Source organism: Hydra vulgaris, chromosome 09 (genome assembly GCF_038396675.1).
Source record: "Hydra vulgaris chromosome 09, alternate assembly HydraT2T_AEP".
Classification (NCBI taxonomy): domain Eukaryota; kingdom Metazoa; phylum Cnidaria; class Hydrozoa; order Anthoathecata; family Hydridae; genus Hydra; species Hydra vulgaris.
The window spans coordinates 31649260-31721348 of NC_088928.1; the positions used below are offsets into that span (position 1 = coordinate 31649260).

Sequence of the window (72089 nt, forward strand, 5' to 3'; positions counted from 1 at the left end):
TCAACATCTATTACTTTGCCTGTTTCCATCGAAATAACAGAAACAGCACCATTGTTTGAAGAATAGCCTCGTCGCTGCCAAGTGCCATCACATGATACTGCAACATCAACAACATTGGGCACATGGTCGGGAATAGAATTTAAAACAAGATTACTCTTCAAGTCTTTTAATTCTTGAGCAGCATCCATCATAGTGTCTTCAGCTACAGATTTTACTGCATTAGTTAGTTTTATAACAATTTTATTATAATTATTAGCAGTCATTGGTTTAGGCGTGTCCATTAATGAGACAAATCTTGAGAATCCAAAATAGCCTTGACCACATGATCTTATAGCATATACAACCCTGGTATTAATATCAAAACTTTTTTGTATATTCAATGTTGAGGTGTAAAATTCTCTTGAATAATCACATACACAGCAGGTAACATAAAGACAAGACGCTAGACTCTTGTATTCATTTTCAGAGAGAAACAACTTAGATGACATACATTCTGAACATCTAAGGGTAGAAACTACAGAATTTAGTATTTCTAAATCTATAAAACGGTATCCAGTAACTATTTTACTAGATAACTTTGGTCTTAATGACAAAATTTTTTTTATTTTTCTAGCAGAAGCACATATTTCATTAGAATTAATAAAATCAACTGGTTTCTCCATATTTACATTTACATCTGCAACACTTGTAGTAACATTTATGTTCATATCTACAGTATTTGATTCCATTTTTTACATCCATTTACATCTATATCAACATTTACATCCATATCAACATTATTTACAACTAACTTTTTTTTTACATTAAAAATTTTTTTTCTTTTATTATTTTTAGTTCTTTGTTTAGCTCTGCAAGCCTTCGCCATTGTAGAAGATTTATGATATATTTATGAGCTTTCCAGTAACTGTTTTTATACTAAAGTTGTTTTGAACAATGGAAAATACAATTCACTTGATAAGATATATTCTTCATATGAAAAAATTGGATTTTGGACTATTTTTTAGTAAAGGTAAAAAATAGTGCCGTTGCTATGGCGGTTGTTAAGGAAGCTTAAAATACTAGGGTTCAATAAAATCTATTATAATAAAGATCTATAGCGAATTTTCAAAAATGGTTTTCCGATTGTGAACCTCTAATAAATTTTGCACAAAAAAAAAAAATTTTTTTTCAAAAATTCCATATTTCTGAGGGGTTTTCACCTTAAGTTATAGACGATTGCTGATTGGTTATATAGCAAGCTTAGGTAATTAACAACACTCTTAAATTAAAAGCAACTGTAAGTAAGAGCTGATTTTAATTGTGTCGTAGTTATAGATTACAAAACATTGTAGCATGATAAACTATTAGTCTATTACTTGCAGGATTTGTACTGTACCTGGAAAATTAGTTATTTTTTGCTATAGTCAGGGAGTTTGTTTTTTTTAAAATGGGAATTCTGATTGCGAAGTTACTCGTTTTACAATTAAGCTATTACATTTTTGTTGGTGCTACCCATTTATTTTTTCTGAAACTTATATTTTTCTTAGTGTCCATTTTTAGTCATCTTTAAAAAAGATCCTAACATGTATAGTAAGATCCAAACTAATATCCAACTAATGGCTGAGTTTTATAAGTCTTGTCATTCAAAGCATGTACAGTTTTAGAATTACATTACAGTAGATAGTAATTTTAAACATTTGATAAAAACCATTGGTGAATATGGTCAAGGAAATGCATCTGATTTTTCAAAAAAGTCAGGGAATTTTATATAAATATTTGGCTACGAACCCTGTCATGGTGGCCAAAGATTTGTTTTATAGTTGGAATAACTCTAAATGTACCACACTTTTATAGAGAACTAAGGGTAAAGGGGAAGAAACGAGAAAAATATCCGTTAAGGCTCTGTATATTAAACGCTCCGTTATTTTTTTTTTCAGTTAAGTTTCCTCTGTTCGCAAGCTCTGTTAACTAGTTTTTGTGCTGTTTTTCTTATCGCATCTAAACGTTGATATGTTATGTATGCGATAACGGGGATGATGAGACAAATTTCTTTAATCTTTTTTGGAGATAGTAACAAATATTGACCTTCATTATTATAAAGCATATAGTTTGTGGTTTTACTTGCTAAGCTTAACACACCTATTTTTTGGGATGTTTGATTTGTTTGATGACAAAATAACTGTATTTTTGTGACTTAGTGAAGCCATTATTTTTTTCTACGCGTTTTTTAGTAAAAAAATGGTCGATGCAACCATATTCTTGATAAATATTTAAAAGCACGAGTGTCGTGCTGGTTATTTTTAGAAAAAAGATTTCTTTATTGTTTATTCCCCATAAGGAAAAGAAAACTCAACTTGATTTGTAAGGCAAGAATTTTGTTTTACCAACACACGGTTTTTGTGGGAAAGATGAGACAGTCCATTATATAGTTGTTTTAATTTTTAGACACTCTGATAAATACTTCATAAAATCAAAAAACTTTTTGTAACCATTTCATGGTTTTTATGATGGTTAGAATTTAAAAATGGAAGACAAATCATGGAAATTGAGATGAAAGAAATATGAAATTAGCTATCAAAGCTGTCAAAATTAATGTAATGACATTACGTAAAGTTGCTAATAAATAATCTGTTCCAAAAGATTTTCTAAACATAAGAGTTAAAATAAATCAATAAAAACAATGCCTGCTAATAAACCATTCATAAAGTTGCTTGGTTCTTATAAAAAAATGTTATCTGATACCCAAGAAAACGATATAACACAGTATATAATCAAAATAGACTATGTTGTACGCAATAAAATAAATCATCCATTTAATATTGAAAAGAAACTTGCAATGAGATGCAATCGAGATTTTATAGCTGGATTTTTGAAACGACAACCCTTTTTGTCTATTCGAAAACCTGAGGCAGTATCTATAAATCGAGTTTTTGGTTTAAATAAAGTTGCTGTTTAAAGATATTTTTATAATCTGTAAAAGCTTATTAACGAAAACCAATTTAAAGCGAACTGCATCTACACCTGCAATGAATCTGGACTAACGTCTGTCCAAGCACAAGCCTTTCAAAGTAATATAGGAAATAAAAGAAAAGCTGCTCATTTTTTTATTTGCCTGTGAAAATTATTAGTGAAACACCAAATTATTATTATTATTATCATTTTGTATTTATTTTTATTTTGTATTGTTTATATTTTTATTACTGTATTTTTACTGGCTAATGTTTTATCTTCAGAAATAACGACTGTTATACTAGCTTTTAATTGTGTGGGACCCTAAATACCTCTGATTTTTTTTCAGATGTTCAATTCTCTACCCAACCACTTTTAGAACAGCGTCCAACTGTTCCTAGACCAGGAATAGTTGGACGCTGTTCTGAAAGTAGTTGGTAAGAAGTCTCTAACCATCAGTTTATGGATTTTATTAGACACTTAGTAATACATGCAAATTGTAGCACTACATCATACATAAAAAACCTTGATCTTCTCAATTATGCTAGCAAAAATGAGTTGCATATTATATTGTTACCACCACATCCTTCCAAGGTCTTTGAAGAGTGCTCATAACACAGTATACACAACTTGGATGAGAAAGCACACAGGAAGAAGAATTACAGTTGATAAACTTTGAGGACTATTTTGTCAAGCTTATGTGAAAGCAGCTACATTAGAAAATGCTATATCTGGATTTTGAGTAACAGGCATGAACCCTTTTAATCTCCCTTATTAGTCAGATTATTTTGAAAACCCATGTTTAAAAAGTTATAATACAAACATGATATTTAATAAATCTTGAACAATCATCTTCTACTAATTTAGTTAGGCCAAACCAAAATTTGAATGTTCAAACGTCCATAGCTATTTTTTCAATTGATGAAAGAATTCATTTTCAATTTCAAACTCTTAACAGCTTTCTTTTACTGACACCGATTGCAACTATCGAACTAAAGACAAAAAAAAGTCAGAGATTTTGACGAGCTCATCATATAAAAATACTTTGGATGAGGGGTTAGGAAACAAAAAAACTTGTTAAATGCAAGAAGAAAAGAATATCAGAATAAAAGATTATAACAAAAAAAAATTGATTAAATAAAATATGGAAAAACCAAAAAATATTAGAGTATAGCGTGAAATGTGCCCAATGCTTTAGCCTAAAGCATTAGATGTAAATAAAGTTTAGTCTAAAGTTAATACAAAAGTAAAGTCTAAAGTTTAGATGTAAATTATGCTACTGTAAAGTTTATTTTGTCAAGTTAGGGAAAGAGTTTTTTGTGAACTATGTGTGTGCCATGATTACATTTAAACATTTTATGATCCTATGACTTTATGATTATATGTCTTATAGTAGAGTATAACTTGTCCAACAATTTGGTCGGGTGGTCGTTATGTTTGAACTATGTTTCTAGGCTAACTTTTAACTGATGATATATCGATTTGCCCCGTAAGGTGGGAAACATGAAGCAAGTTGGTATCAATTTTAAAATCCTCTTTGCATCCAACTAAAATAATTTTAAAATATTACTAAAATATTTTGAAAAGAGCTACACTTAATAGATTTTACTGTACATTTGTTTAATTTTTTGCCCAAATCCAGGTCTGTGTACATAATTTTTAATCCTAAAGTAACAGCCCCGAATCACCCTTAATCACAGCCGGTGGTTTTTTAAATAATGGTTGCTTCGTAATTTTATTAAATTTAATTAAAACACGTTTCAATAATATTTATAGCCTATGTTAAAACACATTTTACTTTTACAAAGTTACCCCATTGCTGGGGTAACTTTGTAAGAGTAATATATATAACTGTAAAACTATATACTACTGTACAAAACTTTTTGTAAAACTATATATAACTGTGCATTTAAGAAATATATATACTGGATAAAATATATGAAACAAAAGAAATAAAAACAAGAAAATATATTTTCTGTTAAAAAGATAACTTCTTTTAATTTTTGTTTGAAAGAAGTTAAAGCAAATTTCAATAACAAATCAAAATTAGACAAAACTATTTTATTTATTATTAAGGACCACAATAAGAAATAAATAGTTGTTCAAATTTAGTTTGGCAGAAAGGTTCTTGGTAGGGAAAGGAAAACCGGTTTAATAATGTAAAATAATGAAACAAATTTTCACAAAAACAAAAATGTTGTTTTCTGAAGTCCACAAGGATAACACAGCAGTTTGGAAGCACTTTTTGCACTCAAAAAAAACTTGAATTAGCCAAGTGCAAGCTCTGCAATCAAGAAATTAAGGGCAAAGGAGGAACCACAAGCTCCATGAGGAACCACCTGAGAACAAAGCACAACATCACGTTTGCAAATTTAGCTTAATCTTGATGAGTATATTTCATCCAGAAACAGAAGATATATGAACATAAATATTCATAAGGAAGGTGATTATTGGAACCTTGGAATGATCAGGGTACATGGGTTTATACCAGCAGAGAAATGTTGTGTAATTGTGGAAGAGAAACTGACAGAATTTGGGCTACGTTTTGCCTGTGATATTGTTGCAGTAACCACAGACGGAGCTGCTGTAATTAAAAAATTTGGTAGCTCAGTTTTACCATCAGCTCTGCCTCGCAGATGGAATCCACTTGACTGCCTGTGATGTTCTTTATAGACAATCTAGGAAAGAAGATAATAGCACACCTGAGCAAGCCACTATTCTAGAAGAGGATCAAGAAGATGACGACAGCGATGAGAAAGGAGAATTTGAAGTTTTAGCAGAAGCAGGTGCATCAGCTCTTCCAATGATCAGAGAGGATGTCACAGAGCTCATCAACAACGTCAGAAAATGTGTCAGATTGTTTCAAAAGTCTCCAGTTAAAAATGACATGATTCTAGAAAAGCATGTCCAGTCTGAGTTTGGAAAAGAGCTGCAGCTAATCTTAGACTCTAAGACACGTTGGAACAGCTTACTAGATATGATTTCAAGATTTGTTACCCTTAAGAAATGTATTCAAATGTCACTGATTGAGTTATCAAGCGATATTATGATTTCTGAGTCTGAATTTACCACCTTACAAAATCTAGTATATGCTTTAGAACCAATCAAGGTTGGTGCTAAAGCACTTTGCAGAAGAGATTCGAACTTGCTTTTACCTGATGGCATTCTGAAGTTCATTTTTAAGCAGCTAAAAAGCTAGGAAAGCTCCTTTAGTCAAGAGCTAGTTGACTCATTTACTAAAAGAGTCACTGAGAAGAGGAAGGCTATATTAGTCAACTTAGTTAAATATCTGAATAATCCTGATGTCATCAATGGAGCAACTAATGACATTTTTGAAAATTCTATGCCAATGAGAAATGCAATTACTACTACTGCATCATGTTTGTTTAACTGTTTGTTTGAGTAAAATAGAAGTGAGTCTATAGATGAGGATAATTTGTCAGATACTAAAACTAGACAGGAACAAGTACAACAATTTACTGCCTTGTCAGAAGAGCACGAGTTTTCCATCAGAGAGACAGTCAAAGAAACAAAAAGTAGAATCAATTTCCAAACTAATGCTCAAAGAAATCGCAGTATTTGAGCTAACAAAAAGCAAACAAGTAACTTAGATTTGTTGCACACGGCTTTGAAGTCGATCCAAGTAACAAGTGTGGAGGCTGAAAGGTTATTTTCTGCAAGTAAAATTAACCATTAAAAAAAGTTATCTGCTCAATTGTATTCAATGTACGTATATGACATTGTTGCTATATATATTTATGTTTTTGCTGCTTTGTTCCCCTGAAATGTATATAATAAAAAAGTACACTAGAAAACCGGAAAACCGGTTTTTAAAACATTGATAACCGCGGTTTATTCGAAAAACCGGTTTAAAAAAAAAATTTCCTTTCTCTAGTTCTTGGAGATATGTTATGTAAGATTTTTTCCATTACGAAGATTGTATTTGTTTATGGGTTTTACATTATAAAGGTTCATAAATACATCAGGAGATAAATGATTTTTACATTTAAACATAAAACATAAAATATGATAAACATTTAGTTCGCTTACCTTTAAGGCTTTCATTTCTCTCAGAAGTGCTTTTGAATTTGTAAAACGATTTACAAAATTAATTAAGCGAGCTGCGTGTTTCTGATGCTGATAAAGAGATTAAATTTTAGTTTTGTGCGCTTTTTGTTTTTTGCATTACGGCGGTCAGAAAAGTTCTATAAGCTAGAAAGCCTAAAAGAAGGGAACTGATATAGCAAGGTTGATATTGAATGTGTTGTAAGAGACAAAGTTTAACATTAAAAGTTTTTGTGGTCAAGGCTACAATAATGGCGCTAATATGGCAGGTATCTACATTGGAGTTCAAGCTTTGAGTTAATAGAATAATCCACAAGGAATTTTCATTCCTTACTCTACTTTGAGGTTATGTAGTGCACACGCTAATGAATCATCGCTCCTGTAAAATCCTACTTAAAAAATTTAAAAACTATACAATTTGTTCAGATGCAGCACTGTTTGTTGAAAAATCATTCAGAAAAAGATAGGATTATCATATTTATCAACTTTCTATTAAGCAATGGAGCTCAAATATTGACTCAGTCAAGCCAATTTTAAAAAAACCTAGAGAGATTTTGAAAAAGATCTTGTTAAAAGTAATAATGAATTGCATTATCTAATTAAGTGGATTAATTCTTTTAAGTTTATAATTTTTAGGTTCAATTGTTTAATGGTAGTTAACGATGTGAGTCTTCTTCTTTAATCCACTCAAATCGCTATCGATGATGAAATGAAAGTTTTAAACGGGCTCTTGTTAATTTTAGATCAAAAAGTAATGTTCATTTTCTTAAAAATTTTCTGGGAAAGTTCAGCATTTTTTAAAAATAGAAACAATCTAGTAAGCAAAAAACCTGCTAAACTTTTAATTGAAATTTATGCCAAGGAACTGCATTTAACGGGTCCTTAACTGTGTGTTTTACATAGTAAATTTCTGACATTGCCTATTTCAAGCTCTGAACTCAAAATATCATTCAGCAATCTGATTATTGTCTATGACTATCTTCTTTTAACAATAAACTAGAAGCAATCGTTCTACTCGATGATCTTTTACATTGAATCAGATTTAGCCGATACAGTAAATGATGTTATTGCAGTAACGTCAATGTGATTCTTGATTTTCTATGTAAAAAAAAAATAAGTAAAACGATTTGTTTGCTATTATTTTAAGATTCGCAGTATGATAAGACATTCATTAAACTTTTGGACCCTGGTATCACAAAAATTCTTTGCGGGCCTGAGGTGTTTCAAGAAGTCTTTTTACAGAGCACCGTGGAATACCATTTAACCAGGAAGTTTACGCCTTCCTCCTTTCCAATGATGCATATGTGACTAGAGCCGGCTTTGAACCACGGACTTCCTGTTCTGAAGCCAGAACTCTAACCACTACACCACGGCTGCGTTATTGTTATATTATGATGGTACTACTATAATTTTAGCAGCATAAGTTAATATGCCCAGATTTAACTGAAGCAGAAAATCAGTAGCATTATCAACTTAGAAAAGAAATAAATAAATTAAGTTTAGATTTGAATTTTAACTCTCCCTTTCGATATGGAATCCGTCAAAATCAAAACCAAGAATTAAAAAAAAAATACAAAATAGATAAAAAGTTGTATCAAATCATAAAAAGATTTTTTGAAAATCTTGAAATGTTTGTACCTAAATACAACATTTTTAGAAAACAAATTTGATGAATGGCTGTTATCAATACAAATTGTTCATATCTAATTGAAGTTACTGAAACTTGGTTCAAAAATGTCTCATTTATGAATATTCAGGGGAACAACATTTATAGAAGAGATAGTTGTGATGGTCGATAAGGAAGTGGTGTGTGTCTATATGTAAAAATTTCAACCGATTCATATAAGTTCAACAATATTTGGTTTAAACAGAGCAAAATTGAACAATTTTGGATAGTGGTAAAGATAAATATTTAGTTGATTGATAGATTAAGTCATTTCATTGATATGGCTGCTTTTGATTTAGTTTTTAAAGAAACTAGAAATAATTTTGATAAAAGAGGATTCAAAGATGTTTAGGTTATTGGAGATTTTAATTTTCCCTCAACAAATTGATCTAATTGAGATGTATCTTTTATTAAGGTGGTCGTCTGGTAAAAAAATCAAAAATACAATTTGGGGGAAAGTTTATTTTATTTTTCAACATTAAGAAGTTATATTTGTATGAAAAAAAAAAAAAAAAAAAAAAAAAAAAAAAAATTGTTTTTTAATGCTGAATCAGCAAAAAAATGGTTAAAACATCACTTTCTTAAAACAAAGAGTTCTAGCTATCTGTACATCCGTTTTGCATGAAGTTTGGTTTTTTATGCAGGATATATATAAAATTAGTATGTGAACCAGTAAAAATTTATAATTATGCTTAGATCCATAATGGCAGCTTTACGTATTTGGGGAAATTAAAAAAGGGGTAAAGTTCAACAAAAACCAACCCATATTTCCTAAAATGCTCAAAGAATTAATTAGATTCTGGTTCACATACTAACTTATACACAGATGAACAAACCCTGAAAATTTCATTCAAAAATGATTTATAGAAGTTGAGATATTTGTGTTTTAGGTCTGAAATATCACAAACGGAGAAAACCAACAAAATAAAAATAAAATAATTAAAATGATCCTTTAGAATAAAATCTCCTCCTTCCTGGTGTTTTTCTTTATCAATAAATCCTTTCCTTATAGCTCTTAACTTTTTTCTTTTGTTCTTTACAGTATCTGTTAATTTTTTTTGTATATTTTTGACTTTTTTACTATCAAATACTAAAGCACGATCAATAAAATATTTTCCTGGTGTTAAACAAAGATTCTTCAAAACATTAGCTAGAGCTAAATATCCATCATTAAAACTTACTACTGATGAAAACGTACACATTTCTAGTACTTCTTTCGAAAAAAATGTATATTTTGGACATTTCCGCCAGAGAATCTGATTAAACCCTTCGTTTGCATTTTGGCTTGTGCCTTGTAAGCACCGCGACAAAAGCTCATCACTACTTATTTCAATAAAAACCTTTTCAATTTCTTTTTTAATGACTTCAGGAATACCACCTTTTGAATTGTATTTAGATAAGCCTTTCTCAAAAAAAGTTGTTACAAGTTTGGTTATTAGTTTTGGCCCAAAACAACCAAAAATGATTGTTGCTAAGGGCGTTGCTAAGGGAAAAGGCTAGTACATGTCTTTACAGGAATTAAATTTTTGAAAAATTTAGTTAAAAAATATGTTTAAAAGTATATATTTTCTAAAAGAGCACAAATTTTTCTTTTAAGCTGGACTATTAACAAAAATTTGATTTTTTTAATATTTTTTACCAGACGACCACCTTAATAACAATTCAGGGATTGAAGAAATCTTCAGTAACACATTTTTATATCAGCATTTAAACGCTCCAACTTTCCAAATCTCAAATGAAGTTGCATATAATATATTGGATTTGAAGTGAGTCCGGAAATGTACAAGCAATAGACACACAATATGTGCTAGTTAATACCACTAAAAGACACTTATTTTGTGCTTGATAATACCACTAAAAGACACACAATTTGTGCTTGATAATACCACTAAAAAATATTTGGTAATATTTTTCAGTTACTTTCTTAAAAACAAAATAAAACCTCGTCACTTGTTATAAATTATTTTGAAATATGCTGATAATTTAAACAAAATTGGTAATAGTTTAAACAAATCTTTTCAAGATGTATTTTTATTGAAGTCGATGATGTTTTTCCAAAGTTTTTATGAAGAGTTACAAATTATGCTGCAAATTTTTCTAACCTCTCTCTTGATAAAGTCAGTTATAATGATGTTTTGAACAGGCTTTGGAGTCTTAACAAATATAAGGGCTTCAGACCTGAAAAGCTTCACCCTGTCTTTCGTAGGAATTTTTCAGAGGGATATTGGTACTTCCTTTAACATTAATCTTTAGAGAAATTTAAATCTGCAAACATAACTCCTCTCTTCGAAAAATCGAAAAAGATGACAAAGCAATTGTTGCTAATTATAGACCAGTTTCCTCACTTTAGTGTTATGCAAGATACTAGAAGGTATTATTCTTAACAAAACTATAAATTATTTTTTAAAACAATTTGCTAAGAGTATATTACATGAGTTCAGAAAGAATCCATGTAGGTATATTCTTGAAAAAATTATGCACAACAAATCTATTGGAAACAATTGATCTTATAACATTAAACATTGAAAATCATACTCCAGTTTATGTTGTTCTACTGCATTTTGCAAAGGCGTTTAACACTGTTGCTCATAACAGATTGTTCCTAAACTATAAGCTTGTGTTTCTGAATAGTTACTGCTTAAATGGATTGCATCTTTTTGAAATAGGAGGCAGAGAGTAGTTAAGAGTGACAATAATTAGGTGGATATTTTTAGTGATGTTCCTCAGGGTTCAATTATTGAATCATTCTCTTTTATTGTCTACGTTATTATTTTCCAGGATAAAATTAAAAATGTTTCAAAGTAATGTACTGATGATACTAACATAATGCAATAACTGAATTATGGCTCTACTAATAAAAATCAATAATTTTTCATTAATGGTATACAACTTTATGATATTGAGTCTGAACGAGATCTTGGAGTTATATTCTCTACAAATCTTAAGTGGAATGATCAACTATGACACTTGGCAAAGCAAACCAAATGCTTGGACAAATAAATCATTTTTAAGTTTCGGTTGTCAACTTATGAGACCTTTTATTTCTTTAATTTATAATCCTTTAATTGTTTAAACAAGCATTTGATTGCTTGCTTCGTAGCAATCAAGCATATCTTCTGTCATAGTGTGCGCGATAACACACTAACTGGTTTTGTCCAGCACAACATGTTGCACATGAAGAAAATCATGGAACTACAAACGAGTTTAAAAAGCTCCCGGAATTCCTATATCTACTGTTAAAAGGGTTGTAAATGTTGGAAGACTAAATCCATCAAATGAGCATAAAGGATCGGGAAGAAAATTTTTTTAACAATAAGTTAGTGATAAATAAAATTCGATGTATTTTTTCTAAGAAATTTTGTTAAATAAAGGAGCTAACAAGTAAAAAGTTTGATCTTTTGGTTGTGAAAGAGAAGAAATACTACAGTTACAAATCTTTCCGAGTAATTAAATACCCAAATTATTCTTACAGATAAAATTCCAATGCCAAAACACGAGTATAAAAACCCTACTCTCAAGTTTAATCAAAATTAAATGACTACATTTTGATGGAAGACAAGACTTACATAAAATGTGACTTGAGTTAACTTCTTGGTGACAAATATTATACTTTTTTTCGTGGCGGTGTAAGCAACAAATATAAATACACACTTGTAGACAAATTTGCTCTTATAGCGAGCAGTTTGTAGTCGTAGAAAAAAAAGCTTTTGCGATGTCTTCAACTTTGACATCAAAAATTTATTTTTAAGAATTTCTTTAAAAGCAACTTTTTTTCAATACCGAAAAATTGCTCTTATAGCAAGCAACTTGCAGTTGCGGAAACAAAGAAAGCTCTTGTGATATCATTAACCTTAGCATTAGAAATTTATAGTCAAGAGTGTCTTTAAAAGCGACTTTTGACTCGATTGCTCGCTAGACTGGTTTGTTTTTGCATGACTTAGTTTCGTGCTATTACGCTAAGAAAACTTTGGAGTGGTATAAATTGAGAAAGGTTAATTTTGTACCAAAATAACTCACTACAAAAATTTCTGTCCATTGAAAAATATTGGGGTATTGGCAAAGTATATTTGCTTAAAACAAGAATATTAACTCAGTACAAAATTTTTTAAAGGCGTGGTCAACCATAAGTTTACATTGTACATTCTATTACAAGTTAGGGTCTTTTATAAAGTATGGGAGAGGGAAGCTGCCCAAAAACGTACGAATTCGTAGAAGGGAGGAGGAGGGGGTAAGACGTGGTTTAGTGGAGGGGGGGGGGGATTAAGTGCGTACACGTTTTGACTACTTTTTTTTGTATCTCTCCATGAAACTTTATTTATTTAACAAAAAGCATCGAATTTCACGAGATAATTAATAGTATGCTATGTAACAGAAATGTTGAATTAACTAAACATTTTTTTGTTCTTAAAGTTTTGAAACTTATTATTAACTCAGTACAAAATTTTTTAAAGGCGTGGTCAACCATAAGTTTACATTGTACATTCTATTACAAGTTAGGGTCTTTTATAAAGTATGGGAGAGGGAAGCTGCCCAAAAACGTACGAATTCGTAGAAGGGAGGAGGAGGGGGTAAGACGTGGTTTAGTGGAGGGGGGGGGGGATTAAGTGCGTACACGTTTTGACTACTTTTTTTTGTATCTCTCCATGAAACTTTATTTATTTAACAAAAAGCATCGAATTTCACGAGATAATTAATAGTATGCTATGTAACAGAAATGTTGAATTAACTAAACATTTTTTTGTTCTTAAAGTTTTGAAACTTTTATGCGTTGGGGAAAGGATTGATTTAGCAATAAATAATACATGCGAAGAATGAGGGAGGGGGAGTGGAGTGGTTAAATGCATACAGAGGTGTTCAATGGAGAGGGGTCACTAATCAGTGGTTGTACTGCGTGCGCCCCTTTACAAGTGCGACATGTTATGTTTAAAATAATGTGGTGTGCGATTAAAATTACATATTGCGCAATATACTTTAATGCAAATGCATTTTAGTATTTTTAAATTCTTGATTGGGAAGGTCAAAGTACGAAAAAAATAATTTTGATTTTTCAAAATTATATATAAAAGTTTCCACTATGCAAGAATGTTTTGAAACATTTTCATATTTTGTAGGTTTATAAAAAGGAAAAAAAAGTTCGCAGAAAATTTGAAATTTATAAGTTTCTCTTTTTCCCCGATAATATTTGTCCGCTATCTTTAAATTAAGTACAAAAAAATATTTAACTAAATAAAAAGTTTTAATCCTTGCTGCTTTTAATGTTTTGAATTTTCAAAGAGGCATGGAGGGTCTTGATTTAATGATAAATCGTATGCTATTGAAAGTGTACTAAGGGTGTGAAAACTCGCAAACATGCAAATAAAACTAAACCTAAAAATCAACCTCGCTTTATACCAAGAGCCACAAAAATGTTTTATAAATAAAAAAAAAAAGGTATTAATAAACTGCGTTCGTCATATTGGTATATCTAATATATAAGGTTTATTTAGGTTTAAAACATACTGGTGGTATGGTTTAAAAGTTAGTTAGGTTTAAAACACTGTAGGTGTTTAAAACATACCTATTATAAAAAATATTTTTTGTCAAAAATGATCACAAAAGATTAGATCTAGAAGTAAAGGTAGAAAATTATAAATATAACCAATCTTGTCGGTGTAGTCGCAAATAAAACAGATGGCTACGGGTAAAACGTGACTTCCGAAACTAGTACCGAAAGAAATTGGACTCAAAAAACATGTTAAGTTATTTTTATCTAATTTAAAAACTAAATGAAATAATAAATCAAAGTTACTGTCAAATAGCAATTCTGGTATGTGAAAACATGTTTATGTGGTCACATCTATATTAGAAATTAAAGAAGAGAATGAACGGTTGTTGTCATTGCAGCTTTACATTACGTCTGATGACCGTCTAAACTAATCAGACTGAAATAGCAAAGAAAATAATAAGTGTGTTTATAAATATAAACATTATAAAGCTACAAAAAATGAATAGCCGAACGGCTATCTTTTTATATAACTTTGTAAAACAATTTTCTTTTTGCCTAAAGATTGAGTTGCTTTTAAAGGTATAAATACTTTACATACAAATTTGTTTCAAGAACACTTCTTTATACTCAAACTTCAGAAAAGTTTTGTACTCAAACTTCAGAAAGTGTATATAAAGTTTATAAAAAGAAGTGTTCTTGAAACAAATTTGTATGTAAAGTATTTATACTTTAAAAAGCAACTTAATTTTAAGACAAAAAGAAAATTGTTTTACAAAGTTATACAAAAAGATAGCCGTTTGGCTATTTATTTTTTGTAGCTTTATAAAAGATCAACATTTAGTCAACAAATTTAATAAAAACAGCACATTAAATAAAAACAATTTTTTAAAAATGATTTTACATAATCGCAAGATTTTTGGACTTAAAAACAAATATCAGCTTTAACATTTAATTTTTCGTGGTTAAATTTCAAAACAATTCTCCATATTAGGTCTTCTAACATCACTAAGGAAATTTTCATTTCTATATTTTTTTTTATATAAAAATATATTTTCTAATTATGGTGCGTTAGTACAAGACTCATTGCGAAATGCTTGTCAATTACGCCAATCGACGAAATAGCGCTCAAATTATACGAATTCATTTTAATTCTTTAATTTTATTTAAAATAAAATTTTTATTTCTGATTTTTACCATTGTAGCGCCTAGTATCCGAAACCATTAGATGATCAAGAACACTTGGCTTTCCCAAACCCAGTCCAAATACATCAGGACCCAAATGTCTTTTCTGCCAAATACGACGCTTTTGATCAGCTATCTGTTGTTCTAGCTTTTCTGGCATTGCGGCTTCTTCCTGTAAGACAATAACCATGTAAGACAATAGACCATTTTATTAACTATTGATTTAATATTACCTAATATTTAAAAACGAGGTTTGTAAAGTTATAAGCTTAAGTTATAACAAATGAATTTATAAGCTGTTATAATAATTTTTTACAAACCTCGCCTTTCGCATTATATATTATACTACTCTTCGTTGTAAGGATTAATGAAAAGGTCTATCGAAAAGAAATTTAAAATAACTTGAGCTCATACTCTTGTTAAATAAGGAAACGCAATCATTGACTCGACACCTGCGATTCTAAGTTCCAAGTTTCTTTTCGTTTTACGCATTCCTGAGCTCTCATGTCGCACACGACGATTTTTACTATACACAAAAAGAATAAAATATTAACTAATAATCTTTATACTTAAATAGAATGTATATAAAAATTATACTATATAAGAATAGAATGTAATAACTTAAAACTCAGCAACATTACCCTATCCATTGCTTTCCAGGTACGCCAAGACTTCTTGGACGCCAACCTGCACGACCGGCAGCCAATAAAATAGGTGTAAAAAACATCTATAACATTTAACAATATTTGTTCAAAATAATAAAAATACCCAGTAGCGCATTCAAAATTTTTGAAAAAATACAGTCTTTCTAAATCAAACAACAACTCGAATTATGTAACAATTTATACAATTTATATAAAAATTTCTACTAAAACTCATTTTTAAAAACTATTTATAATCGAGACGCAACACAAAAAAATGCCTGTTAAAGTATACCACAAAAAAAAATTTAACGATTTCGAAAAAATATATTCTTAGCATAAAAGTAATAAATAGTAAAAAAAAAATTTAAACTTAAAAAAATAGAAGATTTTATAATTCGGTTAATATAGATTATTCAATTTCTGAAAAAAAAAAAAAAAAAAAAAAAAAACCAGAAAAAACACAAAAAAAAAGCATTACAACCCAAAAGCAAAATTTAAAATAAACGGGTAAAGATTTTTTTTTTATATTTTTATGTTTCCAGTCATAATTTGACCTACAATTCGATGATTCTACAGTTATTTTTTATTAGTAATAGAAATTCTATCAACAGCAGCAATTAAGTGAAATAAATTTAGTTAGATGAAAACAAAATTTGAAAACAAAACATAAATCGAATAATCTTTGAAACCTCTAAGTAAAGTTTTTAAAAATAAAATCTTAAAAAATAATAAGCACAAAAGAAAAAAATTGTCGTAAAAATATTTTAAAAATTTCCGTCACTTAACTTGCAAAAAGATTTTAAATCCACTCTTGAGATGCATGTTTTTTAGTCCAAAATAATTTATTCAACAATACAAAATTACTTTATAAATTAAAAAAAAATATTTTGATTGCTAGAACAGAAATTTCTCAGAACAGAATCTCCAAAAATTGTTTTTTTATTGACAAGAGGTAAAATTCTTTCTATAACAAAATAAACTGTAGTTTTTCAATCCCATCTAACGGTAATTTAACACACTGGTTCCAGGTGTAATGCAATACAAACCATAGGAAAAAGTTTAATGAACACAAAAAAGGCCATTAATAAAACAATGCTTTTATAGTCGAAAGTAGATAAAATCTCGTCAAATCTCTCGTAAAATGAATTAGCCTGATGAAGGTACTGTAGTATCTTAGGCAAAATTTGTTGAATGCTTCGAGTATCATAACTGCCATTATGAATTAATGATCACTAGGCATCGGTTCATTTATTGGTATTTGATGTAAAACATCGTCTAATAATTGTAATGCACGATGTAAACGTATCTCTATCCAACACGGAGTTTGTTTGATATGAACACGAGGATAATCGGGACCCCAACCTTTTACAAAACTAAGCCTAAGTAAACATAATCTGCGCAAATCATCGACTCCAAGTGACGCAGATGGGTGATTTAAACTATAAGCAGGTCCGGCACCTCCTGCTACAGCTGCAACTTGAGCAGCAGCAGCTGCTTGAGCAGCCTGTGCTTGTTGCTTCATTTGCTCATAACACATTCGCAGATCAAATACCTTAATATAAGCTTGTGGGTAAATTTTATGAACAGCATCGCCAGGAGAACGCCCAGCTTGTCGGTCAAGGAAATAACTCGAGACAAATACACTTTGGTCACTTAAACATCTTACCCACACATCACCTTCTCCTCTTCTGTCAAGTTTTATACCACGCCCTATGAAAAAAACAACAGAAATAATAAATCAAAAAATAAATATACTTATTGTACTTTTTTTATGCATATGCATATATATTTTATATATATATATATATATATATATATATATATATATATATATATATATATATATATATATATATATATATATAATTTTTTAGCATCAATTTAGCATGAATCGGAATTTGAAATTATATTATATATTAATTGATACATATTATATATTAATTGATATATATATATATATATATATATATATATATATATATATATATGCATAAAATATAGTTATATATATAGTTAGTAGCAGTTAGTAGTAAACGGCAGAGCAAGTGAGTGTGTTATCAGACACAATTTGACAGCCAAAATGATCGATTGCTGCTTTACTGAAGGCAATTTAACAACTTCTTCTGGTAGAGAGTTCCATAAATTCGCTACTCTATTAAAGTTTTCTCTGTGCTTATGTTTTGTCATTTCCTTGAAATATTTAAAGCAGTGACCTCTTGTATGATTATTAACGATTGGAAAACGAATGCCTTTTTCTGATTTGTTAATATTATTCATAATTTTATACATTTGTATTAGATCTCCTCTTTGTCTCCTTTCCACTAGTGTAGTTAGGTTTAATTCTTCGAGTCTTTTTGTATAGGAAAGATTCCAGATTGGTGATACTAGTTTAGTAGCTTTGTGCTGGATTCTTTTGATATAATCACAATCTGATTTAAGAAATGGAGACCATACTTAATAAAAGTAATATAAAGTAAACAAAGTAACTTATAATAGAAACAAACAAACGATTTTTTGATATGACCAAGCATTTGATTTGCTTTGTTAGAAGCATTAATCACTTGATTATTCCATTTTAGATTCGTATTGAAAAGTTCTCCAAGATCTTATTCTGTATCTGACTTCGTTAATTGAATACTGTTTAAATTGCATAAATAGCTTTTGTTATCGTGGCCATAATGCATAACTACAGATTTTGATATGCTAAACAAAAGAAGCCAAGTTTGAGACCATTTGTAGAAAATGTCTAGATCATTTTGAAAATCATCAAAACCAGCTTTTTTGCTAGTAGATTATTCTTATACAGGTACTCTTCTATTTTAGCTCTAATTATACTTTCCATAATTTTACATGGAGCAGAAGTCAATGAAACTGAACAATAATTGCTGGGAAGAGTCTGATCACCTTTTTTGAATAGTGGCGTTATGCTCGCTGATTTAAATTGAATTGGAAGCTGACTATTAGATGCCCTAATAATTAATGTTAGAGGAAAAGAAACGCTTCAGCATTTGAGCAGAAATGGATGCATATTATCAGGACCACATGCTTTATTTTGATTAAGGTTTTTTAATTTATCTAATATCATTTCGTAGCTGGTATCATTTGGATCTAGATCAACAAACTTTTAGTAATTTTGGTTAAATTTACCTGTGAAATGTGGAAGTTCCCCTTCTTCATTTACAAAAACTTCTTGGAAACATTTATTGAGTAGATTAGACATCTCTCTAGATCCTTGAGTTAGATCACCATTAGCTGTTTTTAAGGCTCTGATTGATTCTTGGACTAGTTGTTGACTGTTTAGGTATTTATACAGAAGTTTCAGATTCGATTTGGATCTTTTAACTAAAAAATATGCAAGACGAGCTATTTTAATTTCTTTTTTAATTAACTTGCAGGTCAGTTTGTACTCTTTAAATATAGTAAGAACTTTCCATTTACAAGCATAGCTCAAGTATCAGGTATAAGATGTTGCTTTTTTTTAATAAAGTTTCAAGATCGTTTTTGATCCATGGAGCAATTTGTTTTTTTATTTGAGATACATCAAGCACTATGATGAAATGATAACATGCTACATTTGAAAAATGAATTAGTTTGTCATACATTTCCTGAACAGATAGAGTTTCAAATAGCATTACCCAATCAACATTTGTAACTGAGTTAAAGATTTTATTGGTGTCAGCTTTTTTGTAATTAAACTTTAAGTAGCTTTGCGATAAGTTATTAACCCTATTTTTAATAATAAAATTAAAAAAGATGACCATATGACCTTTATTTATGTAACCAAGGACAGATCTTGAGGCTGAGTTGTGAAGATTAGATCAAGAGTGTAGCAAGAAGTAGCAGAATTATTTGGTATTTGAAAAGTTAAAACATTTACATGCTGATACAGATGTTTTGAGTTTCACTAAAGTTATGCTCGATGCCATTTTCATTTTTGATGTTTGTGACATATCCATTTGACCATACAATCGATGAGAAATAAAAATCCCCTGTAATTAGTAAGTCTTTGTATCCTTTTCTGTCAACATATTCTTTTTGAAAACTAAGAAAACCACTTATGTCAACAAAATCGTTTGATCTGTAGATACAATCAACTAAATACTTGTTTTCAAAATACACTGTAGCCAAAATTTGTTCAATTTTAATTAAATTAAAAACAGCATCACTTAGCTCTAGTGATTTAATAGTTTCAGTAATATATAGACAAACACCACCTTTTCTGCGCCAATCATTTCTGTCTCTTCTTTATAGATTATAGCCATTTAGATTTACAATTGAGATGCTTTTGTGGATGGTACGTGTCTACTAATACCTTAAATTCATCAAATTTATTTTCTAAAGAGGTTGCATTTAAATACATATATTTTAAAGTATTTTGTCCTTTTAGAGAGTGACTGAAATGATTTTGTTGAGTTAGTACTGTTGAGCTTTAATTTTGACAATCTGATTTCCACGAATGCCATATCAAAAAGGCGAGTGTCTTCAGCAGTCTTCAGCAAGTTTACTGTTTGCTTCGTTTCTTTTTTTCTTAAATTGTAATTAAGTCTTCTTTGTGCTTCAGTTAAATCTGGACTTGAGTAAACTGATTTGTAACCTTCTTTCTCTCTTATATTTTTTGCTGCTAGAAGTGGATTTCTTAACGAAACATCTCTTAGTTCAACTATTATTGGACCAGGTTTATTTGTATTTTTAGATTTTAGTCTTCTTACATAAACTGGTGAAACATTGCTTTTGCCAATTACATTAAAAATCTCTTTGATTTTTTCGCCATCATCTGCTTTTTTGTCTACTAAAAATTCCATTTCGGATTTAGGTATTCCATAAATTTTTTTTCAGGTATTCAATAAGGTTTTTTTTTCTTCTTTTTTTTTTAATTTAACTCACTTATAGTTGCATTTGCTACAGTTAGTTGATCAGCTGGTTTTTTAGCATTTTAAGCACCTTGTTTTATTACTTGAACCCAATTGATGCTGATGTTTGAAGGATTTACTACTTTTTTTTGCTGATTCCAAATTTACTTTGAGTTTTGCTTTTGATTTACTTTTGTACAAATTTTTTACAAATTTACTTTTGAGGTTTGCTATTTCTTTGCTTTTCTCATTTTTGTTGCGCTCTAGTAGATTTAATCAATCAGCGAAAGTCATAAGAACTTTTGATATATTCCCACGCCACTTATGTAGCTGCTTACTTGATTCACTCCCTCTGCCATCAAGTTTTGGCCAGTTGTTCTCTTGAAGAAATTCTGTAATCATTTTGATAAAGCAAAGGTTTTAAGCAATTCTTTACACAAGTTTTTTGATAGGAGGGCTACAACCCTACAACCTCTGTGTTGTGAAATATTTAATTTTATTAGTTAGCCTATTACACAGGGACTAAAAAGTTTCAGTATTTGTTTTTTTTTCCGCCAGTATCTGTTTTATTATATATATACATATATATAAATATATATAAATAAATATATATATATATATATATATATATATATATATATATATATATATATATATATATATATATAAATTAGTAAAAAATACTTATCTAACTTTTTCTTCTACTTGAAGTTTCACCATTGCTGGATCATTAGGAAGAGTTCAGGAAGAGATATTTATATATATATAAATATATATATAAATATATATATATATATATATATATATATATATATATATATATATATAAATATATATATAAATATATATATATATATATATATATATATATATAAATATATATATATATATATATAAATATATATATTTATATATTTATATATTTATATATATATATATTTATATATATATATATATATATATATTTGTCAGTCTATTTGTCAGTCGATGTAGCAGCCCTCTGTTGCGAGTTAGGCTATTTGTCAGTCGATGTAGCAGCCCTCTGTTGCGAGTTAGGCTATTTGTCAGTCGATGTAGCAGCACTTTGTTGTGAGTCAGGCTATGAGATAGTTGATGTAGCAACACTCCGTGCATGATTTACAGTAAAAATAAATAAAAATAATAACATTTTATTAAAAAAATAAAAATAAAAACATTTTATTAAAAAAAAATAAAAATAATAACATTGTTTATATTTTTAAAAACATTTTAATTGACCAGAATGTTTTGAAAACATTCTGGTCAATTAAATTTGCGTTTTTGCAGTTATTTTAAAAAACAATTTTGTAATTAAATTAATGGTTTTAACTTTCTGACAACACGCAAATGTTGGATGAAAGTCAAAAGTAATTAAAAGTGACGTATTTGTTGGCATAAGAATCATTTTTTTCTATCCATACTCCCAAATGCAACAATATTTATATATATATATATATATATATATATATATATATATATATATATATATATATATATATATATATATATATATATATATATATATATATATATATATATATATATATAGAACCCTTAGATGTTGTCCGAAAGTTTTTTCCATATTTTGTTGACAAAAAGTAAAAATTAAAATGCAAGACCGGAATTTTTTTTTTTTAATAATGATAGACTGCCTGCCCCAACCAAACCCTCAGTCGATGTAGCAGCACTCCCTTGCGGGTCAAGCTATTTGTCAGTCGATGTAGCAGCACTCCCTTGCGAGTCAGGCTATTTGTCAGTCGATGTAGCAGCACTCCCTTGCGAGTCAGGCTATTTGTCAGTCGATGTAGCAGCACTCCCTTGCGAGTCAGGCTATAAGATAGTCGATGTAGCAACACTCCGCGCATGATTTACAGTAAAAAAAATAAAAATAAAAACATTTTATTAAAAAAAATAAAAATAATTTATTAAAAAAAATTAAAATAAAAACATTGTTTATATTGTTAAAAACATTCAAAATGTTTTAAAAACATTCAGTATGTTTTTAAAAACATTCTGGTCAATTAAATTTGCGTTTTTGTGGTTTTTTTAAAAAACGATTAATTTGTAATTAAATTAATGGTTTTTACTTTCGTCCAACACGGAAATGTTGGACGAAAGTTAAAAGTAATTAAAAGTGACGTATATGTTGGCGTAAGAATCACTTTTTTCCTTCCGCTCTTCCCAAAGCCAACAAACTATAGATCTATATATATATATATATATATATATATATATATATATATATATATATATACACATATATATACATGATTTGATAACCAATTAAAATGCTAGAGCTTTTTTAACTTTAAAATAAAACTAAACCAACATCAACCAGAATATTTAAATTTTTCTGTTTTTTATTTCTTGGTAAAGACAACTTTTGAACTTTATTATATAATCATAAACAAACTAACATTAGTATACATATAAACAAGAACCACAATTGTTAAACATTTGAATATTGCAAGTAACTGAAGTTTAAAATGCAAAGGGTGTTCTACAGTCTGCCTCAGTAGAAATTAACCTTCTGGGCTTTACTCATAACAAAAGTTGCAATGGCTTCGTGGTAGCACAGAGTTTCTGTAAGATCATGCTCAATAAAAATAGCTTGTCAATTGGTGAGTTTGTCAAGGTTCATTAGAGTGCTCATCTTAGGCGATGGAAACAGGAACTGTGTTAAAAATGTGTAGCAAAATCTATACTGTCATTCAAAGAGACATTTCTGGTAGATCTCATTCAATAATTTCATCAAAGTGAGAGATTCTTTTTGATCAAAAAAGATTAACGTGCTTCAGAGTACCCTGATGGATTTTTTAATATTTTTTGCTTTCTCCACTTTGTTCACCTATTTACATTAAGGATTTGTATTTTTGCTCTGGGATACTTTAATTTGGTCTATTATTAGGTTCTAAGACTAAAAAAATGAGAAAATATTGAATGTATAATGTTGTTGAATACGCTCACCTTAAACTGTTTTCCCAGTGGGCACAAGATGTATTCAAGATGTCTAAAACATGTGTTAATACGAATTAATACTTGATGAATTCAAATGACTAAATATTATATTTAACATAAAAAGATTTCTTTGGGTTGTTTAACCATTGCTTCACAGCCTTAATGCATGCAGTCAATTTAGTTTATGAGGTTTGATGAAGGGATAATATAAGGTTTGATGAAGAGGCAAACCAGTCAGCTCAGTCAAGATTTTCTATATAACATGTCTTCCACTAAAAAGATTGTACTAAACCAACAAGTAGTTCTTAATATCAAAAGAAGATTAAGATTATGAACGCTGAATAACATGTAGTGTTCTTCTGAAGTATGATTGCTGATATGATTGCTTGTACTCCTTTGTACACAATTAGGTAATGCTGTTTTGTTGACTAAACTTCTGATATATAATGAGAAGTTAGTTAATCAGGTAACCAAGTAAATTATATTTTAAAATAAGTAGCTTAATGAAAAAAATCATTAATGTCTATTTTAATTAATTTTAATTAAACCTAAATTGAACAAAAAATTATATATACTTTACTCAATCCATATTTAAGTACCTAAAATCCAATTAAAACAAGCATAATTGTAAAAAAAAGTAAAATGAACACTATAGAGTTGATAAAAGAAGAAAAGTAAAGTCAATAGAGTGGTTACTAAATATTGGAATAAAACCATGAGATTTTACATAAGACTTCTTTTTTACCAACTAACATCATTTAAATGCAACTTAACTTTTTTTAAAAAAAGGTATTAAACTGGAGTTATCAATATAAAAAAAAATTGATTCTCGAACTGATAACAGTTTTATTAACATATAGTTGAGCATTCTTCTAAAGTTGTTAAAAAATGGAGAAAATTAACTGAGTTGTTTTATAGACTACTTATTGTGATTACATAATCAGTATTTATAGTCTATTAAACAAATTACATTTGAAAACAATTTATTTGAAGTAATATTCAAGCTAAATAGATCCAATGCTTCCAAAGCAAATTCCAAAGATTTTGTCTATTCGAAAGTTGACTAATGCACTTAAAGACCATAAATTCAACATTTCAAGTAATCCTCCAATTCATCTTATAAACCCAGCAAAAAATGAAAATTGCAGAACAAGTAAACATATTCTGGAAAAAACTAAGCAAAGGAATTTTTTTCATATAACCATGTCATCTATACTCTCAAATATACTCTCATTATATGTCGTCTATACTCTCAAAACTATTCAACAAGTGCTTATCAGAGGCTTGTTTTCCAGCCTGCTGGAAAGCGGCATCTGCTATACCTTCTGGAGAGCAATCTTATTTGTCTAACTACCGTCCCATTAGACTTCTTCCAATCATAAGCAAGGTTTTTGAATCTTAAATTAACAAATCTTTCTTACTCTGGATTCTCTATAAATCTCTATAAATCTCAAATCTGGCCTTGTATGGAATATTGTTGCCATATCTGGGGCGGATCTTCTAATGATGTCCTTTCTCTTTTAGACAAGGTGCAAAAATGCATTGTAAACATAGTTAGACCTGCTCTTGCAGCCAACCTCCAACCATTATCACATCATTGTAATATTGCTTCTCTTTCTTTTTTCTACAAATACTATAATGGGCACTGCTCTAAAGAGCTAGCATCTCTTGTGCCATCTACTAAAACTCATTCTTGTGTTACTCGTCATTTAATTAAGTCTCATCCTTTTTCTGTGACTGTTTCTAAGTGCTCCAAAAACTTTTATTCATCTAGTTTTTTTCCTCGAACATCAGTTCTTTGGATTTTGCTTCCTTCATCTTGCTTTCTTGATTCATATAATTTGCAATCCTTTAAGTCGTCTGTCAATCACTATCTTGCTCTACAATCTTCATCTTTTCTCTTCCAGTAACTTCCAACTTTAATTAGTAGTTGCTTGCAGCCTTGTTGGAAGCGAAGATATTTAAAAAAAAAAAAACCAAGTGAAATAACAAATAAGTGGATGTAATAAACTGGTTACAATATTAGGTTAAATCGGACATAACACAAACATTTTTATAAATTAATTTTTAACATTATTGACTTGTACCCTTCCATAAATGAAATGCTCCTTATAGACTACTTGCTTTGCTGAACAGTATGTTGATATCGTATACTAAACAGTATGTTGCTATTCTAAAAAAGCACAAATCTTCGGATAGAAAAATCAAACAATCATTAGTCATCATGGCTAGTGAGTTATAGAAATATTAATAGTGAGGATAGAAAAATTAAACAATCATTAGTCATCATGGCTATTTTCTTTCTTTTTAAAACTTCTTAGCTTTACAACAAAATTGAATTAGGTGTATAGAGATGATGGTTTAGGTTTAAAAATGTCCATCAAATAAAAACTATAGTAATGATATTCAAAAGCTTTAGTATCAATGCAATATGAAAACAACTACCTTAAAATACTCAAAGCAATATGAAAATAATTAATTACCTTAACACATTAAACTTTACATTAAATTTAGATTAACATTAAACATTAACAACTGCAGTTTTTATAAACCTGAAAGTAAGTTAAACTACATCCATGTTAGCTTTAACCACTCACCAATTTTAAAGCAGGTAACAACCTCAATTGAAAATAGATTGTTATTGAACTTACCTAGAGAAATAATTTTTTAAACTTTACTCCTATTTTCAAAGTAGCACTGACAAAGTCTTTAAAAAAAAATCTCCAATAAAATCCTCATCAAAATTATCTTAATCATAAATTAATAGTATTAGTAAAAACTCCTTAAACTCAGATTTGTAAACCACCTAAGAATTTTTAATTTAATCAGTTATAAAAAAGACACTGAACCTTCAAAAGAAACCTAGAAACTTAGGAGAGCAGGTATTAAAGCAATAATCAAATAGATTAAATGATTACACCTTTTCGATTATCAGAAAGGTCTAATTTTTGTCTTAATGAAAATATATATTTCTGACATTTAACCACAATAATTAAACAAAAAATGTGAAATGGTTTCCTCATGCAGACATGATTAGTTAAACTTTTATATAATGAGTTAGACTAGTTCTTATTTGGAACAAAAAATTAGCATTGGATTTAATTGCAACACTAATTTTATATTTTAGTATTTTTATTTTTTACGTAAATTCACCTACCCAAGGCTATATATGCTACAAATATAGGCTACAAAAGCCACTACAGTCGAGGAGACTATATTCAATGTGGTACAACCCTTTCTCAACTTTATAACTCCAAAACACGAACAAGGCTGAATAACTGCAGATTTTATGAAACTTAAAGTTTCACAAAAAGTTGTAATTTTTTCATTAAAACTGAAATGTCAACGACTTAATGCATGATTTGTTGTGTGTATATATATATTTATATATATATATGTGTGTATATATATATATATAAATATATATATACATATATACACACATATATATATAATATATACATATATATACAATATATACATATATATATATATAATATATACATATATATACAATATATATATATATATATATATATATATATATATATATATATATATATATATATATATATATATATATATATATATATATATATATATATATATATATATATATATATATACATACATAGTACTGTGAATATGTTTTAGACCACTTGTATAATTAGATATATTTACAATTTTTTATATAAATTAAATGTTTGTTTTTATTTTGAAATGTTTAGTTTGCATTTTTAGATTAATTAAATGGGTAAAATATCTTTAATAGAGATCCAAAAAGTTATTATGCTTCATGAAGAAGGTTATTCGCAACGCTAAATTTTGTCCAAAACAGGATATTCAAAGAATGCTGTTGCAGAAATCATTAAAAAATTTAGAGAAACTGGCTCCCTTGAAGATAGAAAGAAAATTGGTAGACCTCCTAAGCTAACAAAAGATGACAATAAATATTTAAAAACCCTTTTTTTAAGAAATAGGAAAAAAACATCAACCGAGTTGACAAAGGACATTAATACAGCAACTGGGGAAAATGTCAGCTCTTCTTGTATTCGACGACACCTACTCAAATCAAAATTAAGAGGGTGTGTTGCAATTTGAAACCCATTATTACGGTGTGAAAATAAAAAAAAACGACTTGAATATGCAAAACAACACAAAAATTGGGCCCAGGAAATGTTTAATTGGGTTCTGTACACCAATGAGCCCAAATTCAAAATTTTTGGAACAAAAAGATGCCAATATGTTCAAAGAAGAATTGGAGAAGCCTATCAGCCAGAGTGTTTAAACCCTACTATTAAACACAGAGGAGGCTCTATACAAGTTTGGGGCTGTTTATCTTCACCTGGGGTAGGTTTTTTGATCAAAATAGAGGGACAACTCACCGGGGAACATTATGTAGATATCCTAAGGTACCATACCGTATCTTCCAGAATGAAACTAATAGGTCATAATTTTATTCTGCAGCAGAAAAATGACCCAAAACATTGTTCCAGAGTGGCAAAAAATTATTTAATGAAATGGCAGAGGAAGGAGTACTGGTATTAATGACCTGGCCTCCCCAGAGTTTAGATTTAAATATAATTGAGCATATTTGGGATTACCTGGACAGAAAGAAGGTCAAACATGCTCCCCAAAATGTTGAAGAATGTTTTGAAGTACTTCAAAGAGAATAGCACAACATACCCCAGGATTTTATAACTAAATTGTATGAACCTATTCCCCGCGACTATCGGCTGTGATTAAGGCAAAAGGAGGACATAGTAGATATTAGGAGTTTTTTATGAAGTTTGACATTAAAAAGTTTGTAATTGTTCCATATTTTGTGTGAACTACATGTGTTTAAATAAGTTTATAATATAGAATTACAAACTTAAATATAAGAGAAAAATTCTCCAGGATTTTTTGAAAAAATGTAAGTGGTCTAAAACATATTCACAGAACTGTGTGTATATATATATATATATATATATATATATATATATATATATATATATATATATATATATATATATATATATATATATATATATATATATATATATATATATATATATATATATATATATATATATATATACACACATATATATATACATATATATATATATATATATATATATATATGTATGCATATATATATATATATATATATATATATATATATATATATATATATATATATATACACACACACATATATACACACATATATATATACACACATATATATACACACATATATAAATATATATATATAATTTATATAGATATATATATAAATATATATATATAATATATATATATATATAATATATATAGATATAGATATATAAATATATATATATAATATATATATATATATATATATATATATATATATAAATATGTATATATATAAAAAATATATATATATTTATAATATATATATAGCCCTTAGCATCGATTGAACTAGGTGATTCTTCTATAAATGGATCTGAGATACCATCTTTAGAAATCGTGATCTAGACTAATACCTTTGGTACATATTTCAATTTTTTTTTGTATTTAACATCTTTAGGAGCTGAACTTTTATAATCAGTATAATAACCATCATTAACTGCTATTTCACTATTGATAAAATACTTTTCATCATCGATAATTACTGTTTCTCCAACAAAAGATTTTTTTTGCAAACTTAATTGAGGCTCTGATAATTTTAGCACATTGTTTTTCACTTTTTAATGGTGCTTTTTTTTCTATATTGAATTCCATTTGTTTTTTATATTGACTTTCTGTTTTTTGTGAAATATTAAATTGTTTAGTTTCAGTTCTCTGATTTTTTCCACATTTTTTTTTGAAAGATTTTACATTTTTTAACTTTTCCAGGCTCTAGTGTGACAGGGCGGCCACTTCTTGGTAAATCTTCAGTTGTTGAAGAGCATTCATATTTTTTAATTATCAAATAAAATGCTCTTTCGGGTATTTTTTTTGTATTTAAAGTGTTTAACAACCATATTTTTATTACCATTAACAACATTTAAATAGTAATTTACTTTTATTGATAGCTTCTCTTTCAGGGCGTCCCATTTCACGTGTGATTAAGATAAAATTTAATTTTTTTTTTTTATGTAAAAAATAAAATCTATAAAAAATAAAATAAATTTAGTATAAGTTGCAATTACTTCAAAATATAGATATAAAAATGTCTGCAAAGACCCGTTATATATGATACAGCGCATCATATATATATATGCATATACATCTATAATACACCTTCAGTTAAGCAATGTCCATCAATAATGATTTGGGTGCAATTACTGCCAACAGTCATGCTGGTTTACACATTTTACAACAAGGTCAATTCCACAAATTATTCAGAAGTTTTGAATGAATTGGAAATTTTGAATTCCTAATTGGCTTTGAATTAGAAAAATAAATATTTTAATGCATTTAAAATCTTTAAAACAAGCTGTAACTTTTAATAATCGCTATAATATGTGGTCGTATATAATCAGGGTAATAGCCAGCCTGATGGCGCCGCGTATAACGCGGTTTCCTAATTGGTTTAAAATTCCCAAAGGTTTTTAAAATCATGGGAAAAAAAAAAAAATTTAATCAGTCTCAGATTTAAATTGTTGCGCTAGACTAGTAAAAAACGCAAATTAGTACGCGCGACAAGGAAATGAATTAAGTTAATCAATTAAGAATTAAGATCGATTTTTTAATGTGAAAAAAAAAGTGTCGTCATTAACAAGCAAGATCATTCATTCAAAAGTTGAAAAAAATGTTTTTAATTTTTAATTGACGTCAGGTATTCTCCAGTTAAAATTGTTCAATGCGTTTAATAAATTATTTTATTAATTTATTTTTGTTATTCAAAAACTCTTTATTTACATTCTTACTTTTTATTTTAAGTTAGGAAAGTTACAAATAAAATTTGCATATTAATAAATATTATAACATAAAATAAGTTAATAACATTTTTATATTAAAAGATTTATTAATAATTTCGGTAAAATAAGTTAGCTGGTAAAGTAAACCGAAAATAACAACAAAAAATCAAAAATAAAACATGCAATGAAACATATTGTATATGTTGTATTTGCGTAAAACATAAAAGAAGATAAATAATATTATAATATTATTAATTATTAACCAATGTTTACAATAATTACAATAATTAATTTTTTTTTAATTTACAAATTCAAAATTTACGTAGATATTTAATGTATATTTGTAAATTGAAAAAAATCGATCTGCCCCTTAAATGTCTTTGTTACTTACTCGGTGTAGTTAAGGCAATTTTAAAATACTATAGCGTCTGTATGATATTTTGTTGACTACTACATATTTCCGTTAAATGATCAGGTCTGTGAATCATGAAAAGACGGAAAAAATAAAATGATAAATTTTGTGGTATCATAAAATATAAATGTTTGAAGCGAAAAAACCCAGACCGTAGATTTTTTTTTTTTTAAATCTTCTTAAAATCCTAATTCGCTTGTCTAAATTCGTATAAGACTTTAAATAAATACGATTTTTAGGTAAAATGAACATCATAGATTAAAAACTTTTAACGTTTATTGGGGCTTTTTCTTGATTGCAAGTTCTTTTTTGGTCGGAATTCTTGTATTTTTTTGTAAAAATTGATAGAAATATTGTATTTTGACAACTATAGTTGTCAAAATAAAATTTATAATTTATTTTTGACAACTATAGTTGTCAAAAATAAATTAATAATATATTTAGCTAATAGGTCAGAAACGATTAGAACTAGGATCTATAGTAAATTAAGGCACTTTTTCAAAAGATTTTAACTAAATTCATGTTAACGCCGATGAGCGAAAGTGATCTAAAGGCTCCAAAATGGTATTTTTTGTAATCACAATTAGGGGTAGTAAAAAAGATTAGAAAATTATACAAAAAAGAGAAAAAATTCTTCAAATATTAAAAAAACCTGAAGCGAAAAAAAATATAACATCTAAAGCTTTTGTTTGGACATAATACGCCTACAAAATCATGCCAATTTCAATTAAATAAATTCGAATGATTTGTAAATCGCCTTAACTACACCAAGTATTTAAATAAAAGTAGCATTATATTTGACAGAAATTAGCGAGCCAACCAATTTTTCAATAAAAGGTTATTAAAATTTCGGAAACTTTAATCTAACTTTCATTTAAAAGCTATCGATTTAAATAAGTTTTTTACTATTTGAATTTATCTTATGATAAAAATTGTAATATAAAATATGATGAACAATAATACGATTACCTATGTAAGAAAGTTAAAAAAATTTTTGAACTATTTTAAAATTTTTAGTTTTAAAATACTAAGTATTTTAAATCTGAAATATTCGAAATCTTTCCATATAATTAGGGTTGTCAAACATCTGGATTTTACAAAAATTACAATTTTACGGATTTTACAAACCTGTAATAATTTTTTTTTAGTGTTTTCCTTCGTAAAAGCCATAAAATTCTGGCATTCCTAAGTAAAATGTATAGTTTTCTTTATCGACTGTCGTTAAAAAGTTGTTTTAGCAAATTAAAAAGTTACAAGAGGATCTTGGAAATCGTTAATTATGTTTTGTTAAAATTTAATACTATTTAGCATTTTTTTTACATTTATAATTTAAAAATGAAAATAAAAATAAAAGAAGACAATATATGTAACTAATCGTTTAAACCTTTTAAAACTGTATTTAAAAACGATTTACGCAATTAAAATAGATCAAAGTTTCAATAAATAAATTTGTTAATTCATTCATTAAAACTGCAAACAATTGTCTTTTGTTCTTGTTTTTTTCTCTCAACAATTTTAAACAAAGCAGAGAAGCAATTTAAAAATGAAAACTGACAAAAATTGCTCAAAATGAAACAAGTTGAATAATTATAATTAAACATTTATAAAATATAAAAATATTCCTGAAAAACAAAACAGAAAAATATTCCTATGAATAACCCAGCAAAAATAGAAAACTTTTATTGAAACTTAATTGTATCTAAAAAATTGTATCTACTTTTTTAAATGTCAGAATGTAATGACCTTTTTTTTTTAGCCGTACCTAAATTCCCAATTTCGCTAAAACGCTGTATGATTTTTTTTTCTGGCTAACACCCTGATAATATGTGGTGGTATATAATATGTAATGGTATATAATATGTGGTGGTATATAATATGTGGTGGTATATAATATGTGGTGGTATATAATATGTGGTGGTATATAATATGTGGTGGTATATAATGTGGTGGTATATAATATGTGCTGGTATATAATATGTGGTGGCATATAATATGTGGTGATATATAATGTGGTGGTATATAATGTGTGGTAGTATATAATATGTGATGGTATATAATATGCGGTGGTATATAATATGTGGTGGTATATAATATATAATGGGATATAAAAATCGCTATAAATATATTGGGTGGTGGAATATTTTTAACTGTACATATAATAATAACAGTACATATAATAATAACTGTACACTTATGTGCACAGTTTTTTGAGGTGTTTGTCTTTCATATGTATATGCTGCTTTTCCGAACCCAAACCTTCAGTTGGTGTATTTTCTTAAAACAATTCAGATGACTATAATGTAAAAGGTATGACGTTTCAAAGCATTAAAAATTAAATTTACCTATGTGCAATAAAGCTTTTTCACTGGCTTCAGTTCTATGAACATTTGCAAGTTGACCTAAACAAAATCGATTTCCACCATTACCAGAAGCATCTACATATCCATCAACTGTCACTGAAGGAGCCTTGTGTGGCACTTTAAAAACTTCTCCAACTTGTTGGTCAAGTTCATAATAAGCAATGGAACACCAAAAAGCAGGTGCTAGAACAACAACAAAATTATTATTTTAATACTAATAATACATTTTCTTTCAATACAAAAAATACAAACAACAATGAAATATCTTTTTTAAAGGTTTTTAGTCGAAATTATTTTTACTTCTGGTTTTTTAAAACACTCTTTCCAGTAGGTTGACACGAGATGTGTTAAACAACGAAAACAAATTTAAAATTCTTTTAAACTTTTATTAAAACATTCCAATTTCTTACAATTTTAGAAAATGAAGGGGTTCTAAACTTTATACAGCCATATCTTAAAAACAAAAAAGTTTATATAAATTAATCTCAACAAATTACATCTGTTGTCTAATAATTTGTTAAAACTAAGAAAAATTGTTTGAAAGACAAGGCCATATAAAGTTTATGAACCCCACATATTTTGAGTACTTTACAGTTTTAAAAAAGTTTAACAGTTTATTTCAAGCCAACCTTTTAAAAAGATTTGAAAAAAATAAATAAATTAAAAATAACTATAACTGTAAACATTTAAAAAACAATACATAAACTTATTTGTACAAAAGATTAATTTACTAGCATGTCTTGTCAATAGTCCTGTGTTTCCTGAATGCATTGAACGAGAGTATGAGTCAACGCGTGGTTGATCAGGAGGATTCCCTATAATTAAAATTACTCCTAAATTAAAAAAATTTTAATTTAAATTTTAAAAAATTTACAAAAAAAACCAATGTAAAAATTTTCAAAATTTTTTATTGTAAACTTTTGAAGAAACAACATGTGTACTAAACGTCACCCCACTTTATTTGAAAATAATTAGATATAAGTTTTGTTACTCAGTTGATTGATGACATAATGTACTTTTTTGCCAACCATTTTGAATTTTGAAGCCAACAAAAACTGTTTCTAAGTAACTACCAATTGAAAGTAATTAATATAGTGGTACTATTTTTGTGCATTGTAAAAAAGTGACCTTAGGTACACAAGTCTCCCTACAAAATAAAGTTTTTGCTTTATTATCTTAAATAAAATTAAAAAAATAAATCACAACTAGGTGTTAATACACACAAAAGGAAGGTCCAGCTGTTACTGCAGAGCTTGATTGAACTGGAAATGGCATACTAATTCCAGTCTTTGGATGAAGACTTGATTGTGAGGAAATATGATCTACTTCTGGTGACCAACTAGGAGGAGGCACACTGCTCCCTACTATAATCATAAACATCTGTATAATATTACAAATACTTAATTATTTATTCTTTTTTTCAAATGTAATTATATAATTTACTGTTTACTGACTTGTGTGAGCAAAGCAAAGTTTATGTATTATTCTACTAAACTTTTAAGTAAAAAATGTAATGCATTTTAAAACATTTTTTCTTGCTACATTATTTTTAATAAATTGAAAATATTTTCTCAAAACAGAAGGATGCAGAGAATATTACAGATAAAACCTCAGGTAATCAAGAATCTGACCAAACAAGCTTAGAAAAGAGGTTTTAATCCAAATGTTATATAAGTACCTGATGCGATATCTGCTTGTTGTAAACTATTTTCTTCTATTTTCAAAGGTGGATCTAAAAAAAAATTCAAATTGTTATTTCAAGCATCCAAAGTTATAATATATTATAAAATTATTTATAAAACTAATTACTAAGGAAACAACAAATTACTAAGGATAAAAAAATATGTTTAAATTAACAAATTTAAAACAAACTGATTCTATCTGGAGATCCCGGAGTAACATTTTTTGGTGTATGAACATTTATTGATTTTGATAAGCTTGGGTACAAATTTGAAACCGGAGATTGTATTGAACTTGCAGCTGGCTGATCATTAGCAGTCGGTACAGAAAAGCTGTGCTGATACACATTGGTAGGAGACGTTATACCTACATCAACAGAACTAGAGTGACTACTTGTTTTCTGATGAGATGAACTTGTAACAGTTATTGGGTGCATAGGATAGATCGTATTAGAAACAGTGGAAGCGCTAACACTAGTGTTAGATTGACTTGAAGATCTACGTAAAAATGATACACTTGATTGAGAAAAAGATGTTTTACTCCTGTCTGTAAGGTCATATACTGAATGTGGGTAATGATATGGACTTGGAATAGGTGAGTGCAACTGACTTTGGACACTGTGATGATGAATATCTGGATTATACATTAAAGGAATATGACGACTATGTTCATCGTGTAACATTTGATCACTTATTCTTCGGCCATCAACAGAAGCTCTAGAGTGTGGTCTGCTATCAACTAAACCATGCTGTTGTTGGTAGGCATGTGCATGATTGTTGCCATATTGTAGAGAACTATTGTGATTGGAAAAACCTAAAAATATAAACACAAAAACAAAAAATAATTATCTCTTAAAAACAAACAAACAAAAAAAAAAAAACATTTTTTGCATTCTGCAAACAGGTTTACTTTTCATATAGTAAACAGGGTTATAACTGCACCTCTTCTAGTGAAGGAATATTTTTACTTTTTGGAGATAAAATGAGAAATTTGAAAAACTTGAAAAAGGAATTATAACCTTTCTATATAGGAAAAAACTTTTTGTATAGGACAAAATTTTCTATAAAGGGCATTAAATATTGTTGAATTAGAGTAGTCCATTCAAGCCTAAGCAGTGTAAAATAATTTGTGTAATAATAAAATTAAATATTAAAAGAATACTTTTATAATAACAATAAATTTTATGTAACTAATAATCAACTTTTTTTCTTTAACTTTACTTCCAGTAATTGTAAAAATTTCTATTTTTGTATTGTATATAGAAAGTTAAAAAAAAGAGAACACAACATAAAAAGTATATTTAACAAAGGAACATGCTCTCTAAAACTATTTTAGCTTATTTTTAAATAATGAGGTTACCAATTATATTCTTTAAAAAACCTGTAATTTTTTTAAAATAAAAAAGAAAATTTTTAAAATTTTGCTTAAAAAACTCTTGAAAATATTGAAATCCAATAAACTTTGGTTTCCTAAAAAAATTAAGAGTATATAAAAAACCTGAAAAACTGCCTTTATCCCAAAACTTAAAATATTGATTGCCTGGTGAAAAAACATTTTAAAGAAAAAAAACTTCATTAAATATGAATTAAATAAATTTCCTTAAACTTATGATCAGGCTCAACAAAAGACTTTGCATAAATATTTCTTGATAGTACCTGTGTGAGACTGTATCATGCCTCCATGACTATGTTGTCGACTTGGAGAAATATGCACTGGAGAAGGATGGATTCCATCCATATAGTTTTGTGACATATCATGTTTATCATGATGTATAGACTGGCGTGGATTAATATGATGCATAGAATGGTCATCATGGTAAATCTGCTGGTGAACAGGCTGATGAATTGGACGATCAAGTTCTGGTTTAAGTGGAGAATACATTCTAAAATTCATTCCAGAAGAAATTGATGATCCAATACTTGGCATACCGACTTAAAAAATAGAAAAAAAGAAAACTACTTTAAATAATTTTATAAAATCAAAAAGTATAAACTATATTTGAAGTTATCTACTTATAATTATTTTTATAATTATAATTTTATAATTATTTTTTCCAATTAACCTCCATAAGATGGCATATTTGTTGGCTTAAAATCATTCCCAGTGGGACTCATTGTATTAGAGCTACCATCTAAAATAAAAACATTTTTTTATATAACTATGAAAAATATTTGTTAAAACTTTTACAAAACTTATATTATCACTTAGACAAAAATTTTACAAAACAAATAGTCACAATAATTAAAAAAAGGAAGAAAATTAATTTGTTTGCTTAATGGTTACAATAATTATATTAAAAATAAATTATTAAATCAACATACAACTAAGAACAAAACATGTTGGAAGAGAAATTTTAATATTGGTGTCTAGATGCATTGAAAACAAATACTTTTTTATTTATATCTGTAACATCTTTTGAAAATATTTTTGAAATTTTCAGTTTTTGAAAAAAAAAATTCAAATCTTATCTAATTTTTTGTAACCTTTTGTAAATTATTTCAGGCAAGATATTTGAAATCTATTTACAGATGAACCTATAAAAAATTGTTGACATAAAATCAAAAAATAAACAAAAATACATACCAGATTGCTGGGATATAGATAATGAGGATATATCTATAATGAAGATAAAAGTTATCTGTCAAAGCACCAACCAAATATTTAAAAATGTATTCTTAGTTTCATTACACTAAAGAACAAATCATAGTATAATAAATTTTCCAATAAAACCAAAAATTAATAAACATTTACAAGTTAAACAGAAAAGCCTATGTAATTAATTACCCCCCATATTTATAATAAAATTTATTATTAATAAAAAAATGTTTAATGCTCACTGAAACACAGCTAAAATGAAACTTAATAATTCATATCTATAAAATGAACTCTAACTAATTGCAATTTATATTTTGAATAAAAATAATGTAATACTTATTACTGTTGAAGAAAAAAGACACAACCTTTTATTTCAAATAATTACAAGGGTACTTTTTAATATATCATAATTAAAAAAAAATAAAATTAAAAAAAAAAATACAAGGGTTCTTTTAATACTTATTGTCTTTTTTACATAGAATGCTTCAAAAAAAAGGCAGATGGATTTTAATAACAAGAATATACGAAGAGCAAATGAAAAGACCAAAAAGAAAGAAATAAATAATTCAATTTACTCAAATATGTTATAAATAAATAAAAACTCTGTGAATAAAGAAATAAAACTTGTACTTTAGATTGAAGATTTCTTATTATGATTTTTTTCTTCTACTTTTCTTCAAGTTTAATCTTGAAAAAAAAATTCACTTTCATAAAGTTTAACTAAAGACTATAAATTTCATTGAAATGCACTTATTTAGTTTGCCTAATATAGCAAAAACATATATAAAAAAAAGGAAAAAAAAAATTGTAGAAACCCTTGTCACTAAAGGTATCAACCTAAAATTAAGTTTCAATTTTTTAAGTAAATATTAAAACTTATTTTTAAAATTCTTTAAACATAAAGTTAAAGTGAACTGTAAATTATAAATTTATTTATTAAAAATCATTTAACTAAGGTTTACCCATTTCATGAAAGAAATTCATTTTATAAAATATTTAACAAACTATAAATTTCTTAAACACCTGACCTGGTGAAACAACTCTTTCATAATGATATGGATTAATACAAACATTATCACACTTCAAATCAAATGCATACTGGCAGTATGAGTTATGTTTGAGCTCATTCTTATGCAAATCAGGCCAACGCCAAATTCTAAAAAGAAACGACTTTGCCAGATTATGACATTATATTAAAAAAAATTCAAGAAAAATTAAAAAATGTTCATTTTTAAACTTAATAACTATGAAGTTTTGTTTATTAATCCTTTGATAATGGGACTATCTTCTGCTGCAGCTTTGTCCTTAGGGGATTAATTTTTTTACATTGTTAAACATAAGATGAATAAATCTATTATTAGACAAAAAAAACTTGAAGAGTTTTCTCTGTTTATGTCTTCTCAGATTATCATTCACTACTTATCTCTCATGGAAACCCTATATACAACTCACTTCTAAGTTAACATCTTTTAAGGAAGACCAGATTCCATTTTCTTTCTCTATAAATCTCTTATTCTTCCTTGTATGGAATACTGTTGTTATTTGAGCTGGTTCTTCTAATGTTTTCTATTAACTCCTAACTTAACTGATTGTTGGAAGTGAGTTCATCAAAAAAGTAAAAAACACAAAAGTATCAGTATTGTTTTCATTGAATCCATCCTTATCAAGGTCATATGTACTCAAATTTATAGGTATATTGATTTATCTGATAATATTTCTTGAAAAATTGCCTTTTTAGAAGTTTTTCCCTTAAGATCTTATTCTTGATTGCCTTTTTTTGTAAGCTTCTTTACCAATAATTGCCTATTGTAAATTGTTATGTAGAAACCATTACATTAGTATTCAAGGAGACTTTGGATAGTGTTCAAACTGATTTATAAACGATTACAAACTTATAGACTATAAATACTTACATTCCAAAACTTCTGCAGGTAACTGTTTGTCCTAAAAATTACACCAACTCTGGCAGAGTTCATGCTTAGGACCTGAGTGATTCATTTAGAATAAAATTTTTTACAAAGAACCAAAAAAATGTATTTTCACTCTAAAATTTTTTATGGGAAATTGTCACCCAACTGTTTTAAAGCTAATAGTATATGTCTACCAACATATTGACCATAGACAACATTGTTCTAATGTTAACAGGATAGGAGATTTCTAAGTATCTATTCTCTTCCCATGTCTAAAGTCTCCCTGGTCTACTTACAAAATACAAACTATAAAGTTTAATGTTTTCTATATCTTTTACTAAATATGAAATTTATTTTGGTTTTCCCTGGAAAAAAGCTCAAAAGGAAGGTCAAAGGAAATAAAATTTTCTTAAAATATTTGCATTCATGATAAACTAAACTTTACAAATAGGTATATACTTATTTTGTGTTATATTAGCAATTCAACATTTAAAAGTAGTTAAATAACATCAAAGTTAGGTTGATGTAGTACTTAACAGCGTTTACAGTACAAAGTTCTGATCATATAACCTTGAAAATATACCTTATTTAGTACATGTGTGTGTGCGTGTATATATATATATTGGTGTAAATATGTATATATATATATATATATATATATATATATATATATATATATATATATACATATATATATATATATATATATATATATATATGTATATATATAAATATGTATGTATATATATAATTATGTATGTATATATATAAACATGTATGTATATATATAAACATGTATCTATATATAAATATGTATATATATATATATAAATATGTATATATATAAATATATATATATATATATAAATATGTATGTATATATATAAATATGTATATATATATATATATATATATATATATATATATATATATATATATATATATATATATATATATATATATATATATATATAGGGTTAGGACTATTTGTAATTGTAATGAAAACAATAACAGTAACAATAATTATTGTTGTTGTATTAACTTAATTTAGAAACAATAACAATACTTGTGATTTACGACTGTTGTAATTCTGTAATACAATAACAATGAATATTGTATTGCAATTCATATTTATAAAACAATAACAATATCTGGAAAAAAAAATGTGTTGTAATGACCCACTACAATAACAATAAATATTGTATTGTAATTCGTCTTTGTAATACAATAACAATATATTATTATTGTAATAAAAGACATTAACATTCTTATTTGAGAAGAATTATTATGTTTAACTGTTTGTGTTACTAAAGTTAATTTTCATAAATATTTTAAGTTCCTTTGCAGCATTAAAATCAAGAGGAAAAAATAAAAGGGCCGAATAAAATAATTTATGAATGTTGTTTTTCATAATAGTAACGCTATCATCAGACAGGCAATATTTTGCGGCTATTTAGAGCTTTGAAATACATAACAAGATAGGTGATGCAAAATCTAAATACATAAAAAATAAAATTTGCAATATATTGCAAATCCGTAAATAAAAAATAGTAAAAATAGTAGTAAGTTTGTTAGAGATAAATATAAATACGTTATAATACATTAGCTTTTCTACTTTATTATAAAGTAATACACTAAAATAGTTATTGTAATTGTTTTCATCATAACATTACAATAGTTATTGTAATTTTATTACATTAAAACAATACAATACAATAGTTCTCAAAATTTATTGTATTGTTAGAAAAAAAACAATACAATACTTATTGTAATTGTTTTTCATCACAGCAATACAATACCAAAATAAATTTTTTTATTGTTTCTGTAATATTACAATACAATATTATTGTATTGTAATGTGTAATTGTATTTAATTTTTACAAATACTATTACAATAGTCCTAACCCTATATATATATATATATATATATATATATATATATATATATATATATATATATATATATATATATATATATATATATATATATATATATATATATACACACACACACACACACACACACATATATAAACACACACACATATATAAACACACACACACATATATATATATATACACACACACATATATAAACACACACACACACATATATATACACACACATATATATATACACACTGTGTGTGTATATATATATATATATATATATATATATATATATATATATATATATATATATATATATATATATATATATATATATATATATATATATATATATATATATATATATATAGGGATGGCAAAAATCCCGGAAATTCTCAATCCCGGGATTTCGGGATTACAAATTTGTCCCCGGGAAATCCCGGAATTGAATGAAAAACTTACAATCATAGAAGATAAAGCCTGCGAAGAACTTTTAATTATCAAACACTATTATATGATTAATTTAACTGATGAAGTGAAGTAATTTAAACTATAAATAACACCTTTAAACGATAACACAAAATAACAATGTTTAAAAATAATATAAGTATACATTAATATATAAGAGTTATAATTTGTTTTGAAAGCTTATTTGTTTTGTTTTGAATTTGTTTTGAAACCTTAAAAAACTCAAAGCGTCCATCATTTCATCGTTTAATCGTGTTCGATTTTTAGAGCATAAAAACCCAGCGGCTGAGAATGCTCGTTCAGACTCTACACTTGTTGGTCGTATAGATAGAATATAGTTATACACTTTTTGAAGGTGATCACCTCTTGTGCCACCACTTTCAAATAAAAACATTTCTTTTTGAATCTTAGAAGTTATACTTTCTACCCTTATAGGTGTTGTTCGTATAGCTATCAATCCTTTTTCCATAACTTCGTTTAATTGTTCACTAATTGTTTTGACTTTCTTATCACCTTCGTCACTTCTTAAAACCTGGTTTAGCTGAACATCACAACTGCTGTCTGCTGCTGATGCTATATCTGCGGGATGAAAACGCTTTATCATGCTTACTATAATCTTTTTATTTTGATTACTTGTATTTGGTACAAAAACATCTGTGATTTTCGTTGATGTAACCTGGTCATTATGAAGATAATAAACTAAGCTACTTAATGGTGTTCTCCTCTCTTTAATTCGGTGACTCAAAGCAGCATACAGTTTATTCCCGATTTCAGATTTTTGTTGTTTTATTTTGGTCAACATAAACTCTAATGCAATGTCAGCTGTAATTAAAGTTGCGTCTCGTCAACAAAGTGCTTCCACAGTGGCTTTAACAGGAGTCAAAAGTGCTACTAAATCAGATACAATTTTATATTCATTTTCGTCCATCTTAATTGAATCGTCAATTTTGGAATCCAATTCTAAATCTAGAAATGCCTTTTTAACACAATATTTTAATTTGTCAAATCTTTCAAGCATAAGCAATAAGCTGCTCCATCGGGTTTTACAATCCATAATCAAATGGATGACCTTTCCAAACTCAATTTTTATGTACTTTTGTAAATAATTTTCATTTTTGGTTGGGGACCTTTTAAAGATTTTTACAATTTTCCTGACCTTTGTTATAACAGGTCCAAAAACTTGGTGTTTAATAGTAACCTCAGAGGTTTCATTAAACAAAAATGAATTATTTGAATCTTGAATACAATCTTCCTCTTCAGAAGCATAGTCATTAATACAATCATTATCTTTTTCTTCATCACTGTGGTTCTCTAAACTTGCAAAGGTAATGTGCTCATCATCTAAAATTTCATCGATTTCCAAGTAATTGGGGTCATTTTTATAAAGAACTAATATTACTGCCAGCTGTAGAGCGTGGGCAAAGCATAGTTGTTGATCACTTTCTATAATTTTTCCAAGTTTCTTCATGACGCTTGCACCATCTGTGGTAATACCAATGATATCGTCCTCAAGTTTTATTTTAAAATTGTTGAGTCTTTCGTTTAGAAGTGAAACGCACTTTTCTGCTGGCATAGATCCTAAAATGCGAATCAAACCTAAATTCCAATAACTTTTCAACTCGTGTACATTCACATTCATGTATCTGCAGTTTCCAAGTCCACTCATCAAGCATTAAGGAAAACTTGAAGCCTCTTGATATTTGATCAATTATTTCCTTTATAACTAGTTTTTTAACCTGTTCATAGTAGTCTAACACCATTTTTCGAATAGTGTTTTGTGATTTTGGGACATTTTTAAAGCCTCGTGCAACTAACCCAGCTCGTATATCAGAAGAGTTGCAAATTGTATTAAATGATATACCATCTTTTGCTGCCATACGGGCAAATACTTCAGGTAGGCATTCATCTTTTTTCGATGTTGTTGGAAAATAATTTGTGATTTTCGGTTTTTTATTTTTCGGTTCTAATAATTTTTTTGAAGTTGAAGGTGTCGTGGATAAACTTAATTCCTGCGATGTTAATTTAATTTTATGTATGGAAAGTAAATGGGTATGAAGACCTTTCGTTGAACCACCAGCAATTTTTAATATTTTTTGCATGTAATTACTTTGCATAAGGCTGTTTCATCTGCTCCTTTTAAAAAATGTTTCCATATGAGATTTGTGCTGTTGAATTCAGCGTAGTTAGTCATGATATTAGGCTAATTTCTATCTTATTGGAAAAAAAAAGTTATATTTTAAGCTATTTATTGAATAATTATCTTTATTCATAATTCAAAATGAACTTATGTGAAAACAATTATACTTCGAATTAATAAAGTTTATTTAATATACCTTCCGTATTTGATAACTTTCAATGTTAAAGAACTTGTGACAATCACGCCAACGTTAAGAATTTAAAAAATAAAAGGAAAACATTGCATGGAGAATAAGCAGCTCAACAAATTTTATAGCGAAAATTTAGACATTTTAAATAAATAAATTAAGTTTAATCAATTTTTGTTTTTATTTATTGTTTATTACAATCCCGAAATCCCGGAAAATTTTAGAGACTAATCCCGGAATTTCGGGATCATGAATTTGTCTGTAATCCCGGGATTTCGGGATCCCAGGATTACCATCCCTATATATATATATATATACACACACACATATATAAACACACACACACATATATATATATATACACACACGGCAATCATCAGCCATACTATTCCAAATACATATAAACCAGCCATATTATTCCGGATAAATGAAACTTTATATATATATATATATATATATATATATATATATATATATATATATATATATATATATATATATATATATATATATATATATATAAATGCTAGCACTAATGTTTTGTGGTCTAAAGGACCACAAAACATTAGTGGCTTTGTGGTCTAAAGAACCCAATCTAGCTTCTTAGGTTAGGTCTTATAATTTAATTCTGGTGATTTGGCATCTGTAATTTTGAACTTTTTTCAGAAAAGTCAATTGCTTCAAGCAAAATTACCTTTATTAGACCATAATAAAGTGCAAAATTTGAAAGCAAGTCTTCTTGATTCTTATTTTAGTCTTCTTGATCTTATTTTAACATGTAATACATGTAATTCATTATGAGACATAAACATATGAATTATAATTAATAAATTTTTGAAGTGAGTGTTTAGGATTTAAGTGTTCAACTTTTTTTCTCCATTTGTGTACGATCCGATTAGAACTTAACAAACATATTTTTGTTTCACCTGACCATAAATGTGCCATCATTGGTTGAGAGTTCATTGCAAATGTTCCCTAGCCTAAGCCTATATTTTCTTTTGATTCTTTTTACTGAAGAATTTTTGATTTTGATACTGAAGAAAAGCTTTTTTAGGGCAACTCTACTTATAAAAGCCTGATTTTTCAAGCCATTGTGAACAGTTCGAGGATTTACAGTTATACCATAATTTGTTTATAAATCTTTTGCTGATAGTCCTCGATCTTGTTCAATTTTCCAAATAATTTCTCTATCTATGTGTATAGTACTCTTTGTTGGGCATCCTTTTCTCAGCAAACTTTTGCTGATATCCATTTTTTAATATTTTTAATGTTTCCTACATTATTAGGTTTAAGCTTTACATCTTTTTCAAAAAAAAATTTTGACATATATGTAAAAAAAAATTTTTTTGACATATATATGTCAAAATTGTTTTTTATATTAAACAATTTAAGACTAATATTTATATATCAGTCTTAAATCGATCTCTTACTTATATAGCAGAATTTACATACTGCTAAGACATTTGCTGTATACTAATGACTTGAAATATATCAGAAGGGGTTTTAATGTATTAAAATTAGGACACTTCAAAAAAAATGAATAAATTAGAAATTCAATATTTTATGCTGGTAATCTGTAGGTTTTTTATGTTTCAGTTTTGTTTTTATAAGTTATAAATATAACCATTTTAATTGCATAATCATGTGACATTGTTTTGAAAAATAGATTTTAGCATAATAAAAACACTTTTAAATTTGAAATATATATGTTTTATATTTTATTATCAGTTTACAATAACATTATTAAAAAGTTTTTAAATAAAAGTTTAAAAGTAAATAAGAATTCATTAAAAACGATGTCAATAAAAAATTCTTTACAAAATTTACTCAATAATTAAACAAAACTTATATAAATACAACAAAATTATTATTGATTAAACTTTTAAGAGTTTAAATTTTTTTAATTTTTAAAAAATTAATCTAATTCATCATAAAGAAGGCATTTTAGTAATCATACAATTCAAAACAAAATTTTGTGCTTAATTAATAAAAATTAAAATAATTTAATGACTTTGCATTAACTTATTTAATCAACTTATGATATTTCTATTTGAAAGACCAAAGTTTTTCAAAACTTTGGTCTTTCAAATATATATATATATATATATATATATATATATATATATATATATATATATATATATATATATATATATATATATATATATATAAATATATATGTAAATTATGTTAGTGTATTTTACAAATAGAGTGCTCAATGTTCTTAAAGAACAGAGCAATAATTAATTAGTAAAAAACACTTATCTAACTTTTATCTTCGACTTGAAGTTTCACCATTGCTGGATCATGTATATATATATACATATATATATATATATATATATATATATATATATATATATATATATATATATATATATATATATATATATATACATATATATATATATATATATATATATATAAATATATATATATATAAATATATATATATATATATATATATATACATACATATATATATATATATATATATATATATATATATATATATATATATAAATGCTAGCACTAATGTAAGAAAAAGCTTTTAAACCTTAACCAATAAACACTTCCCAATTAACACTGAACTATCAAAACAAATGACACTGAACTATCAAAAGAATTTTGGAAATTAAAAAATACAAATTTAAATCCAGTTGTTATGGAAAATAATAAAACACTGCTATGCTTACAACTCTATCACGAAATTCTGCTAACTTTGCATAAACAAAAAATATGAAATTCTATTCTCCAAAAATCAAAATCTGGTAAGTAAAAAACTGAAATAATATCTAAGTGCAGGCATTGAAACAAGTTTTTTCTTGTCCAATTCGACACAGGTGATTAAGCAATTTTCTCATTAAAATTGTTTTATTTTGACATCAGAACTCATTCTATTGTTTATTGTTTTTTCTGTGTTTTGTATTTTTTAATGGTTTTTTCTTGACTTAAAGAATAAATATAGCTGATGATTGCCGAAATGCATGAAACTTTAAGTATCATCACAAAGTTGTATTTTTTCAAATAATCTAACACAATATATATTTATAATATTTACATTATATTGATCACAACGAACAAGAGACTTTGTATCATAACTTGATACAATAAAACAGCAATATATATATATATATATATATATATATATATATATATATATATATATATATATATATATATATATATATATATATAAAAAGTATAGCAAATGAGCTTGAAACCAAGAAACACATGTTTAAAACGCACATAGCAAGTCAAATGAGTAAGGGCTTGTCAGAACAGCTTTTTGCACAAACAATCAAACTTTGTATAAGCTAACGGTTTAAATTGCTCAAGGTAGAAAGGGTTTATCAAGTGAGATATAACACTGTTATACACATAAATTGCTACTCTCCCATCACAGATAATTTCTTTATTTTGAAATAAGACAATTTTTAGTATTTTCTTCGGAGTTATTTTTGAACCAAATCTCAGCAACGCTTATAATGAATAGTTTTTTAGTTCTCAGAATAAACTTATTTATTGCATATAGATGTTACATTGAAATAAAAACAGTAGAAGAAAAACTATGAAGATATGCAATTAGAACTTTTATACATGTCTATAGAGTTGTTAACTTCCTTTTGGTTTGAGCATAACTCATCTTAACAATCTTTCTATGCAAACTTCCCTATTTTTCCTTTTCCTTTCCATAAACCTTCTATTTGAAATAGAAGGTTTATGGAAATGTTTATAGAAGGTTTATAGCTTAAGTACATTCAGGATTTAATTCACTACTTGCTTGTTTGAAACATTATTTGTTATCTTTTACTTCTTTGATTATAACATTACTATTAACTTTTGTTTTTCCTTTTTTTCTTTCTGGATAGTAGCAAGTATAAGCTTAAGCACACAAGCAATCAGTGGCTCCTGCAAACGCAAAAAAATTTCTAAATACATGAAACCTTTTTAAATAAATTTTTTTTCAATTGTATGTTATAAATTTAACCAGAAATATTATATACTTTTTCATTTGATAAAACTAAATGATAAAAAAAGATCATTTTCAATTTTTATATCTTTAGTGGTTACAAGACTAATTATAGTTTTTATAAGAAAACTATAATTGTAGCAAAAGAGAACTATAATTGTATTTATATATGATTGAATTTAAAACTTCATGTTTATATTGTGTTTCTCTTGTGTAGAACTATAGAACGTGAGTAGAACAGTTGAATGAGTTGAATACTTTAATTTTGAAAAAAGATTTTTGAAATTTTGAAAAGATTTTGAAAAGTTTTAAAAAACTTTGGTCTTTCAAATAGAAATATCATAAGTTGTATATTTATTTATTAAAAAATAAATATACAACTGAAAAAAAAAAATTAAAAAAAAAAAAATCTGAATTAATTTCTAAATGTAGGCACGAAAATAAATACCTCTTAAAAAGTTATAAAAACAAATGACCAAATTAAACTATCCTCATTCCAAAGAAAATTATTTCATAATTACTTTCTGTAACTTCCCGTTAACAAAAAAATATAGTAATTAAAAAATTTTTATAATAATTTATAACTTCCTGTAAAATATTTTTTTCTATAAATTGAATTTTTTTTGAGATTTAGTAACTCTTCCTGATGATCCAGCAATGGTGAAACTTCAAGTCGAAGATAAAAGTTAGATAAGTGTTTTTTACTAATTAATTATTGCTCTGTTCTTTAAGAACATTGAGCACTCTATTTGTAAAATACACTAACATAATTTACATATATATATATATATATATATATATATATATATATATATATATATATATATATATATATATATATATATATATATATATATATATATAATATATATATATATATATATATATATATATATATATATATATATATATATATATATATATATATATATATATATATATATATATATATATATATATTTGAAAGACCAAAGTTTTGAAAAACTTTGGTCTTTCAAATAGAAATATCATAAGTTGATTAAATAAGTTAATGCAAAGTCATTAAATTATTTTAATTTTTATTAATTAAGCACAAAATTTTGTTTTGAATTGTATGATTACTAAAATGCCTTCTTTATGATGAATTAGATTAATTTTTTAAAAATTAAAAAAATTTAAACTCTTAAAAGTTTAATCAATAATAATTTTGTTGTATTTATATAAGTTTTGTTTAATTATTGAGTAAATTTTGTAAAGAATTTTTTATTGACATCGTTTTTAATGAATTCTTATTTACTTTTAAACTTTTATTTAAAAACTTTTTAATAATGTTATTGTAAACTGATAATAAAATATAAAACATATATATTTCAAATTTAAAAGTGTTTTTATTATGCTAAAATCTATTTTTCAAAACAATGTCACATGATTATGCAATTAAAATGGTTATATTTATAACTTATAAAAACAAAACTGAAACATAAAAAACCTACAGATTACCAGCATAAAATATTGAATTTCTAATTTATTCATTTTTTTTGAAGTGTCCTAATTTTAATACATTAAAACCCCTTCTGATATATTTCAAGTCATTAGTATACAGCAAATGTCTTAGCAGTATGTAAATTCTGCTATATAAGTAAGAGATCGATTTAAGACTGATATATAAATATTAGTCTTAAATTGTTTAATATAAAAAACAATTTTGACATATATATGTCAAAAAAATTTTTTTTTACATATATGTCAAAATTTTTTTTTGAAAAAGATGTAAAGCTTAAACCTAATAATGTAGGAAACATTAAAAATATTAAAAAATGGATATCAGCAAAAGTTTGCTGAGAAAAGGATGCCCAACAAAGAGTACTATACACATAGATAGAGAAATTATTTGGAAAATTGAACAAGATCGAGGACTATCAGCAAAAGATTTATAAACAAATTATGGTATAACTGTAAATCCTCGAACTGTTCACAATGGCTTGAAAAATCAGGCTTTTATAAGTAGAGTTGCCCTAAAAAAGCTTTTCTTCAGTATCAAAATCAAAAATTCTTCAGTAAAAAGAATCAAAAGAAAATATAGGCTTAGGCTAGGGAACATTTGCAATGAACTCTCAACCAATGACGGCACATTTATGGTCAGATGAAACAAAAATATGTTTGTTAAGTTCTAATCGGATCGTACACAAATGGAGAAAAAAAGTTGAACACTTAAATCCTAAACACTCACTTCAAAAATTTATTAATTATAATTCATATGTTTATGTCTCATAATGAATTACATGTATTACATGTTAAAATAAGATCAAGAAGACTAAAATAAGAATCAAGAAGACTTGCTTTCAAATTTTGCACTTTATTATGGTCTAATAAAGGTAATTTTGCTTGAAGCAATTGACTTTTCTGAAAAAAGTTCAAAATTACAGATGCCAAATCACCAGAATTAAATTGTAAGACCTAACCTAAGAAGCTAGATTGGGTTCTTTAGACCACAAAGCCAAAACTTGTTCATCCCTGCAGTGACCATGTTTATCGAGGTTCATATTGAATTACTGTTTTTTAAAGGGCAGATTTGCTCAAAACGTTTTGAGCAAATCTGCCCTTTAAAAAACATTGATTCAATTAAAGACAACTATCATTGAGGAATGGCAAAAACTTGACCCATAATGGGTCAAAACTATAATATGAATTTCTTGTTATAAAAATATTTTTCCTTGTTATAAGTTAACACAATTCAATATAAAAAAAAAATCTGGGTAAAAAATTTAAATTTAAGCATTAAAAAATTCCTTTTTATTAGAGGATGATAGACTTTTTTTGCCAGTTAAAGCATCAAATACTGTTGAAATACTTAATCGAATTAATATGAACACAAGTAAAGCAGAAAAAAATTAACTGTGCATGTAGTAGATATAATTATTAAAACTCACAACTATGTTTATGCTTATACAGATTTATTTAAAGCACATTATTAAGGCACTGCTCAACAACTAGGCACTGTTAACGCAAAAAAAGATTTTATATACAACTATATACTTGTTATTAGTATTATTTTTTTATGCTTATATATTATAAAATTTATAAATTTTATAAATATTTTTATACACTTTTTTTTTATTTATTTCGCATTTTATAAATGTAATGCAAAAATATATTTTACCTGGAATATATAACATGTGGAAAACCTTTTCTCCCAGCAACTTGCAATCGTCCGTCAAGAGTTCTTTGTATAGTAACACATTTGGTTGGGTGAGCTCCCGCTGTTGTTATAGAAGTTATCAAAGCTTCAAGTTCATCTTTTTTCTCTTTTAGTTTTTTAACCAATGACTCAATTGCTCTTTTAGAAAATGTCTCTGACTCACCACCTTGCCTGTGACACATTAAACTATGAACAATGCTTAAACATGCATCATTTGACGATGGAGTTGGTGCAGTCATCGTGTTATACCATTATTTACTATTTGAAAATACGAAAACCATAACCAGCTTGTTAAACTATTTGCTTTACGCTATACTTATAATATATTATTGATGATTATTTTCGCAAAGCGTGAAATCTAGTGCGAAAAATTAGGATCAATAGCCTTTATCTGGCGTCTTCGCCGGATAAAAGCCATTGATTCGCCAAGTGTGCAAATGTGAATATAAAGGAATATATTATTAGATCTTTGATAAATCTATTCCATTTCTTTGTATACATAAAAACAATATATATACTATATATACACAATACAAAGGCGGATATAAAGCAGACACCCCCCCCCTAACCAAAGTTAAATGAAACAGCAAAATAAATAATGATTAAAATCCTTTGATAAATTGTTGTATATATATATATATATATATATATATATATATATATATATATATATATATATATATATATATATATATATATATATATATATATATATGTATATATATATATATATATATATATATATATATATATATATATATATATATATATATATATATATAAATATATATATATATATATAACAATTTATTAAAGTATAGTTTATAGTTATGCTAAACAGAGCCGTTCCAAAGATATTATAAAGGGGGAGACGCATCTGTTTTTTTGCCTACTAAGACCAAAAAAAAATTTACTAATTTAGGCCTGAAAAAAAAAAAGGTCCCTGTTGGCTGACATTTGCCGACTGCCAACTAAAGGTACAACTGTATCGACTCCAGGGTCCTGATTTGCCGACTAAGTTTTGAATAAAATTTTCCTAGGCATTTCAGACACCCATACACCCCTAGGTATGGCCCTGGTGTAAGAGCCTTGATTTTTTCAATACAAATGAACTTTGAATCCTAAAATTGAGTTAAAAAAGGTCTGAAAACCTTTTTATTTTCCTAATATTGCTACTTTCATTTATTCACATTATTCAGTTTATAACAGTCAAGAAAAGCTAAAATATTGTAAAGTTAAGGTCTCTTTTTTTTTAAAAAAAAAAACGTCTCTTTTTAAAAATAAAGTTGTAAAGCTCTGGTCTCTTATCAAAAAAAAAAAAAAAAAAAAGCAGCCGTGTTGTTGTGGTTAGAGTTCTGGCCTTAGATCTTAAGTCCATGGTTCAAAGCTGGCTCTGGCCATATAAGCATTATTGGTAAGGAAGTCTGTGCTTCCTTTTCACTAAAGTTAAATTTAAGTTAAGCTAAAGTTGCTTTTCAAAAAGTTACCGTCAGTCGGTTATTAGTAAACATTAAACAATCAAGATATTTCCGTAAAATATCTGGTTTGCAAGATAAACAATTAAATTGTTTATAGAGAAAATACTAAAGATCTTACGGATTACAAGCAATATCTCAAAATTTATTCAAAATGTAATACACCTATCAAGATTTTATATGTTTTATAGTTTAATATAATATAATTGATATATTATGGAATTCTTTAGCTTCAATTTCCAGACCTGTTAAATTTCAAGTTCTTGAATGGGAAATAAATTATTTAAATCTTTTTTGAAAAAAACAGGTTCTTTTATCGAGCTTTCCGTCGATGATATTTGGTGAGCGTTTATTATGCTAAAAACAAACGGTAGTGCGGGTTTAAATGAAATTAGCCTTAATTAAAATCTGTCTCTCATATTATTGAGAAACCTATGTTTATAAATTTTTATCGGCATTATTCCTGACTAATTAAAATTAGCAAAAATAATTCCGATACATAAAAGTGGCGTTAACTCGATAAAATCAAACTGCAAACTTTTCGGTTATTCCAAAATACATGAGCGTATCATATGTAACAGACTGTTTAAATTTCTTGAAAAAAATAACATTCTTTATCATAAACAGTGTGGTTTTCGAAAAAATCCTTCCGCAGAACATGCAATATTTTATGTTGCAAACCAAAATTAGATTGGTTTTGAAAAGAATAGTTAATTATTTCCCTGTATATACTAGGAAATAACTTAGATCTATCAAAAATATTTGATTTTGTCAACCTCAAGATTCCTCCCTGCAAACGACGCAATAACTGAGTAGTTCACTTGGGGGCGTGGGAAAAATTTGTAATTTTTTTTACTGTAAAATGAAAACCGATCAACCTATAAATGTGATATGGGTCTGATTTTGTTTACTTGATTATTCCCTTTAAATTTCATTATATTCACTTTTTAGCTACAGCCAATAGTTTCTGAAATATTTAGATTTTTACATATGTTGATTAGAAAAGGGCTGAAATCTCCTTGTCACTGTTGTAAAAATACCTTTAAAATAAAACAATTTGTTATCTCTGTAAATTGTTTAGTTGAACAGATTTAATTTAAGCAATTTACTTGCTTAAGATTAATTAACTAAATAATTAATTTGAATAATTAATTTATTAACGTGTTAAAAATAGGAATAAATAAAGCCTTCAACCAATAAGGGCTAAAATTAATTAATTAGTTAATAATAAATTTATTATGTATTATTTTGAATGGTTAGTTAATTAATTTTAATTATTTCTTATATTCTGTTTTATTGCTTTTATATTGGGGGAAAAATAATGAAACAATATGCAATACTATTGATCAACCCTGATGAAATGGTTAAATATTTACTAAAGCAGTTTATCATGGCGAAAGCGCTATATTCAATTAGGAAAAAAATTCGATAAAGAATGGTTGGATGCCCCAAAAACAATATTTGCTCCGAACTAGTATTTACAATTAATAAAATCTTAAGCTAATTACAAGAAAATTAATAAGCAAAAGTTAGACGTAACACTGTCAAATATTATGAATCATGGTATCTGAAATTATCATGGTATCATGGTATCTGAATCCAGGCTGCTTTTGCTCTATTCAACAAATCTTTAATTGTTTAATTGTGTAAAGAAGATGATGATCTTGACAATGAATGCAACATGAAACTATTAATAACATTAGGTGAGACCTAATATATTGGACAAAGATGTGGACTATTTCATTTCACCCCTATCAATCAATTTGTTTAAGAGGTTCAATATCAACGCAGAGTTAAGAGTCTTAAATGATGCAGCTGACAGAGGCGTCAAATTAATAATCGATTTTAATTCGTGCATTACAAAAGATGATGAACAGCAACAATATATTTTGCAAGTTGTGTCTAAATGCCGGGCAAAATTTCCCTGTTGCTTTAAGCCTCCTTATCTAAACCACTGCTTTCTGCTCAATAAATTAAAGTGTGTCAAATCTAAAAAAAATGCCTTAAAAACAATGTAGTGAATAGTGAATAAAAATCTGTTACTTCATAAATAATAATATTGCATATTGTTTCATTATTTTTCATCCACTGTAAAAGCAAAAAAACAGAATATATGTAATAATTAAAACTAATTAATCATTCAAAATAATACATTATTAATTTATTATTAATTAATAATTACCCCTTTTTGGTTGAAGGCCTGATGTAGCCCTATTTTTTAACACGTTAAGATTGTAAATTAGTTATTTAATTAATTAATTAAATTTAAACAAGCAGATTGCTTAAATTAGATTTGTTAAATAATCTTTCAAGCAATAATTTACAAAGATTACAAATTGTTTTATTTTAAAGGTATTTTTACAACAGTATTTTAGTTCTTGTTCATTTTTGCGTGACAAGGAGATTTGAGTCCTTTTTTAATCTATATATGCAAAAATATTTCAGAAACTATTTACTGTAGCTAAAAAGTGACGATAATGAAATTTAGAGGGAATAACCTAGTGAACAAAATGAGACCCATAACACATTTATAGGTTGAACCGTTTTCATTTTACAATAAAAAATTTTCCCAAAATTTCCCAATTTTCCCAGATTTCATCCTCAATGAGGCACGGGTTAGCATTGTTCGATTGAGCTAAAACTTTATAGATTTTCTAGTCAAGTGGCACAATTTAGGGGTTTTTTTTTTCAGACTTAAATTTAAAAAATACTTTTATTTTGTAAACGCAGAGCTAATATATTTTAACGAGTGGTTTATTGCAAACAAACTTTCATTAAATATTGACAAAACGAAACAGATCAATACTTGGACCATTGATGTTCCTAATTTATATGAATGATATTTATTTGTCTTCAAAAATACTTAATTATATTATTTTTGCAGATGACGCTAACGTTTTTTTTGAGACTTAAATTTGAAAAATACTTTTATTTTGTAAACGCAGAGCTAATATATTTTATTGAGTGGTTTATTGCAAATAAACTTTCATTTATTATTGACAAATCGAAATATATTTTGTTTACTAAATTGGATATATCCAAAAGCCTTAAAGATAATATATATATATATATATATATATATATATATATATATATATATATATATATATATATATATATATATATATATATGTGTATATATATATATATATATATATATATATATATTTAAAGATAAATATATATATATATATTTAAAGATAAATATATATATTTACTTAAAGATAAATATATATATTTACACTTAAATATATATATATACACTATATATATATACAGGGTGACCACAAAGTATCCGCACACGAGACGGTTTCATCTTGTGAAAATATAAGCATAAAAGCACTTATCTATTTTCTTATTTATTTGTTGTTTTTGGTTAATATTATGTCATAAACTTTATATACTTTACTTTATATACTTTGTAAACTATGTTCAATTGGTTTTTTTAGAATGGTGCGCGTTTCTCCTTATCGTCAATCTATCATCGAGTTTCACAAAAAAGCCATCGAGCCCCGATCTTAACCCGATGGATTTCTCAGTCTGGAGCGTCCTAGAAGGAAAGGCATGCCAAAAGCCGCATAAAAATATTGAAAGTTTAAAAAAATCACTACTGAAAGCTTGGAATTCTCTGGACCCTGCCTACTTGCTCGCCACCGTCGAAGCATTCCCGAGACGCCTACAGGCCTGTTATTTTGCTGATGGAGGAAAATTCGAATTCAATCTTTGAATCATAATTGTTATAGTTCAATAAATGTTTTAAAATAAAATTTATGTTCAAAATACTTTCTACATGCTTTTTATTAAGCTCTTTATCTGTGCGGATACTTTGTGGTCACCCTGTACACTTAAATATATATATATATATATATATACACTTAAATATATATATATATATATATATATATATATATATATATATATATATATATATATATATATATATATATATATATATATATATACGCTTAATAAATATACACTTGTATAAATATACAAATATAATAAATATACACTAATATAAAAATATAATAAATATACACTAATAAATATACACTTAACAAATATACACTTAATAAATAAATATATATATATACATAAATATATATATATACACTATATATATACACTTAAATATATATATATATATACACTTAAAAATAAATATATATATATATATATATATATATATATATATATATATATATATATATATATATATATATATATATATATATATATATATATATATATATATATATATATATATATATATATATATATATATATATATATATATATATATATATATATATATATATTGTTACTCTTGTCTATTGTTATATAATTTACCAAAACTAACAACTAACAATACTAAAATAAAAAAAGTTTTTACAATGAAAATTCTTGGAATAATTATCGATAATCATTTAAATTGGAAAAGTCATATAAAGTTTGTTGAAAATGATGTTTCGAAAATTTTGGGGGTTATATAAAAGACGTTTATGCATGGTCATACTAACTATTGTAATATTGCTTGGTAATCATTCATCATTCCTGAAAAATATTTATAATAAACAAAAGCAACATAATTGGTTAGTTTTTGGGAGTAGATAAGTATGAAAGTGCCAAGAAATTACTCAAGCAAATTAATGCTCTCAATGTTTATGAACTAAATATATGAACTATAACTTGTTATTTATGTTGAAACTACATGATGAAATAATTTCAAAATATTTTTGCAAAAATGTCTTTCTTATTAATCACCAATATCAAACAAGACACTAAATAAGCAATTACTACATTCTACTTAAGTCACTTAAAATATCAGACTTCTCAATTACTCAATGACCACGCTTGTGGAACTCAATTTTAAACAAAAATATGAAAAATATAAGCAGGGCTGGTGCGAGTAGGTGTCACATGGGGGAGGGCCATTACAATTTTTGCTAGCAAAAATAAATGCCGACTGACTGTCTAAATTTAAACAATACATTGACTCGTAACCTCATTCATTATTGAATATTAAAAAAATAAATAAACTTAAATCTTCATAACCTTAATCTTCTTAAATTCTAAATATTTTTTTGATATTAAATTGTAAAAGCTTTATGAACTTTAGTTTGTATAATTTTCTATAACTTTTTTTTTTTCAAAATTTTTAATTTCACGCTTTTGTATAATATTAGAAGTTGTATGTTTTACAAAGGAATAAGATAATAAGTATTCCACTTGCCCCATTTAGATTGTAAATATATATAAATATATGATAACTGTAAAAATTATTATTTTTATTATTTTATGTATTTAACCATAAAGAAAAATTTACAGAACTATTTATCATAAAATGTAAATATACGACTAGGGCAAGAAAATTCAGTTTTATCGCCAAGCTCCGTTGAAATATAAATAAAAAGTTACGTAACGTCGTTAAATTACACTTTTTCGTTACATCACAATGTAATATATGCAAAAAATACATATAATACATACAATATATAGATATAAATATAAAAAGTTTTATTATTAATATAATGTAATATATGCAAAAAATACATATAATACATACAATATATAGATACAAATATAAAAAGTTTTATTATTATTGTTATTTTTTAACTTTTATTCATTAAGATTTCAAACTTGAATAAAATGAAAATAAAACATGAACAACAAAAAAAGGGAAGTTTGAAGCTAGTATTACGAACAATATTTATATATTATAATGTATACTTTATATAAAATAAATTTTTATATAAAGTATACATTATAATATATAAATATATTATAATGTATACTTTATATAAAAATTCTATTATACAAAACACAAATTATTGTATATAAGAATTATATTTATAAGAAATAAATAAATATAATAATAAGTTCTTTAAAATATAAGAAATAAATCTTTTAGAAAGTCTATTATACAAATCATAAAGTTAAAGTTTAGAAACTGATTATAATATACAAGAAATATTTTGGTACTCACTTATTTACACATTTTTAAACACACATTTTATAAAACATATTATTGTTACAATTGTTTATATTTCAGATTTATTAAGGTTCAGGTCAAGATAAAGAATAAATATGATCAAAAATATAGTAATGAAAAAAAAGCAAGAAAAAAAAAACAAAAAAAAACAAGTAAAAAACAAGTGATGACTCCAATTTAAAAGTTTCACAAGAAATCTAATTCGTTGTCAGTTATCAAAAGTTTTTTTTTAAATTGATCATTAAAGGAAATAATTTTTTTTTAGTGTGTTTATGTTTAGATACATTAGTGCTATACCAAGCAACATTAGTGGTGCACCAAGAAACGTTAGTGCTGTACCAAGAAACGTTAGTGCTGCACCACGAAACGTTAGTGCTGCACCAAGAAACGTTAGCATAATATAGATAGCAATGAATAAAAGAAAACTGTATGGATTTCAAACAGGTTTGGTTTAACAATTGTTTGGCTTTGTATAGGATATTTTTTGATACTTTATTTTGGATTATACGTATGTGCTCCTTCCACGTTACATTGTTATCTAAAACTACACCTAGAAACGACAAAAAATCCTCTCTCTTGACATAAGAGTTATTTAAAAAAAAATTAGGAAGTTTTAAGGGAATATCCTATATTTTATGATCACGATGGAAGAAAGTATATTTTGTTTTTTTAATATTCATGGACAATTTATTCGATATAAATCATTTGCTTAGTTTCGCAAGTTATTAGTTTACTGTTGCAAATAAAACATTAATATCTTTATTTGAATAAAAAACGTTAGCAACGTCGGCAAACAAAATTGAATTTAAGATGTGAGAATTTACTGAAGTCATTTATATAATAATTAATCCTTGGAGGACACCGCAGGTAATTGTCATTAAAACCGTTTTTCGTCATCATGTAAAATGCATTGCTTCCCATTTGTTAAATAGCTCTTAAAACAAGTTAAGTTAGAATTTACAATATCAAAACTTTAAGAAGGATATAGAAGGAAATAATGATCTACGGAATCAAACGCTTTTCTTAGATCAATAAAGACACGTAAAGTAAATTTTTTCTTCAAAAGCTTTAAATATTTCATGTACTAGATTAATGATTACGTGATCGGTCGAATCACAAGATTTAGACCCAAATTTTTTATTGTAAAGAACATTATTAACGTTTAAGAAAGAATAAAGTCTATTATTATACATAACACGCCCCAAAATCTTGGAAAGACAGCTTAGAACTGAGATTGGTCTGTAGTTGGACACATCCGAAGGATCACCTGATTTAAAAATTGGTGTAACCTTTGAACTTTTTAAGTTTTCAGGAAAAACTCCACATTTCAACGGTAAATTAAAAATGTGAAAAAGTGGTGTTGTTATATACTTTATTGATTTAATAATGACATTACTGCTAATATCATCTAAACCTAAACTTTTGTTATGTTTTAACAAAGAAACTAAATTTAATAGTTCTTCCTCTGTAAGATCATGATTAGGCATAACAATGTTATTAGATGTCAAGTATGATTGAAAAGTAACTTGGTTTATATTAACCGATGGTTTATATTCAATGATGGTTTATATTCACCGATGGTTTATATTCACCGGCTAATTTTTTAAAGACATTAACAAAAAAAATTATTAACTGTTACTGCTACCGTAGATTAATTAACAACTAACTTATTATTTCAGATACTATAATATCATGAAAAGATTTAATAGAGGTATTGTTTATTATTCGTTTTGTTACTTTGTAGTTATGTAGTTAATTTTAGTAAGGTGCTCCCAGAAGTCCTTACGGTCTTATCACAGAGCACCGCGGTAGAGGATTTTACAGGAAGTTCACGCCTCCTTCCGAATCAATCGAACCCCTGACCTCTTGGTTCTGAGCTAGAACTCTAACCACTGCACCACTTTCTGCAACTTTCTTTTTGTGAGGCTTATTGCATTATATTATAATAAAAATCGGAAAGTGATCCAAAATATCCGTTTTAAATATTTCAGTTTTTATTTTTGAAGTAACAAGTTCATTCTTAGTTACTCGCATGGGTTTATTGCAGGGCCGAGCACAAGATTTGGGGGCCCAATCCCCCACAGTCATACTACATATCTATACTCAAAATGTCAGGATCCTTTTGTGTTCTTGTCCTGTAGTTGTGAGCAAAATATTCTTGATGAGCTTCAATTAACTGAATGAACGCTCATTTGAGGCCGCTGTCAATGGGATTGAAGCAAAAATATGCAGTGCAATCGATACATTTCTGACAAGTTCCTCAAACTTTATTTAAAAAATTTTGTTTAATAAATTAAATGGGACAAAAGATTTCTTTCTAAAATTTGCAATATGACTTTGTTTCACATTAAACAGTTTTTCAGTCAGTTCATTCTCAATCACGTCACATGAATATTTCTGCGAAATATCGGAGCAGGCACTATGTTTGCAACATACAAAGATCAAAAATCGCTCTTCAATTGAAAAAAATCTAGGCTTTTCTTCATTTACATATCGAATAAACATTGTTTGTTTAGTATAGCTCACATCAGAAGTGGCATCAACCATAATTGAAAAACACTTCGCAGACTTACATTCTTCTACAATTCACCTGCAAATCTCAGCTGCATAAAGGTCATTGAATATAGCATTTTTTTAGGTTTTTTAATTTTCATGCTCAAGAATTCGACTGATCAAGTTCTTCTACTTCTTTTCATATCCCCATCTTTCAATCATTTCAAGAGATGAAGTCAAGTATGGAACTTGATTTCCAGGTGAAAATATTCGGAAAACAAAATACTGCTTTGCTGAGTTAAATACAAGCTAATCTTGCAAGAAAGATTCCCAATTTGACATTCTGCTTTCTAAAACAAACATTTATAATATGTGATTTTTAGTATAATTTAGCATATCTAGTGGAAAGAGAATGTGACCAACTCTGACAAACTGTCAGCAAAGTAAAGGAAAATTTTTCAGTTTTAAAGTAACCAGTGTCAAATGATTGCAACAAAGCTGGTCCAATAGTGCTGGTAATTCTTGTAGAACTATTATTACTTACACCAAATTAACTATCTTCAAAAGTGGTTATTTTTTCTGTACTACCACTGTAATCACTATTACCAGTAACAAAAAATTGGATGCTACCGTCATCTTATTGCTGCGTTGAGCTAGTGGAAGAGACATCTGATGGACATTTGAGGCGTAAGGACAAAGGGATGGGGAAAAAAAAGAAGTAAAAATAAACAAAACAGAAGTTTACAGCATTTTTGCGAGTAAATCTTCTTCGGTCTACCACTGGTGGACCTCCCCAGAAGCGGGAGCCCCAAGCAATTTTCTCGGTTGATTCACCCTCTGCATGGCCTAGGTTTGTTGATTACTGGAATGAAAATACCAGATTGAAAAAAGGCATTAAAAAGTTTAATAATTTACTTATTAATGTTGTTGTCAAAAATACTTAGGTTAATGTCACCACTTGATTTATGTTAAGTTACACTTTTAATGTGATCTTTGAACGTATTAATTTTTTCTGTAGGCAATCTGTATAACGCATGCACAATTATATTTCTTGATGATTTTTACACATAATGATTCGTAATCAATAGTGGTTGAAAATAAATTTTGCATAGATTTGTATGATAAACAATTACTAATAAATATACATAAACCCCGCCTTCTTTGCCCAACCTCTAGTTTGGTAAACCACATTGTAATTAGGTATTTGGAAATTTGAATCGCTTTTAATATTTTTATCATGATATTATGTTTCGATAAGGTTTAACTAATTATGTTATTATGTTTAACTAATAATTTGAAAACTGATTTTGATTTTATATAAAAACTGTTTTAATGATTTTTTGAATACTCCTAATATTAATATTGAGAATAGAAAATGAGTTATCATTCATTCCATCAGTGATATTTTTAGAGTTTGAGTTATAATATAACGGGTCAATATTATTAATTACTTCTTCATTACTATAAAATTTAATACCAGTATCCGAGTTTTGATTTAAAAGTATTGAATCATTAATTTCAAATGTTGTAAACTCAAAATCTGATCTGTAAGTTTTCTCAGCCATTTAAAAAAAAAAAAATTTTAAGAATAAATACAATAAAATTATAAATTCAAGTGGTATTTGATTTCTTAATTTCCTTTATAATTAATTTGTCGTATATATAACAATGCATTATTTACTATTGCTCCTGTGCAATTTTCTTTCTTCAAATAATATTTTTCGTATTAAAGCTGTTTCGGCTGAATTGAATCTTTGTTTATAAATATTCCTGAACCTTTAAGTTTGTTTGGATATCAGAATTTTTATTTTATCTTTATAACCGAGTAACTTGATCACAATAGTTCTTGACTAGTTTGTTTAAGCTTACTTGTCCTATGTGCTCATTCTATTTTCAATGCTTTTACATTAAGATTATTTTCAAACAAATTTATTATTTTTAATTCCGAATCCTCCCAACTTTTCGATTCGTTTTCAGTAATTCCATCGAATCTTAAGTTGTTTCTCTTTTGTTGATCTTCACGGAAAAAACACGTTTGTTCACTTTCGCGTCTGAAACAACAATCCAAACAAAGATAACATTGTAAAATTTAGGCCTATTGACAAAGAAATAAAATATATGGTTCAACTGAAGAAACAAATTTGATATTTTGTGAACTGCAACCAGATGTAATTTATTATTAAAACAACGTGAGTATTGTTCACTTTCAATTAATCCTCCCATTACACCATTGCATTACATACTTCCATGACATCTTCAAATTATATACTTCAATTACATCCTCGCATTACATACTCCCATTACATCCTCGCATAACATAGTTCATTACATCTTCACATTACATACTTCCATTACATCCTCGCATAACATACTTTCATTACATCCTAGCATTACATACATCCATTACATCCTCACATTACATACTTCCATTACATCTTTACATTACATACTTTTATTGCATCCTTGCATTACATACTTCCATTACATCCTCGCATTACATACACTTCTGAAATAACAACTGTTTCTCAACATTAAAAATAGTTCTTTAAACAGTAGCAGGGTATTTGGTTAAGTTTTTTTGGTCAAGCTAAAACGTTGACCAAAAAATCTCATGGTTGGACAAAAGCTAACTTTTGTACAACCTTGACATCTATTTTCTTATGCAGTACCTTATGCTGATTTCGAGTTGGTAAGCATCATCAGCTGGCCAGTTATCAATAAATACTTCTCTTTCACGTTTTATGGATTCATGCTTTTTAGTACCATGGTATCTTTAGCATAACTCGGTGAGGCTATATCACGCCAAAGTATATATTTATCATATGTTTTTGTTTACTTACATTGAAAAAATTTGAATTTAAAAAATCTAAATTTAAAGTTATTTATATAGATTTTGTGAACATTAGAAAGTTAGAAATAGAGTTGTCAAAAATCATGACAATACTAAAAAAGTTTTTTTTACAAAAGTTGTACTTAATAAAAAGTCAATAAAAACTTTTCATTTAATAATGTTATTTAGAGTTGTTCTTTCTCACTTATTTCTAAATTTTATTTACTTTAAGTGACCAGGTCGCACAAGTATTAATTACGGTTTAGAAATACTAACATGTCCTCTGTTTTGAACACCAAAGGTGTATGCCGTCGATTTCCTAGCAATTGAGGAGATGCGTTCTGATGGCACAGAAGTCGCAGGTATGCGCATCTGCTTGAGAGCTAAAACGGCATAATTTGACCTTCTAGGTTTTGAAAAAGGGGACTTTTTTAGAAATTGACAATTGTGCTCCTCTACTTTGAAACCCATGTTGTTGGCTCTGGCTAGGCTCTTGGTGGTCCTCGAAGTTTCTTCCAAGCTGAATTTCCAACATTATGTGATTGTTTACAGCGATATTTTGATCTACCGCAAAAAAAAAGTACTAATTTATGAAAAAAATCCACGTAGTTTATCATAGCAAGAAATTTTTCTGTTCCAAAACGATGGTTTATTTCTAACACAGAGTTTAAAGATTGTAGTACTAAAGCTATAGAACTAAGACTCAGAGTTTGCTCTACATTCTCTAAGATAGCTCAAAACAAAGCTCAACAAAGCCAACAAAGAACACTGCCTGGTGGGAAATAAGCTAGTGACTGGCTAGCTTATTTCCCTCCGGGCAGTATTTAAGTAAAAAACGCGTTTAAGACGAATAAAATACGGAGTAAAACGTGTTTTAGACGTTTTAAATGTGACTTGAGTCATCTGGCAATCTTTTTTCCATCGGGTGGGAACATTTATTTTCCACCGGGTGGGAACGTTAATAAATTTTCAAAAATAGCATTTTGCAAATACAGAATTATTTACTGCAGTGAGAATAATGCTCCTTGCAAGGAATCATGGGATAACCGTGCTCAAGCTTTGAAACATGATTCAATCGACAATGAGAAGAAGCTTTAAAAGCTAAATTAGAGTCATCTATAACATTTTATCCATCTATGATTAGATTTGACGATAAAAATATGGATTCTGCAACAGAAATGAGTAATAATTCCGATGTTAATATAGTCAGTAATAGTGATAAAGTCAGTGATAGCGAGGAGAACTTAACATTAGAAAAACATTACAATTATTGTAACATAATTTTCAGGGGCGGATCCAGCATTTTTTGGTCTTCAAGATAGCTAACTTCCAGACTCGGAGCAATTACAGAGCATTTCCAGACATCTGAGCCTAAATCAGAAATATATGAACCAGCCAAGCAATGTGCTATTTGATTATTTAACTGGTTATTTGAAAGAGATAAAGATCTTAATCTCTAAGATCTTTATCTCAACTAGTTGGCAGTGGTACTACAAATAAAATGTCGGGATAGAAAAGTAAAATAGTTTATTTTGTGAAACAACTTTTGAATCGAAATTTTTTAGATCTTTTTCTGGCTTCACCTTAATGACCTTCTATTTCATCATGTTTTGGAAAAACGTAATGAGCCAACTTCTTAATGTAAAGGATGTTGTGGAGCAGTTAGCAAACTGTTTTCAAAAGTTGATAGTCTTGACGGAATTACTAAATTTATGCCAATTTCTTTCTTGGAGCCTCTAACTATTACCAGTGAGGATTTTGTTAAGCAAATGAGCACTTACAGTTTAGTCGCATGGAAATATTTGAATGCAATATTAAAAGTAAACCTTGATCCTGCGTAGCAGCGCTTAAATATGGTAGACTGTTGCATAGCCAATGGTTTACATGTGACATGAGATCGTTGCTTCAATATGAGCAAATATGATCATAAACCTGAAAATGCAGAGATCTTAAGACTGCTTGCAACTTGGGTGACACAGATTTATCTTCCTATCTCTTTTAAGATTAAAGTAAACCATGACATTAAATACGGTTCCGGTCATCTTTTAGAGCTATTTCAGCTTTGGCAGAAGCAAGATAATAGGGTTAAAAAGGCTTCTAAACTTTATCTAAAAAGTGAATCTTGGTGAGTTCATCCTGAGAATATACTTGTCGCACTTCTTTGTTCTGATAACTCAGCTATTGGCTGTTAGGGCTGGAAGTGAACATGGCTCTACTGATGTGAGGACTTTTAAATTTCCACAAACAAATAAACTTCGATGCGTGTAATATCAAAGGACTTATTGATTGGAAAAAAGAAGTCATTACTGAACCAGTTTTCACTTTAAAATTATCATTGTTCCAACTCAACGCATTAAAAGTTTCTTTCCTGGAGCTTCCGAAACGCAAACTTTGACAAACTAGGCCGCTGCGCGGAGAAACAAGTTGAGCGCGGTATTACCAGTGGTAGGAATTAAACTTGGAACTTCTCGCTTATTAGACGAGCGCTCTACCACTACACCACTACAATACCAAGGTTTTATATGAACACAGTAGTAAAATTGTTAAATAATGCCTGTAATGAAATCCAAAAAATACTTTGTCTAAGTCTAATAACCAATTCTAAAAAAGAACTATATATTAAAGTATTTGAAAATAGCTTAATTTTATATATAGTTTGTAACTATTTAATATTATTAATTTAGTGTTATTTTAGCGGCCGTGACGCAGTTGTTAGAACGCTTACTTTTAAAGCAAGAGATCGAAGGTTCGAAGCGGGCTTTGGGCATATTTTGCGCCATCGGTAAGAAAGGAGGCGTAAACTTCCTAGCTAAATGCTCTTCCACGGTGCTCTGTGACAAGACCGTTAGGTCTTCTTGGGGCACCTAAAACAAAAAATTAAAAAAAAAATCAATTTCTTACTATTACTCTATCTACCATTTGGTTGTTAATTAGTGGTTCTTATTAATTTTTTTTATTTACTGTTTTTCCAACTCCACATTTCCACTAATTGAGGGAAGCATTATCATTGCATTTCTTACTTATATTTTAAGATTGACGAGGATTCTTTTCGTAATTTTCTTTGTGATAGTCTTTAGCTTAATGTCTTTTGTATCTCCACTGATAATTGTGTCTACATAACCTGTTGGATTGAGGCACCCAGTTAGTGCACATGCGTTGGTAAAATGTTAGAACAATGTTGCAAGTTGGCACAACATTGGTGGCTGACGTTGTTATTACATCATTTTGGTTACAAACGCAACGCTGCCAACAACAAAAACCAACGTTGGCACAATTATTTTAAGTTAGTGAAGTGTATTTTTTTACGTTGATTCAACGTTGTTTTTTTAGTTAGCACAGCGTTGCATTTTAAGCAGACTTAACGCACGGGTAAATTGATAGGTGGGGAACATGGGGGCGATCGCTCCCATATTTTTTTTTATAAACTTCTATACTTAACAAAGCATGTTGTTTTAAAGTAAATTAGGAAGGCTGTTTAAAAATGATAAGAAATTTTAATAAAATTGTGTGACGCAAAAATAAATCTAGCTGTTGGGACTAAGACATAACTTCATTAATATAGATTAAAACAGTGTAAGATTTTTATAAGAGTCTGGACCCACCATGATTAAAACACTGTAAGGACTTTGTTAGAGTCTGGATCTATCAAATCAACCACTCCCCATTTTCTTTATGGAAGGCCAACAAATATCAACGGATAAATTTACAGAAAAAAACTTTAGTTATGTTTAAGAAACTAATAATTTCCAAAAGTAAAACTTTACAAGTAAACTGACTCAAATATGCATAAAGATGGATTAACAATTTAAAAAATAAAATTATAGATTTGGACTAAAAGGAGGAAAAGCTTCCGCGTACTATAGTTCTCAAACTCCTAAATTTTCATGAAAAAAAATAGAACTTTATCGTTAGTAAAAAAAACTTAAAGTTAGTGGAATATTCATTTTCATTAACTTCTGGGGTACGACAAGGTTCCATCCTCAATCCTGTGTCTATATTCAATATCTTCTTGATAATCTTACCTTAAGCTTTATTTGTTGAAGAAGCAGTTATATACTCCAGTTTTGATAAAAAGTCATTAATTTTTTGATGGCATAAAACAAAATCTTTAATGTGATCTCTCCTGTGATAGATGAGAGCTTGCAGTGGCTGGTGAATACTAACTGAAACAATGCTAACTTGTTTACTGATGATAACTTGCTTACGGGTGATAACTTGTTTACTGCTGATAATTATTGCAATACTGCTGATATTTCTATACTGACAAATAGAAAAACCTCTACTGAGTCCGTTACTTTACGTCTTCTTAGATTATTATTCTCTAATGACCTCTAATGGAATCCTTACACCCAAACTGCAAAGTTAGTAACTGTAAAGGTTGTTTTTTTTTTATTGTTCTTACCATTTTCCTACTCCTGATTCCATTTTCTACCTCTACTTTTCAACAAAAATTCTTTAAAAAATTCTTTTTTCTCAACAATGCATATCAACTTTAGTATTTAATATTATCAATTTACCATTTTCTGGCATTTTATTAAAGACAGGTTTAAAGTGATTATGATATAAGGTTATGAAATATGACTATGGTGACCGTTTCCCGGCTGATCCTACAATGGCTATGGTGACCATTTCTTCTACGGACACTGTCAACCCTAATAATATCTGATTACTCTGGTGGGAAAAAAGTTGATAAAGGTCATTTGTTGGCCGAACATATTTTATTATCATAAAATAAGTAGTTTAAGAGATGTGTAAAATATTAATGATCGAGCTTTGTAAAACAAAAGGTGTTCTTTTATCTACCATCACTTTTTAGTACAGAAAAAGCTTTTTACGCTAATTTTTAGATTTTTTAAAGAATAACTTTATGGTAAAACTTTATGTATTGTTTACTAGAGAGTATAAACCATAAATCTAATTTTCAAAATTGTGTGATAACTATTGCGTCGAGCGGTTTACTTATTTTAACTACGTAATTTTCCATCGGATTTCCGTTTTAATTGCTTTTAGTTTTTTTTTTTACTTAATACTTTTTTTACTTAATGAATGAACCGCGCGTTTTTAAAGGATTAAAAACTAGTTCTTTCATTGAGTACAAAAGCTATTAGAAAACTCCTTAGTTCAAACTAGTCACCCTTCTCCGTTGAATTAATTTACATTTATTTTTTTAAATTTATTTTTTTAACTTAATAATAAGTTTCACTACATCATTATATAAATATGTATGTTCCTGTAATAATCATTTGTAAAAAGTACTGTTTTTTATTGCGTAAATCAGTTCCCTCAACTATTACTTTTATCTTCGGGGGCGAGAGTCGTTATGTCATAAGATGACGGCGATGTTAAGTGCTATATTATAAATTTTTTGACGGGGGTTGTTGTCATCCTCTTTACCTGGGTAATGGTTTAAATATTTTTTGTTGCTTTAATTGAGGTAAATTTGTAATTTTAATAAATTATTTATTTGAACAATTTGTTGATAAATTTCGATATTTTTATCAACTGTATACCAAAATGCGCAAATGTAATTCAAAATACGTAAATGTTATGTTTTCGGACCCATTTTATTTAAACCCCTGCAAAACCCCCTTTAAGCGTCGTGCTTGTTTTCAAAACAATCGACAGACATCTCACATCAAATCGAGGTCAAAGGAGAGTATCCAAAATGGAAGAAAATGGGGTATATTCAAGGTCCCAAGATAAATTTGTAAACCTTCATGAAAAGTGGGTGACAAAAGGAAATATTTCTTATTTAAATTCGGAGAGGGAAGAGGTAAATGCAAGATATTTCTATCAGTCCCCTTTCGTTTAAGATTAAAGGTATAATAAGTTTAAGGTGTAAGTTTATATTTCAATTACGTTGTCACAAAAACTTGAAAATAACTTTTATTATTATTTAATAATTTAAATATAAAGAAAACTCTATATCAAGAAATATCATCGTATCTAAACAAATGTGTAAGCTATGTATTGACGGATTATTTACTTATAAACAAGTATTTTTTACATTTCTATTCATTTTATTTGTGTGTGAAATAATAAATCGTTTATATGAGTTTTTGTATCTTTTAGTAAAAGCTAAATGTATTGAATACTTGTTGTTTATTTCCAACACTTGAGCATACTAGATATAAATTATAGTTATGAATCTTTTTATTATTTAATTCAATAGGATAATATCTCAACAAGTTAGGCCAGGAAATAATGACAATTTACACAGTTACATTTTGTTTTGAATACAATATTTATAACACCTAAATAAATGTTATAAATAAAGTACTATGATCAATTTTTATCAGTTTTACTGATTGTATTAAGCTTACAACATTTTTGTCTAATGATAAACTTTTATGATGTTAACTCTTCGTTTTAACCATTTAAACTCAATAATTTGAATTCAATTTTACAATACTTCATGTCTTTAAATTAAAAAAGCAGAATATATTTTCAAGGAAAAATTAGCCTGCAATCAAAGTCATAAAAATAAAAGTGTTCCTAATCTATATTGCTGATGTTGTAAATACTATTTATTTAAGGATTTGTGTTTTATAATGGTTTATAAAAGCATAATAGAAAATTGTATTAAGTAATGCCAAGTTATTAACTGTTAATAATAATAATAACTGTAAATAATAATAACTGGATATGCAGCAGTTGTTGTTTTTTTGAATTTTTGAAAATTTTTTTCAAGTAGCTCTAGTCTCAGCATTTTTTTTACTAAAAAATTTATTTTTCTTTCATAATAGTATACAGATTTCATAGAAGAAATATTTTCCTAGCTTCTTTATAAATAAGCTGAAGATCTAAAATTTTATGTTCCTCAATCTATAGAAGTTGTGAAATAATAATCATAAAAATGTTTTAACATAAACATGTTTGTTAATAATATTGTTTTTATATTTTTGTTATTAATGTTTTTTTAATTTTAATAAGCATACTTTTTAAACTTCAAAATGTTCTTATGTCTATATTATGTTAATATTATTATCAAAAAAAAAAAAAAAATACATATATATATATATATATATATATATTATATATATATATATATATATATATATATATATTCAATTAAAGTTGTGTACTTTTATTAAATACATACTTTTTTTGATAAAGTAATTTTTAATTATAGTATACTGATGGTAATGGTTTATCGACAGATTATGATTTATCTTTACAAATTGAAAACATAAAGCTCAAGTCTAAATTAGAGCAGGTAACTTGTATCCATAATGTTTTTATTTATGTATGATGCATTTTTTTTTTTGTTGTTATAAATATTGAAATGCCACAAAAGCGCAAATTATTATACTGAAATGTTTTTAAAAATATTCAGAAAGTTTTTATTTTTTTTACTGCTTACATACATCGACTGACATAAGTAATGTAAATTTGGTCTAAAAAGTTATTCTTTTTTATGACTGATGCTCCGCGTGCAAATGTTTCTGTTGCTGATTTAGCACAGCCTTTATTCTTATTGTGACAATTTTTTAAAAGCTCTGAATATTATCTGCAAGTTTTACACTAAATTAAAGTTACTTCATCTGAATCATTTACTTAAAAGCTGCAGCACTTAAAAGCTGTAACCCTCAAAGCTGGACCAATATTACATAATTTTAACATATATATATTTTTGCATGCTAACACTTTAAGGGATTTAGGTTGGCAGCTGTATACCGTTGTAAAGCAAGGATATGTCACTTTTGCATTGGCATTGCCGAATGCCAACATAAATTTTCCAGGCTGTTGATATATATATATATATATATATATATATATATATTTGTGTGTGTGTGTGTGTGTGTGTGTGTGTGTGTATATATAAATTTTTAGAAAAA

General features: G+C 27.2%; 3 protein-coding genes across 7 annotated transcripts in view; 1 reads left to right on the forward strand and 2 right to left on the reverse strand.

Annotated features, from left to right (window-relative positions):
• Window positions 1-15011: 15011 nt before the first annotated feature.
• LOC101239215 (uncharacterized) lies at window positions 15012-21366 on the reverse strand. Its single transcript, XM_065805367.1, has 4 exons — window positions 21330-21366; window positions 15968-16055; window positions 15741-15852; window positions 15012-15498 (listed from the first exon to the last, which is right to left on the reverse strand). The coding sequence occupies exons 2-4, from the start codon at window positions 16051-16053 to the stop codon at window positions 15322-15324; spliced, it is 375 nt and encodes a 124-aa protein (XP_065661439.1). The 5' UTR covers window positions 16054-16055; window positions 21330-21366; the 3' UTR covers window positions 15012-15321.
• LOC100198878 (mothers against decapentaplegic homolog 4) lies at window positions 16623-51894 on the reverse strand. Its single transcript, XM_065805366.1, has 11 exons — window positions 51423-51894; window positions 38747-38874; window positions 37707-37739; window positions 37186-37254; window positions 36779-37054; window positions 35316-35936; window positions 35122-35175; window positions 34667-34807; window positions 34175-34258; window positions 33426-33626; window positions 16623-17680 (listed from the first exon to the last, which is right to left on the reverse strand). The coding sequence occupies exons 1-11, from the start codon at window positions 51698-51700 to the stop codon at window positions 17193-17195; spliced, it is 2373 nt and encodes a 790-aa protein (XP_065661438.1). The 5' UTR covers window positions 51701-51894; the 3' UTR covers window positions 16623-17192.
• Window positions 51895-69527: 17633 nt separating this feature from the next.
• The window catches only part of LOC100206081 (zinc finger protein 852), a 23591-nt gene continuing 21029 nt past the window's right edge, over window positions 69528-72089 (forward strand). The window contains exons 1-2 of one of the 5 annotated variants that reach the window (XM_065805370.1): window positions 69528-69685; window positions 71384-71467. Coding sequence is in view for 2 of the 5 variants with exons in the window: in XM_065805368.1 (XP_065661440.1) it covers window positions 69917-70024; window positions 71384-71467 (192 nt within the window). In the remaining 3 variants the exon portion in view is untranslated. Of the gene's footprint in view, window positions 69686-69811; window positions 70072-71383; window positions 71468-72089 lie in introns of those variants that run through there. The other 4 variants (XM_065805371.1, XM_065805368.1, XM_065805369.1 and 1 more) reach the window with 4 other exon arrangements.

Excerpts from the sequence above, each read along its gene's own strand:
- LOC100198878 (XM_065805366.1), bottom strand. The coding sequence starts at position 51,700 with ATGACTGCACCAACTCCATCGTCAAATGATGCATGTTTAAGCATTGTT. Across the intron at positions 37,740-38,746 it reads TGAAAGAGTTGTTTCACCAG|ATATATCCTCATTATCTATA; the intron begins GTCAGGTGTTTA and ends TCTTCATTATAG. Across the intron at positions 37,055-37,185 it reads AAATATGCCATCTTATGGAG|TCGGTATGCCAAGTATTGGA; the intron begins GTTAATTGGAAA and ends CTATTTTTTAAG.
- LOC101239215 (XM_065805367.1), bottom strand. The coding sequence starts at position 16,053 with ATGTTTTTTACACCTATTTTATTGGCTGCCGGTCGTGCAGGTTGGCGT. Across the intron at positions 15,853-15,967 it reads CCTGGAAAGCAATGGATAGG|TAAAAATCGTCGTGTGCGAC; the intron begins GTAATGTTGCTG and ends TTTTGTGTATAG. Across the intron at positions 15,499-15,740 it reads CGTTTCCTTATTTAACAAGA|GAAGAAGCCGCAATGCCAGA; the intron begins GTATGAGCTCAA and ends ATTGTCTTACAG.